Consider the following 50,807-nt stretch of genomic DNA (forward strand, 5'->3'; position numbering starts at 1 on the left):
GTTTATCACATGATCGACTACTGTAGCCTTGTTTCCATTTCTGACTCATCCTCTTCCTCCCCTTCCTCCTCTTAGTCGAACTCGTCCTCTGGCTCTCCCTCCAACTCCTCTTACTCTGTCTGCAGTGTTTGCATCCATTATCCAAAAGCTATTACTTGACCTTTGGCTTATAGACCACTACTAAAGTTATGATTGGTTGCTGTTAAGTAAAGCAACAAGTGTTTGCACATGTGAGGAGTTAGTGTGAGGCACTGATGAATTAGTGTGGCATTTTGATTGGTTGTGTTTATAAAAGGAAATCAAGAAACTTCCTGTCAGATTCTGGTGTGTTGTATAGAAAATTGTGTGTTGTGTTTTGCAAAAAGTGTTTAACGAAATTGAAAACTGAGTAAAAGGCCAAACATTTGTGTATGGTTTTGCAGATTTAGTGTGTGGTTCTGTTGTCTGAGTGTCTTTAGAAATTGGTTTTAGAAATTGTGTGACAAGTAATAATTTGTGTGTAAGCAGTTGAAAAAAAAAAACTGTAAGCATTTTAGAATATTCCCTTGCTTTGATAATAAATTATTTGCTGAAATTTATTAGCTTGTGGCTGATCTGATTGATCATAAATGGGCAAGCAACCACAATTTTATATTTTTTAAAAGTGTTGTTTTCATTTAATGTTTGCATTAGGGTTATTTAAATTAGTATTTAGCTTATTTAGGTTAATTTTGTTTCTTAAATCTGAAACTTATACTTTTTTTTTTGCCATATTGCATGATATTTTAATATACATCACAAAAATTGAAACTTGTCATTAACAAAGCAAATTTTTTTAAAACCTGTTCTTTATTGCAATACTATTAAAAAACTTGAACCTTAAGTAATTACTGTGATATGAAATGTTGATACTTGCACATGCCTATTACATAATTCACACTTAAACTTTGTTTTACCTGGAATCCGGTGAGCATACCAGGACTGCACCACACGGTCAAGACCAACTGTAGTAACCTGACAAGATAGTGCAGACACGCAATAACGTTTCAGGTCATCTTTCATGTCCAGTTCCTCCTGGTTCACTAATTGCATCAGTTCCCCTTTCACTGGATAATTCACTCTGTTATTTACTTCAGGCCATATTCTTTCAATTGTGTGATTCTTTTTATTTAAAAGGAAAAAAAGGAAAACAATTAGACTAGCACAACAGCTACATACAGTTAAGGAAGTTAGTTTATTACATACAATCTTGGACCTCTAGAGCAGTGGATCTTAAATCTGGTTGCTTTAAGGAGGTATTTCTACCTGATTCTACATAGAAATTCTAATGTCGTCGTTGTGACCTACTTCAATCAGTTCGTTGAAACATAAAACGGGAAAGCCGTTATAACCTAATTGAGTTACATTGACTTAACATACAATTTCCATTAATGCTTGCTCAGGATGGACACATTCGACACATGTGCACCTGCTCATGAGTTCAATCAAAGTGAAAATCGCAATTGACAGCAATACTCTTCAGCACAATGGTAACCACAAAATTTTATGACAGAAAAAATTGACAGAGTTGACACCCAATTTGATGTACAGTATCTGGAGTTGACCCTTTTCATTAACCATTTATGACAGTTAATGTGTCTGTCTCCCTTTTGCTATTTTTAGTTCAAGAACGTTTCCTCTAAAAATTGTAATGTTGAAAATCTTTGGATGTAAATTATTCTACAGCGCATTCAGGAAAATTGAACACTTTTGGCAAATATTATTTCATGATAGGCCCTGTTAATTATCGCAGTAAATCTTACAGAGTACAGGCATATGTAATTGAATCAATCGACTGCCAATGTAAATGCCACAGGCCATGACTGTGTCAGAGTAAAGAATGCCTCAGATTTTGTAAATTACCTTCTATCATCTGTTAAAAGTCCCTTTCCTTATCAAATTACTGAAATTATGTTGATAAGATACATATTCTTTTGTCTAATTATTATTATTCTTATTATTATTAGAAAAGGGGGTTCCTAATGTTTTGGCTCATGGAGGATGCCAAAAGAGAGTGTCTGTGGATCTTTTGCCAAATGCAGTGGAGGCTGCAGGCTGGTATGACCGTGAAGCAAGATCTTCATTGACACCAGTTGCAACTTTTGGGCAGAATCCATGTCAGTCAACAGAGGACCAGGTTGCTGTGGAGAGGCAGTTCTCTATGCAGTGTCCTGACATTGCATCTCTTTTTGAACGATGAGGTGGTGGTGTTGGCGCAGTAGATAAGACACATGCCTTTGGTGTGAGAGACCCGGGTTTGAATCCACTGTGAGACACCAATGTGTCCCTGAGCAAGACACTTAACCCCTAGTTGCTCCAGAGGCATGCGACCTCTGATATATATAGCAATTGTAAGTCGCTTTGAATAAAAGCGTCAGCTAAATGAATAAATGTAAATGTAAATGAACGTGTTGTCAATTTCCAACAAGAAGAGTTCCAAAATGCTTTGAAAATACTAATTGATCTTGTTCGAATTCATGCTTAAGAAAGAAATTCATAAAGGATTGAAAAAAACATGAGAGTGAGTATATGATGACAGAATTTATTTTAAAGTGGAGTATCCTTTAACAAGTGAACTGGATCAAGTTCCTGTGGAATAAAAAATGTTCTTGATGGCATTCATTGTTTCTCGTTTTATTGTTTGATTATACAGCCAGGACTGGACTTCTTGCTTTTACACACACACACACACACACACACACACATATATATATATATATATATTTTTTTTCATGGTATAATTATGTAATCTGCTTATTGTGAGCCTAAATGAGTAAATTGGTATTTAAACATTATCAGGGTTACTTGCCACCAACTGCTGGTGTTTTATATATATATATATATATATATATATATATATATATATATATATATATATATATATATATATATATATATATATATATATATATATATATATATATATATTAAAAGTAGTGTTTCATGTTGTCACTTCACATTTAATAGCCTCTTAGAATGAAATTGTAATGTAAATTCACAGTGCCTCCTTTGAGCTGCAATAGACAGTGTGTAAAGTACATCTAAATGCCAGGTCAGATGCTGTTTCTGTGCCACCTATACTGCAAAGCTGGGTGTTTGTCCATACAGAGTTCATCAGACAGCCTGAAGCCTCTTACGTTGTTGATTTAAATTTACCAAACCTCATCACGCTTTAAGAAAAGTTTATTTCCATCACACTGTAAAGTGATCTAGAGGAAAAGCAGATGTGTTTTGTCTATTGGCATACATAGCCTATTACGTGTTTTTTTTATTTATGCTATTATAATCACACCGGGTCACCAACTAATGAAAGATTGAATAAATTAACACATCCTTCTTGACTCTTCAACTGAATGTGATGGTATTTAAGAAGCCTTTAACATTATGTGCTCAACATTAAATCTGTAACATGTAGCCAACATTAAGAATAGGGTTGTGCCGGTGAGGAAAATTTCCCATTGATTAGTTAACTTATGACAACACCAATGTTATTTGTTAATCTCTTCTGTAGATTTTTATCTTTTTAAGTTGTTATGATATATTGTTAATTAAAAAAAACAACAGTAAAATAGTACAATAATTTAAAAAAAAAAATTGCGTATAGCCTACTATAATCAAACTAATAAGACGGGTGACATAAAATACCCATATTATAACAAATAAATAAAATATATTTGGATATCGCCCTTTAAAACGAAGGCTCGGTTTGTGGTTCACAATTATTTTATTAAAAACAAAGACAAATTCGCTTATATTAATATATTTTTTATATTTTATATAATATATTTTTTATATTTTATATAATATATTATATATATATATATATATATATATATATATATATATATATATATATATATATATATATATATATATATATATATATTTTTTTTTTTTTTTTTTTTTTTTTTGTTAACAGACGTTATATTGCGCTTTTAATTGTCTCCGCTATCGTCCTGTCAATCATACTCGCGTGGTCATTTTCAGTAAAAATGTATTTCCCCATCATCGGTACCCAAGTTCTGACTGCTGACCGAACACTGGTCATTGATCCTCTCCCGCTCGGCGCTGTCTAGCGCAGCTTCACCACACAGATTTAACTCCGCACCGCTAATTAAAACGGGCTGGTGGCAGACTAATATTTAATATTTCTGATGTAAAGATTTCTGTGAAAATCGTAAAGTTGCACAGAAGAAAGCCCAACAGGACCTGCCCTGCACAGTTTAAGAATCGGTAGCCATAGTAACGTTAGAGGACTATTATTTTGTTGAACAGACCTGAGCGATAACTGATGACGTCACATGCTCAGATTTGCTTGACCAATCGGCGGAAGGGGGCGTCTTAGGACCGCCCACATGTGGAAAACGGATTTTGAAGTCATTTATTCGTTTTATGCCTCTGAACTAAAAAACAAAAACTCAAGCCGAAATCTTGTTTTTCGTTTTTTTCAAAAAAACGAAAAACGAATAAATGGGCCGTTTTCTCGTTTCTGCTTATTTCATTTCAAATTGGAAAACAAACTATCAAAACGTACACGGACCCTTGTTGAACAAACCATGGCTCCAAACAACATCAGATGAAAATGTTGAGAACTGTTGGAGCAGCAGAAACACTTCTACAGAACCTTGCTTCAACAACAAGAAAGACGTTTGTAAACTTGTGTAAAAATCATAATTGATTCTTTAAACAGACATTAGTTTATAATATCTACTGGTAATGGTGTAATCCTAAATTAAACATTGGGAAACTTTCCTGTTATTTCTACTTTTAAGCCACGTGAAATTCAGGATATAGGTGAAACTATTGATTAAATATTATTGTTATTATTATTACTATTATTATTATTGTCAGGCAGGTGAAATGTCTTAGCCTTTACACCTCCACCTGTGAATTTACAGTGTTTCCAGATGTTTTAATGCACATTTTCAATTCATGCATGAAAACAACTGGATGGAAACATAAATAGGCCTATACTGTTACATCATGTTTAGAGGTTGTTTTTATTATGCTAATGTGATAAAATTTTTATATTGTGCATTCTGTTGAAAAAAATGTTTTATAAAAATAAATTGAAATTTACAATAAAAAAAATACAGTCAGGTTTTAAGACATCTGATGAACTTAAACTTAAATTTAAAATGAAAATATGAAAATGTAATTTAATAATTTTTTTGCAAAGATAAAGGACAAAATATGTTTGCAGTTATTTATTAACAAGGTCACAATCAGGTATACTTAAGAAAATAAGACTAACAGAAAAAAATCTAGCTTATATTGTTGTGTTACTTTTGATGGGTAAGTCTCAACGACTGCAACAGGTGAAGTTAAGGTTGTTTAGCTGAGAGGCTCTCGCCGATGTACGATGGGAGCACAAGCTGGTAAAAAAAAATAATAATACAAAATAAAAACAAATATACCCTAAGGATTTATCAAAAACTATGATTGAGCCTACTGAGGTGACTCAGGTGTCAACAACTAAATTCTTGTGAGGTTTTGTTGATTTTGGGGGAAGTCGTGGGTTAGAGGGTTGGACTCCCAATCGAAGGGTTGTGGGTTCTAGTCTCGGGCCGGCAGGAATTGTGGGTGGGGGGAGTGCATGTTCAGTTCTCTCTCCACCTTCAACACCACGACTGAGGAGCCCTTGAGCAAGACCTCGAACCCCCAACTGCTCCCCGGGCGCCACAGCATAAATGGGTGTGTGTGTGTGTGTGTATAACTTTCACTTGATGAGACTTTGAATTGGAGGGAACAAGTCAATTATCTGAGCAGGAAAATACATACATCTACCACATGACCACATGGCCATCCAAAGCGCTTTACAATATGTTTTTTATCGAGTTTTCCCGTGGAAACAGTCTCATTTGAGAGTGATGTGTGTGGCTCTTAAAAGAGCCTTTGGGGTGTTTGTCAGCGGCGGGTTTAAGCGCGCTCTCCGCGGATGCGGCGGGCCAGCTGGATGTCTTTGGGCATGATGGTGACTCTCTTGGCGTGGATGGCGCACAGGTTGGTGTCCTCGAACAGACCGACCAGGTAAGCCTCGCTGGACTCCTGCAGGGCCATGACAGCGGAGCTCTGGAAGCGCAGGTCCGTCTTGAAATCCTGAGCGATCTCTCGCACCAGACGCTGGAAAGGCAGTTTACGGATCAGCAGCTCGGTGGACTTCTGATAGCGGCGGATCTCTCGGAGAGCCACGGTCCCGGGCCTGTAACGGTGGGGCTTCTTGACGCCGCCGGTGGCTGGGGCGCTTTTCCGGGCGGCTTTAGTAGCGAGCTGCTTCCTCGGGGCTTTGCCACCGGTGGATTTACGAGCGGTCTGCTTGGTTCTTGCCATCGCTGCAGTTTAATCACTGTAGAATACGAGTGTGACCGTGTGTGCAACACAGCTGCTTTTAAAGCATCTCAGGATGGCGTCAGGTTGCAGATGCTTGTGGTTGGCTGATGTGTGACGCCTGCACACGACTGCTAGCCAATGACTGCGCATATCCTGTTTTCAAACGGCGAACTGTTTGTGTTTCCCGCTCAAAATGCTTTGTTCCGTTTACTTTATGGATAAATCAAATACTACACACAACATTTAGTCATTTTGTAAACGCTTTTATCAAAAGATTTAACAGTTGGGGTATACATAAAGCGATTCTTCTTAAAGAGGCAAACAGACACGGCAAGTGCTTGGAGCACCAAGTTGTATGGATTGTTCAAATAAGTTCAAGCTAGAAAGCTAGAAAGAGAGAGAATAATCAAAGAGAAAGGCAATAGTAAATATATTGTAATATAATTGTTCTTCTTAAATCAAAAACATGATCAAATACAGTATTTTATGTATATTTTGTTTTCTTGCAAGAAGGTCAGACAATACAGCAGTTATCTCCGCTGTGAGTGACAAAAACAAGTGAGCACACATCTCTACTGTTACACTCTTCCCATGTCTCGAACACCATATTATACCTCATGTGTGATAAACACTTGATGGGTCTCATTACTCACATAATATTCCTCATAAAGCAGGTCATGGTGACATTTCCTTGTACTCAGACCCAGCAGGCCTCACATGTGAACATAGCAGTTCATAATATGGAAGCAATATATCAGTTAATATATGGTGTAAATAAGAATATAATGGATTATTTTAATTGTTCCCTCACAACATACTTTCTACAGTTGCATGTGCAAAACTAACTTACTGGTCTTAAGTGTATATATTTTTTTTTATTTAAATTTTTTCTATCTTTTCTTCTATGTATTCATGTGTTTAATACATGTGACCACAGCAAATAGTTTTTGCTTACTCTTACCAAATAAAGACTGGTTTGTCTGTCTGAAGTGCTTACGTTTTTAATTAGTTGTACTTAAAGTACAATTGTCTAGTTTAGTTGATGTGGTGCAAATCTACTTGCATATGTTTATTGACCGATCGTCTTTATGAACCGAATCGTATGTCAGAAATACGTTCTTCTATTGATAAAATGGGTGGCTCTTAAAAGAGCCTTTGCGTTTCAGAAATCGAGCGGACTCGGTTTACTTGGCTTTGGCGGGTTTCTCGGTCTTCTTGGGCAGCAGCACTGCCTGGATGTTGGGCAGCACGCCGCCCTGAGCGATGGTCACTCGCCCCAGGAGTTTGTTGAGCTCCTCATCATTGCGCACCGCCAGCTGCAGGTGACGGGGAATGATGCGGGTCTTCTTGTTGTCTCTCGCGGCGTTTCCAGCCAACTCCAGGATCTCAGCGGTCAGATACTCGAGCACAGCCGCCAGATAGACGGGAGCTCCGGCACCGACGCGCTCGGCGTAGTTCCCTTTGCGGAGAAGTCTGTGAACACGACCGACGGGGAACTGCAGCCCTGCTCTGGAGGAGCGAGTCTTGGCCTTCGCTCTCGCTTTGCCGCCGGTTTTGCCTCTTCCGCTCATTGTTGATAGATAGTCAGCTCTACGTTAGAGATGCAGAAACAATGAATATAGGATTATCGCTCAACTGTCTTTAAAAGAGCTTGCGAGTCGCTCATTGGTTTAGAGTCTGTTAAATTTCAAACCAATCACTGAACTTCCCTCCAACACTGACCTTCAAAGCCACGCCTCCACAGCCGGCGCGCGGATTGTGCAGCTTTAAGAAACAACACGACAGAAAACATTCAAGAACTAGTGAATGTTAATCAAACGATAACCTTTGTCACATTTCTAAATAAAGTCAACATATAAAGCATTGAGTCGATCTAAACTCAGATACATTCTTCTAAGTTATCTTTTTTTTTTTTTTTGTATTTTGTATTCAGATGTTAGGCAAAATATTTCTGATGACCTGTGGGTCTAACGTTAATCAAACGAACTAATGGTTTGACTTTGGACAATATAAGAGATGTTCAGCTTCTTGATACATGGTGCGATGATTTTTCATTTATTTATTATGTGGAGAAGGAGTTGATCATTGATTTATGAAGACACAATGAAGAAGTAATAACGCTTACAATCCATGGTCAGAAGGCAAATAAAAATGATTTAGTACTATGCAGAACATCCAGTAGATGGTATTTGTAGTTCAGTGTTGATTTAGTGGAAGATTAGTGATGACTGTGTTCTACAGAACGACTCAGAAGCTCTTTTATCTTTGCTGCTGCGTGGAATATCTATGAAACACTTCACTGTTCATCGTTGTTTATTTATTGTGTTGTTTTTCAAGTAAAATGGGGGCACAAATTAGTTAAGTTTCTCAACCTAACCTTAATTCCACTAAGTAAACTGCTCTTTCTTTAGTTTGTGGGTGGCTCTGAAAAGAGCCGTTGGGGAATAAAACAGGTTTTTTACTTCTTCTTGGGAGCTGCCTTTTTAGGCTTGGCAGCTTTAGGCTTCGCTGTCTTGGGTTTGGCGGCCTTGGTCTTTTTGGGGCTCTTGGCTGCTTTCTTGGGCGCCGCGGGCTTCTTCGCCTTCTTGGGGCTCTTCGTGGCCTTCTTGGCGGCGGCAGCGGGTTTCTTGGCCTTCTTTGGGGATTTCTTAGCGGCGGGCTTCTTTGCCGCTGCGCTCTTGGGCTTCTTGGCAGCAGCGGGTTTCTTGGCAGCAGCGGGTTTCTTGGCTTTAGGAGCCGCTTTCTTCGCCGGCTTCTTCTTGGTCTCGGTCTCCTTCTTGCTGATCTTGAAGGATCCGGAGGCGCCGGTTCCTTTGACCTGCAGCAGGATGCCTTTAGTCACCAGGCTCTTGATGGCGAGCTTGATGCGGGAGTTTTTCTTCTCCACGTCGTAGCCGCCGGCGGCGAGAGCTTTCTTCAGAGCAGCGAGAGACACGCCGCTCCTCTCCTTGGATGCGGACACGGCTTTAACGATCAGATCACCGACGGCTGGACCTGCTTTCTTGGCTTTGGCGGCGGACTTCTTCTTGGGCGCTTTGGCCGGCGGGGCGGCTGCAGCTGGGGCGGTTTCTGCCATCTCTGTCTGTGTGTAGAGTATTTAGTGAACTCAACAAATCAAACGCTGTCTAGATTAAGTAATGAGCAGCAGATGAACAGCGCCGCGCTCTTATTTAACACATGAGAACCTTACAGACTCAACCCACCCGCTCTGTGTCTGCGCGCCTCTGCGAGCCGCTCGCGCTTGTTTTCTTCTTCTACATTTAAGGGGAAAACTCGAGTGTTAAAATAGTTTGGAACAGTAGAAACAAAGTGAACACCAAGCAGAGGTTCTTGGCTTTCTTTGGACACTAAAATCCGCGGCGAGCAAATGTTTGTTTTGCCCCGGTCAGATCAAACTCAAGGCGAGCATCAACCTCGGAACAAAGCCGCGTGTTCATTTAATGCCTCGTTTAAGTGGAAAGTTGAATAAATATTAAACTCGTCCTCCGTGTGTTTCAGAAACAGTTTGGAAATGAATTTAATGAAATGAGCATCAGTGAAGCGCGTGTGCAGTGTTTGATACAGCTGTTGTTTTGGGCAGCTTGAAGCACAATCATCAGGAGACCTCCAGTCTGAGAGTCCTGTCTGTTCGGCAGATGATCTGTTATAATACTAATAATAACAACAATAACTATGAATAGGTTTATATGTGTTAACGGAGGCCAGCGAGTAGGTTCTGTGCAGGTAAAACATAATAATGTAGATGATGGAAACAATCAGAGCAGGGTTCCTCAGATCTTGTCCTGGAGAGTTCAGTTCCTGATCAAACTCATCTAGATGTGATTCTCTAATGATCCTGAAGACACTGATTCACATCCTCAGCTGTGTTTGATCAGGGTTAGAGCTAATCTCTGCAGGAGGGTGGATCTCATGGGCTTGAGGAGGGTTGGTTTTATCAGATACTAACGCAACATGAAGAAACGTATGAGAATCATAAGACAATGTCATACGATGTTGTAATTTCGACTTGTCAAAATGAAACATGATTTTTAAATACCTTCTGTGATGTTTTTTCCTTTCCTTTTTTATTTTTTATAACGATGTTCATTAAACAAAATCATGTCCTGTTTGAAAACATTTAATAAAACTGATAATTTTATGATAAACTGTCCTCAATATTTTACTCAAAAGTACAGTAACTATTGTTTTGAAAAAGCTATTATAACATACAGCCTCTTTTAAGACTACAAGACCTTTTATATGTTGGTCGGTAATGCATGGACAGAAATGTTATGCTGATTTATATGTGTGTGTATTTATATATCTATAGCTACATTGTAATTTGTTTTCTATACTTAAAAAAAAGGAAAAGAAAACGTACTATATGTAAATAAACTAAAATCTCTTTAGGATTAGCATGTCATGCACAGTATGCAGTGGTGGCTAAGATTATCTGAGCAGTAGTATTTTCAGCTAAAAATGGTTTTAAGTCAGTTATTTCTATCTTCTGCTGTAGTGTGTCAGTAGGAAATAGCCGTTTACATTTCTAAACATTCATTTTGTTATTAAATATAATAATTTGTGAGATTTCTGTCTGACAGCAAGGTCACAAAACGCTGGACTTTTGGTCGTTCCTAGGATAGCAAAGTCCACTAAAGGAGGTAGAGCTTTCTCACATTTGGCTCCAAACTCTGGAATAGCCTTCCTGATAATGTTTGGGGTTCAGACACACTCTCTCTGTTTAAATCTAGATTAAAAACACATCTCTTTCGTCAAGCATACGAATAATGTATCTCTTAAATTGTGAGTGTAGTTGCATCTGATCAAATGTGCATTTTTATTCATTAGCTTGGGTTAAACTAATTTTACTTTGTTGGATCAGCAGCTATGCTATTGATGTCTCTATGTGTTTCTCTGTTTCTGCTGGATCTTCATCCCGTGGTAACTAGGATTTACACAAGCTCCAGTCTGGATCCAGAACACCTGAGAAGAGATGATGCTGACCCTCAGAGGACCTCAGATGATGCTAACCCTGAATCAACAACAGAACTAACAATTATTGCTACATGTGTGACTGAATCATACAGGGGTGTAGCCATCTTTTCAGAAGTGAGGGGGGCAGAAATGAATATATACACTCACACACACACACACACACACACACACTACAATATAATATAAAACATTATAATAGAACATTTCTGTAATCTATAGCCTACCAGTCAACAGTTCTTGAACAGTAAGATTTTTAATGTTTTTAAAGAAGTCTCTTCTGCTCACCAAGCCTGCAATTATTTGATCTAAAGTACAGCAAAAGTTGTCAAAGTTTTTACAATTTAAAATACTATTTTCTATTTGAATATATTTTAAAATTTAATTTATTCCTGTGATCAAAGATAAATGTTCAGCATCATTACTCCAGTAGTGTCACATCCTTTAGAAATCAAACCATTCTAATATGCTGATTTGCTGATTATCGATATTTAAAAAAAAAAAAAAATCAGCATTATTTGATGGATAGAAGGATCCAAAGATCAGCATTTATGTGGAATAAAATGCCTTTGCAACATTATACGGTATATCATTCAAAAATATATATTTTTTGGAAAATAAATTATAGAAATGAATACTTTTATTTAGCAAGCTTTAAAATCTCGAAATTTTGAAATATATTCAAATAGAAAACAGCTATTTTAGATAGTCTAATAAAAATATTTCTGTTTACTGTTTTGCTGTACTTTGGATCAAATAAATGCAGGCTTGGTGAACAGAAGAGATTTGTGGTAGTGGATACTATAGGCAACTTTAATTATTCTCTAATTTCTAGCTTTTAATTTGCTTAGAAATCTATAACTGCTTGACTATAACAAAAATAATATATATTTTTTTTAAATATATTACAAACACTTATCACATAATAAGGCAGAATAGTTTCTATACTGTAATAAATCTATGTCAATTAGCACTGTTTTGTTGATATACTGTATTTATCACCAGCTGGAGATTACTTGAAAAACCATATACTGTCGCAAGCATATATTAATGTCTTCGTGTTTCCAAAAGTTGCAGTTCTTCTGTCAAAACAACTGTTTTCATACAGCGATAGCTGGACGCTGTTGCCCATATTAGGAGTTTCCTGCAATGACTTTCTGCGCGAGAGCGCGCTCCGGCTAAGATGATGAATGAAACACACACTGCAGGAGAGTTTAGCGCTTCTGGGTCCGAATAAAATATCAGTTCATGCGCAGACTATCCTGTCTCTTTGAGTTTAAATCTATATTTATTCACACCAGCTCTTGAGAACCTCTATGCTAACACATTTGACATGAAAAAGGGGGACATGTCCCCCTGCTTAATTTACGCCCCTAGCATCATATAATAATGATTAATAATATTAATAATGTTCATCGTCTAGCTGACTACGTCTTGTATTAATTTTCCTACAAATCCTGTCAAACGTGCACAAACTGATAGTCATAAGCTATTACTAAATATTGTAGAAACATAATTTTCTGTAAAGTTGCTTTGCAACTATTTGTATTGTAAAAAGCGCTATACAAATAAACTTGAATTGAATTGAATTGAAAAGAAACCTACTATTTAATTCAGGGGTTTTCAATCCGTGGGCCGCCAATTACTATTAAAAGAAATAATAATATTGTTAATATATGTAAAAAAAAATCATAACACATTTAATACATATAATTAAATAACAAAAAAATACAAATAAACTGTGATTAAGGAATAATACACCAATTAATATTTTTGCTGAATATGCTACAGAACAACAAATTCAAACACGCATGAATGGCTGTTGTGTTTCCTCACTGCTCTTCTGTCTATCCGCTGCTGAGCTCCAAGTATCCCAGAGTGCAGTCTGGACGATGGGGCGGGGCGACACGTTGGGGCGGAGCGACACGTGTCGCCCCGCCCACCTCAGCGGTTATTGGTTTATGATTAAGATGAGCTTATTGGTGTACAGATGAGTGACGATTTTACAGCTTATTGGTATAGAAAATTATGACGCTATTAGCAGGATTGGAATGCGGAAGTAGACACTTAGATGAATAAACTTTTAATATAAATTAGAAAGTGAATATACATGTTGTGTTTTTGCATTTATTTTTGCATTTCCACAACATCCCGTATAAATACAAAGAGTTTTGGATTACGACGAACAGAATAAAAATAAATGGTCTACTCCCTCAATGGCTGTAGTGTAGACGCTACCTCGGCATTACTCGCTGGTTTGAAAATGACACGGCAATATTATGCGAAGCTTATATATTCAAATTATATATACATACATATATGTGTGTGTGTGTGTGTGTGTGTGTGTGTGTATATATATATATATATATATATATATATATATATATATATATATATATGTGTGTGTGTGTGTGTGTGTGTGTGTGTGTGTGTGTGTAACAAATTGTCACCAGTCTCTGAACGTCACCAATAATATTCTGAACATTCCCTTGGCCCCTACGAAAATTTACCATGATTCTGCTACAGTAACTATAGTAAAACTATGGTGTTTTTATAATTACAGCTCACAGTAATTAATGTGCCAACAAATATTTTTACTACAATAAATCCATGGTTACTTTTTGCAAGGAAGGAACAATACAGGTTCCAAAGAACTTGCCCAAAAACACTTGTTACTTTCTGTTATTTGTTTTCTGAACTGCACTACTGAAAACCTCATTAATCCTCACAATCCTGTCACAACTAAACTAAGAATCCATTATGAGCAATGCATAGCAAATCATGTTATCATCAAATATGAGAAACCTTAAAGAATGATAGACTGATGTAAATGACTGAAACCTGTTGTCATGCACGTGTTTTCCATAGCTTTTTTATTAAAACATTATACACTGCAAAGTTTAACTTTAAATGACCTCAATTAATACATCAAAACCAGTTGATCTCAGCCCATTCTCTATTTCCCTTCAATGAACTTAACACACAAATGTGTTTCATGCCGCAAAAAAAAAAAAACAGTCCTTGGAACAATATCCTGTGTAAACAAAAGCCCAGAAGATCACCACGCCGGTCTCTTCCCTGTACCCTGGTGGGTTAAACTTGAAAAGGGCTCTGCACTGCAAGCGTTCCCTGATGCTGTACATCCGTCTGAACTCGTTCCGGTCAGGAGACAGGAGGACAATTCTTCCAGTTGGCCACAACTTATAGTGTAAAGACAAAATACATGAAAGATAATAATAATAATACAAAAAAGTTTAACAGCCTTCTACTACAAAATTCAATTGGAGAATGAGCATTAAACGGGGAATCTTACTCTCTAGCCAGGCAAACTGTGCCGCTTTCCAAAAAACTTCAGAGCACATCCCTAAACCATCTGCAAACCAGAGAAAGTGTCAAATATGCAGAGTCACCCACCGACAAAATAACTTCCCTGAGGATTTCCAGTGGAAGCTGTTGAATCAAAAACATACATAGGTTTATTTATATATGTATATAAAAGTTATTAAACATTATATAAACACTGAATACATACAGCCTTGCTTTAAAACTCTCATTAAAAACTCTATAGATTGTTGTCACAACTGCATACTCATTCTTTTATAATAACACTAATAAAATGTTAATATATACAGTACTGTGCAGAAGTATTAGTGTTAGTATTTTCACATTGAAAAAAAATATCTTTTGCTGTTGTGTGTCAGTAGGATATATTAGTTTACATTTCCACACATTCATTTTGCCATTAATTGTAATAATCCAGTGAGATATTTGTATATATTTGTATGCATGATCCACATGAAGATCTTTTACATTGAATATAAATATTTCTATCTTATATGGTGAACAAAATCCACATTAGATCGCAAACAGAAGTTATTTAAATCACTCGCTGCTGTCTGAAAGTGAATTAAGCTGAAATGTTTTTAAATGTTTTTGATGCTGATGTTAACTGATAGTTATATATTAAATAATCCACAGTATTGACCAATATAGTACTTGTACATAATACCAATTTCACATCTGAACAACTATGTAGCTGTAATAACTAAAATACCTCTGCATGTACACACATATGTAATTATTAGTTCTTAATGAATGTATGTGCACAAATAACCTGCTTTGCTGGACTCTGCCTGAAGACATGGTGAATGGTGAAGTTCCTCCCCTCAGTGGTTGAGCTCTAAAAGAACAAATGTCAAGAGGTAGGTATATTGCTAGATATAGTACAGAGTAATGTTTCATGTAGCAACATTCAAACAGCTACATACATTTGCGGAGTAAAGCTGTCCAGGAGAACAGAACACCACCACCTCCTGATCATGTCATCCTGAATAATAATAATAATAATAATATACACACAAAAATCATGTATGTCTGTTCAAATAACTTGACAAATGTGATGCTGTACCTCTGTAAAATCGAACCTATGAACTAAAGCCATGTACAGAGTGTTCTGTTACAATCCACAAAGAACAATAACATGAGCAATTTATAACAATTATTAACAATAATTATTCAAATTGAAAATACCATGGATAAATAAATGATCGAACATCGCATTTCATATTATAAAATATTTACACAACCACTTTTACTCACCTCAAGCAATCAACGGATTAGCGTTATTACCATAGACAGTAAAAGAAATGGACACAGCGACCCCATTGGAACTCAATTGAGACAAATGAAGCCCAGTTTTAGTTTTTTTTAGCACTTCCGTTTCTGACGCGCAGACTCAAACGAAGCTTGACGACGTCAGCAACCTGTCTGACAGATGTAAATCTTCTAGTAGCTGTGCGTGCAAACTGCCATCGTTAATCTTGCAGAGACGGCGAGCTTGAGCGGGGAGTTCTTTGGCGTGAGTGAGCAGGAGTAAGTATTCTGATTAATTATTTTGTATAGTAATTTAAAATGTAACGCCAGTACGCCATATTAAGTTAATTGCCTGCGAGCTTCTCCACCTGTCTGTACGGTAATGCGACAGAGAGCCGAGTGGTTATGACGCAATCGTTAGCCTATTTTTTACAAAAACTGTTTATACGGGGCCATAATGTAACATAGAAGGTAATGGAGCCCTTTATACATTGCCGTGTATCTTTAGAAATAAATAATGGACAAACGGAGTCTTTAAACGCCTCAGATGTAAAGTTATTCGCTGTCAAAGTGACGCCAAAATGAATGGGAGTCAATGGGATGCTAACGCAAGTGAAGTTCTGCTAAAAGATGGCAGCCCCCACCCGACTTCAACTTCCGGTCGAGTTCCTTGCCCCTTGGTTATTACTCTGCTGCTGTAGTTGCCACCGTTCTGTTTGTTTCAACGCAAACTGCCCCCTGCTGGCTCGGAGGAAAATATAAAAGGCGGGGAAAACAAATATGGGCGGGGCGACACGTGTCGCCCCGCCCCATCGTCCAGACTGCACTCTGGGGTTACTCCTGAGCTCTGCCTGGATCTGGTTCTCCCGTTTTGCCCTAGTTATTTTCTGTTCATTATCTGTTCATTCTAGGGCTGTGCGATTAATAGAAACCGTCATAAAATCACGATTTGAGCGTGTGATTTATAGCAGGATTTCCCGCGTCCCTGACCTCCCGCATCCGCTATCAGAACCAATCAGAATGCAGCTAGCGGAGAACAGAGCAGACTGGGCATACGCCTAACTCCAGGTTCACGCACGGTCTGTGATGTGCATTTTTTCTGAGCCCATGTTAATGGATCAGAGCGTTCACACTGCACGCAGTAAAAGGCTACAAATAAAAATGTGTGAGAATAATTAATATCTAGCACACGAGCATAGAGAGAGTTGTGAAGGCACAGGATGCAGTTTAAGTGAGAGGAGACACGTTTTAAATGCTTGCACTCTCTCCGGGCGAGAGAAGCGTGTATCTGAGCATGCGCGTCTGGTTTTGTGAGAGCAAAGGAGATCTGCGTGAGAACAGAGAGATTCACACTCGTGCATTATTTTAATATGCTTTCGCGTTACATTAATGTGCTCTCTGCTGCTGCTTCTGCACCGCTCACAATGTGAACCCGTATAATGTATAACACATCTATTTCAACACCTTTGTTGACAAAAGTAACAGCCAAGGTTAACTCTCCAACTGATTTTATTAAGTTGGCTTGAGAAAGCCAACTTACTGAAATCCTATTTAAACTTATTATGTTGGCTTGGCAACAACATACTGTTATGCTATTTAAAGGTCTTCTTATTATTATTCTTATGGTCCTAAAAAGTCTGAACTACTCCTCCTAGGGCTTTAAAGCCACAAGCCCCAAACTCGGCAGACACCTGCAGCATAGGGGGGTGCTTTATGCTATATCTTTTCAGACTGATCAGACTTAAAGTTTTTTTTTTTTTATTATTATTATTATTATTATTATTATTATTTAAATGTAAAAATACTAGTGCTGTCAAAATTAGCGCGTTAACGCATTCGATTAATTTGAAATATTTAACGCGTTAAAAAAAAAAAAAATAACGCAATTAACGCGGTTGCAGTTATTTTTATTTCCAGTTGTGGCCTATGTGTGTTCAACGTGCAAAGAAATATGGATAAGACCAAGGAAGGACTTTTATACGGAAAGTTTCAGTATAAAACTCTGCCGGATTACTCTTCAGTCTGCCACAAGAAACATCATATGACATCGAGGGAGAAAAAGTCACATGACAGCAGCGTTTCGGGGAGAGATCGGATAAATAAATACGCATTTCATTCACACTGCCAAGCTAGACCAACATGTTATTATTACCGGATTGGATCTCATTAATAAATTAAGTCTCAGGCCAAAGAACCGAGAGAAAGACGAGAGAGAAATGAGCGCTTCACGAGCAGCCCATGCAGCATGATACAGCTTATGAATACTGGAAGGAAAAAAAGTCACGACAGCCTTTGCAATTAAAACAGTGCAGCGAATCAACAGAAAACAATTAGGAGAATATATTATAGAGATCAAAATGAGTGCTTGTATGATCTTTTTGTCTTAGGTGAAAACAACATCCATCTCTCCAGCTTCAGAGGACAGTGATTCTGGCTTCGGTAGATCGGACAAATCAAGTGCACGATTATTTCAAAATGCATAATAGCTTGGCCAACATAAACTGTTGAGAAATAAATTGAAAACGGGTAGTATTAATGCTGGATTGCAGACATGGGGACTTGTGACTTGGTGACTTGGACTCGAGTCGACTCGAGTCGCTATTTTTAGGACTTGAGACTTGACTCGGACTTGGAAGTTAAAGACTCGGGACTTGACTTGACTTGAGACACGATGACTTGAATGACTTGAGTGTTAATCACATCATGTTTTCAGTTTGAATATAAAATATATAAATTATTTTTTAAAATAAAGTTGATTACTCAGCTGGAGCCCAGGCTGAGAATAGCGTCGTGACTGGATCAGGACACTATCATCAGTCATGCCCTCTCTACCTTACACACACCACGCCCACTTAAATCAGATATCACATCACATCAACATGTCAGCCTGAGAGGTACCGAGGGTCATCGCTTTTGTCTTCAATAGAAAACTTCAAAAAACGCGTGGAAAACGCTAGTCGCGCCGCTTTCTCCTTCTTTCCAAAGCGCTCGGGCAGAAGTGCTCCTGGGGCGTCTGTCGTTGCTAAGCATCCATGACACGCTCTCTCTCATTGAAGACGCGGAAATTTCAGCAAAGGATAAATGGATTTGCAGAACTAAAAATCGCTCGCAGTAGCTCTGCTACTAAATTCGTTTCAAAATGGCAATCCATATACAGCTATGAACAGCTGTTCCTTCATCTTAGCTGAGCTTTCAACGTTGATACGGGAAAGGATGAAGCTGATTGGTTAGTTATTGTCACATGACCTGCGGTGCGCTTGCGGCATTCTGAAAAGTTTAGATGTTTTTAACTCGATGCGGTGCGACGCGCGCGCGTTGCTTCCATTATGAGCGCGCATACCGCGCGCCTACATTGGAAATAACGAACTTGCGCGCGCAAAAGACGTGATGTGAACGGCCCCTAATGATCCGCTAGCAGGCAATCAAAAAAACGCATTCCAGGGGCGGCGCTAGGGCTGGGCTAAGGGGGCATAAGCCCCGAATATTTTGTTACCTTGTCTTTCTCATAGAGCAAAACAATTAATCAGAAAAACTAATGTAGCTGCCGCGATTACCCAATCATGAGAAGTGCATATATATATATATATATATATATATATATATATATATATATATATATATATATATATATATATATATATATATATATATATATAGTACAGAAAATAAATATGACGTATTTTAAGTTGTTTCATACTTTTTTGTTATGTACAGTACAGACCAAAAGTTTGGACACACCTTCTCATTCAAAGAGTTTTCTTTATTTTCATGACTATGACAATTGTAGATTCACACTGAAGGCATCAAGGGCTATTTGAGCAAGAAGGAGAGTGATGGGATGCTGCGCCAGATGACCTGGCCTCCACAGTCACCGGACCTGAACCCAATCCAGATGGTTTAGGGGTGAGCTGGACCGCAGACAGAAGACAGAAGGGCCAACAAGTGCTAAGCATCTCTCGGAGAACTCCTTCAAGACTGTTGAAGACCATTTCAGGTGACTACCTCTTGAAGCTCATCAAGAGAATGCCAAGAGTGTGCAAAGCAGTAATCAAAGCTAAAGGTGGCTACTTTGAAGAACCTAGAATATGACATATTTTTGGTTGTTTCACACTTTTTTGTTATGTATATAATTCCATATATAATTCCACATGTGTTAATTCATAGTTTTGATGCCTTCTGTGTGAATATACAATTTGCATAGTCATGAAAATAAAGAAAACTCTTTGAATGAGAAGGTGTGTCCAAACTTTTGGTCTGTACTGTACATAACAAAAAAAGTATGAAACAACTGAAAATACGTCATATTTATATTCTATACTCTGAGAGAGAGAAAGAGAGAGGAGAAAAGTAACAGTTTAATGTTGTATGTAAACTGTGTTTGAGAGAGAGAGAGGTGTTCAGAGAGGAGTCTGTTGGATGTTTAGTTGTTATTTGTTTTATGGACTCAATGTTGAAAATGTAAAACATTTCAAACACTGTTGGCAGAAGTGAAAAATAAATAATTTTAGGAAGTTACAATTTTGTTTGATTCCATGATGTATTTTACTGAACATGAGTATTTACAATGCAAATCCAAATTATTTTAATTTACTGACAGTTACTTACATCTTGTCTTTTAACTTTATTAAGATCAGATTCTGCAGGTAAAATAACAATATTAAGGTGACTTGACTTGGACTTGACTTGACATAGCTTGTGACTTGACTTGACTTGACTTGCCCAAGAAAAAAATACTTGGGACTTACTTGAGACTTGAAGGTTAAGACTTGAGACTTACTTGAGACTTGCACATGTGTGACTTGGTCCCATCTCTGCTGGATTGAATATTAAAACCCCTTTACTTGCAAACATCGCCGACGGCCCCAGTTTATTATTGTTTCACTTTCACAGCACATTAAACATCACTCTCTTACTTCATCTGGACAAACTGTGCATCAATTGAAAGTTGAAAGACTCAAGCTTCGATACTTGACGAATATTTTTATAAAACGTTTTTGCAGTGACAGTTATTTAGTAATTTATGTCAGGAGTGCAAAATAATAAATCCGTATTATGCCACATTTTGAATAGAAATTCACCACTCACTCATATTCAGTCACGTCAAGAGCGGTTTATTTGTGTTCACATACACTCACTGAACAGCGTGAATAAGGATTTATAGACCAAAGATGCATATCTGCGGAGATATATGGATATATTTACTGATGTTTACTTCATATTTCTTCAGACAGAATCGTCATTTCTATTCATTTTCCACTGATTTACGCGATCAGATGATAAACAGCCTCTCCCAGCGATCTGTGTGTGTGTGTGTGTGTGTGTGTGTGTGTGTGCGCGCAGTGGTGTGAGCTTGTGCGGTGTGTGACTCAGACTCTGATTGGTCCTTCACCATGTCAGTCTTAGAGTGTCATATCCTGACACCGCCACATCGTGTCACATGCTTCCTGTAAACTTCCTGGTTCATATTTTAACATAACACTGAAACACCTCTGTACACACAAAATATTTGAATAATGAACCTGCGATCAGGATAGTAAAACTTGGTGTATCGTCTGTGCAAACAGGATAATTTCGGCTTGGTGTCTGCGTGTATGGTAACCAGTAAATGGTGCCCGTAGTCACGAGTCTACAGACACTTTTTCGCAAAATAGTGAGTAGTGATTCTACATGGGTTTGAAGTAACGAGTAACACCGAGGAGAGTGTCCAGCTATTAATCATTCATGCCGTTTAACTTTGTTAAAGGGTATATAGCTCTTACTTATTTGGGCTGTTGTCAAAAGAAAAAAATGAGGATTGCCTTCGTCGGTCACTAGCTACTGTTTTTCCTGGGTTTAATAATTTTGTTTCATTTTGTATTTCCTTATATGTGTGTCTTGGGGATCTGCTACCACTGTTCTTTGACCTGGACCCACGTGGTTCTAGGAGGGAGTCCGGCTAGTGGTAGTTCGTTAATTTAGATGTTGTTGTTTTTTTGTGTCTGTTTGGCAATTGTCATTATTCAACCTTTGGCCCATGGGCATTGTGCAATATTTCCTTTAGGAATCGTGTCTATCTTGCAATGTTTACTGGTGTGAAGTGTGAAATGCTGTGTTAATGTACGCATGGCCAATTTTGTTTGAAGTGTTTCTTGCAGTGTTGGAGTGTATGTGAACAGTACCTATATATCTGACTTTATTCACTGTAGTCTGGGCATTGTTAGATTTTTATCTTGTAACTCATTTATTATGAGACCTTTTATTCACTGTGATTAATCTATTGTAGAATTGTTCACTGTTACCTATAGGAAACATCTGTCTGCTCTGATTGCCAATCAGTGTATTGTCTAGTGTTTAATAAAATTTAGTACATCAGTCCCATTTTCATCCCTTCATTGGAGATAACCTGGCTAAATAGCTTGAAGGGGAGTGCTGTTTGGGGTTTTCTACTTTAGATATACAAATTGTGAGACTGAGCACGCCCCTAGGGGTCATATATATATATATATATATATATATATATATATATATATATATATATATATATATATATATATATATATATATATATATATATCAAAAAAGGAACATCGGAAATGCTAACTTGTGCAGTGATGTAAAAGGCTACAAATAGCATATTTACGACCAAATTCCACCCCTGATCGCTAAATGACGTCACACGGAAGTGTAAGAGATGCGCTGAACACGAGATGAGAGTGAGGCAGACGGGATTAATAAGAATGGTGATTGCTGATTTAAATGCGGATTCTAGCCAATGGTGAAGCTCCTTTGAATCTGAAGCAGGTGTTTAAAAATCTTTGAAACTCGGGATTTGTTCAGGTTTATTGCTTCACATGAAGATTTCTCTCATGGATTTGAGATGGCGAGCCACCAAAATTGAATTCTAATTTCTGAGCCTGGGAAAAATAAAATGTTGCTGTATCACAAGTTTATCGTTGCACTAGAGACATCAATTTCTTCAGTTAGGAGGACATCTCCTGTTAATCTTGAGTACCTATAGAGTAGTACTACATCCTTCATAACTCCAAAAAGTCTTTAGTTTTATTATATTCATAAGAAAAAGATATCGATTTTTCCCGGAAAAACATGAGCGGCTGGAGGCGTGACGTGTGGGCGGAGCTAAAGAATCACGAGCGCGAGTAGGCTTTTGCGTTGAGAGCGTTTGGAAGCTGTGACATTACCATGAGGGAAAACCCATCATCCGAAACAAACCATGGCTAACAGTCAGATTCAGTGTATATTTATGATCCAGAATCAGATCCTGAGGCTGAAACTGAACGAGAGCAGCAGCAAGGACTCGCTCCGAGCGGGGCTCGAACCCGGGTCTCCGGCATGGGAGGGGACGCACTAACAAGGAGGCAGAGATATTTGAAGCAGTTTTATTCACCACCTGCGGTTCCAACACACGATCGTGACCCTTTTTCGTTGGGATTGCATCATCCTTAAGAAATAAACAATACGCAAATCCGTCGTCAAACTGGGCCTTGTTTGTAAAACAAGCATCTTCGAAATGCAGGGAACAAACACAAACACTTGCACAACTCCGTTGATGCTCTGTAAAAATAAACTCCATCCACTGGTCCCTTAATGCTGTTTCTCTTTTGGTAATCTGTGCAGGGTTGTCTTGCCCTAGCAACCAAAAACACACTCCTTTTGTGACATTTGGCGACGCTCTGGCTCTGATCAGTGAAGTCTGTTGTGCTCTCAGTGCTCTGCTATACGGGAGCGCGCTCTTCCGGCAGAAGTGCCTCAGGACCCATATAAGGAAATTCCGCTCCATCTAACGTCACACAGAGCCATACTCGAAAAAAACTTTCCCAAACTTGTGACAAACCGGAAGGAGTATTTTTGGAACAAAAATACTCCTTCAAACATACAACTTAATTTTTGAAACTTTGTCCATGTTTAGCATGGGAATCCAACTCTTTAACAGTGTAAAAAACTCAGTATGCATGAAATAGCATTTCACCCCCCCCCCCCCCCTTAACGGACTTTCTGGACGATATTCAAGAGACAATTGAGACAAATAATTATAATAAGGGTATTGTTTATTGAATGTGAGTCAGATGTAAATATTGATTTTCCTTTGACCATTGCAGTGTGATAAGAAGTTTCAGTTGGTAAAATTGTGGTTGTACACCATTTTATTTTGTTTAAGGGATTATTTGATTTGTTTAAAGCAGTATAGGAAATTATAACACTAAAAGCAAAATAGAATATGAACATTAAATTCCTAAAAATAAAAGAATAAGATGAGAAAACCAAAACACAACAGAGAATTCATAATTTGTGAAACTTTTTTTAAATTGTTGTTTCAAATTCTGTTCCATTTTATGTATGTGACCGTTCAATTTACAATTTCATTAATTACACTTTAAATATAGTTAAAAATGCAATTGTTGTTGACTTACATCTGAAAAATAAATAATAAAACAGCACACACACACACACACACACACACACATTTATATATATATATATATATATATATATATATATATATATATATATATATATATATATATATATATATATATATATATATATGAATCAACAAAATAAGTATAGAGATGGTAAATTAGTATTCTACATTATATTATAAACGAATTAATGAATAAGAAAGAAAGAAAACATTGGTCTCAGACTGGAGGTCTCCTGATGATTGTGCTTCAAGCTGCCCAAAACAACAGCTGTATCAAACACTGCACACGCGCTTCACTGATGCTCATTTCATTAAATAAATTTCCAAACTGTTTCTGAAACACACGGAGGACGAGTTTAATATTTATTCAACTTTCCACTTAAACGAGGCATTAAATGAACACGCGGCTTTGTTCCGAGGTTGATGCTCGCCTTGAGTTTGATCTGACCGGGGCAAAACGAGCATTTCCTCTCCTCGGATTTTAGTGTCCAAAGAAAGCCAAGAACCTCTGCTTGGTGTTCACTTTGTTTCTAATGTTCCAAACTATTTAAACACTCGAGTTTTTCCCTTAAATGTAAAAGGAGAAAACACAAGCGCGAGCGGCTCGCAGAGGCGCGCAGACACAGAGCGGGTGGGTTGAGTCTGTAAGGTTCTCATGTGTTAAATAAGAGCGCGGCGCTGTTCATCTGCTGCTCATTACTTAATCTAGACAGCGTTTGATTTGTTGAGTTCACTAAATACTCTACACACAGACAGAGATGGCAGAAACCGCCCCAGCTGCAGCCGCCCCGCCGGCCAAAGCGCCCAAGAAGAAGTCCGCCGCCAAAGCCAAGAAAGCAGGTCCAGCCGTCGGTGATCTGATCGTTAAAGCCGTGTCCGCATCCAAGGAGAGGAGCGGCGTGTCTCTCGCTGCTCTGAAGAAAGCTCTCGCCGCCGGCGGCTACGACGTGGAGAAGAAAAACTCCCGCATCAAGCTCGCCATCAAGAGCCTGGTGACTAAAGGCATCCTGCTGCAGGTCAAAGGAACCGGCGCCTCGGGATCCTTCAAGATCAGCAAGAAGGAGACCGAGACCAAGAAGAAGCCGGCGAAGAAAGCGGCTCCTAAAGCCAAGAAGCCCGCGGCCAAGAAACCCGCTGCTGCCAAGAAGCCCAAGAGCGCAGCGGCAAAAAAGCCCGCCGCTAAGAAATCCCCCAAGAAAGCCAAGAAACCCGCTGCCGCCGCCAAGAAGGCCACGAAGAGCCCCAAGAAGGCGAAGAAGCCCGCGGCGCCCAAGAAAGCAGCCAAGAGCCCCAAAAAGACCAAGGCCGCCAAACCCAAGACAGCGAAGCCTAAAGCTGCCAAGCCTAAAAAGGCAGCTCCCAAGAAGAAGTAAAAAACCTGTTTTATTCCCTAACGGCTCTTTTCAGAGCCACCCACAAACTAAAGAAAGAGCAGTTTACTTAGTGGAATTAAGGTTAGGTTGAGAAACTTAACTAATTTGTGCCCCCATTTTACTTGAAAAACAACACAATAAATAAACAACGATGAACACTGAAGTGTTTCATAGATATTCCACGCAGCAGCAAAGATAAAAGAGCTTCTGAGTCGTTCTGTAGAACACAGTCATCACTGATCTTCCACTAAATCAACACTGAACTACAAATACCATCTACTGGATGTTCTGCATAGTACTAAATCATTTTTATTTGCATTCTGACCATGGATTGTCAGCGTTATTACTGCTTCATTGTGTCTTCATAAATCAATGATCAACTCCTTCTCCACATAATAAATAAATGAAAAATCATCGCACCATGTATCAAGAAGCTGAACATCTCTTATATTGTCCAAAGTCAAACCATTAGTTCGTTTGATTAACGTTAGACCCACAGTGTCATCAGAAATATTTTGCCTAACATCTGAATACAAAATACAAAAAAAAAAAAAAGATAACTTAGAAAAATGTATCTGAGTTTAGATCCACTCAATGCTTTATATGTTGACTTTATTTAGAAATGCGACAAAGGTTATCGTTTGATTAACATTCACTAGTTCTTGAATGTTTTCTGTAGTGTTGTTTCTTAAAGCTGCACAATCCGCGCGCCGGCTGTGGAGGCGTGGCTTTGAAGGTCAGTGTTGGAGGGAAGTTCAGTGATTGGTTTGAAATTTAACAGACTCTAAACCAATGAGCGACTCGCAAGCTCTTTTAAAGACAGTTGAGCGAGAATCCTAAATTCATTGTTTCTGCATATCTAACGTAGAACTGACTATCTGTCAACAATGAGCGGAAGAGGCAAAACCGGTGGCAAAGCGAGAGCGAAGGCCAAGACTCGCTCCTCCAGAGCAGGGCTGCAATTCCCCGTCGGCCGTGTTCACAGACTTCTCCGTAAGGGGAATTACGCAGAGCGCGTCGGTGCCGGAGCTCCCGTCTATCTGGCGGCTGTGCTCGAGTATCTGACCGCTGAGATCCTGGAGTTGGCTGGAAACGCCGCGAGAGACAACAAGAAGACCCGAATCATTCCCCGTCACCTGCAGCTGGCGGTGCGCAATGACGAGGAGCTCAACAAACTCCTGGGGCGAGTGACCATCGCTCAGGGCGGCGTGCTGCCCAACATCCAGGCCGTGCTGCTGCCCAAGAAGACCGAGAAACCCGCCAAAGCCAAGTAAACCGAGTCCGCTCTGTTTCTCAAACACAAAGGCTCTTTTAAGAGCCACCCATTTTATCAATAGAAGAACGTTTTTCTGACATACGATTCGGTTCATAGAGACGATCGGTCAATAAACATATGCAAGTAGATTTGCACCACATCAACTAAACTAGACAATTGTACTTTAAGTACAACTAATTAAAAACGTAAACACTTCAGACAGACAAACCAGTCTTTATTTGGTAAGAGTAAGCAAAAACTATTTGCTGTGGTCACATGAATACATAAAAGAAAAGATAGAAAAAATTGAAATAAAAAAAAAAAATATACACTTAAGACCAGTAAGCTAGTTTTGCACATGCAACTGTAGAAAGTATGTTGTGAGGGAACAATTAAAATAATCCATTATATTCTTATTTACACCATATATTAACTGATATATTGCTCCCATATTATGAAATGCTATGTTCACATGTGAGGCCTGCTGGGTCTGAGTACAAGGAAATATCACCATGACCTGCTTTATGAGGAATATTATGTGAGTAATGAGACCCATCAAGTGTTTATCACACATGAGGTATAATATGGTGTTCGAGACATGGGAAGAGTGTAACAGTAGAGATGTGTGCTCACTTGTTTTTGTCACTCACAGCGGAGATAACTGCTGTATTGTCTGACCTTCTTGCAAGAAAACAAAATATACATAAAATACTGTATTTGATCATGTTTTTGATTTAAGAAGAACAATTATATTACAATATATTTACTATTGCCTTTCTCTTTGATTATTCTCTCTCTTTCTAGCTTGAACTTATTTGAACAATCCCTACAACTTGGTGCTCCAAGCACTTGCCGTGTCTGTTTGCCTCTTTAAGAAGAATCGCTTTATGTATCCCCCAACTGTTAAATCTTTTGATAAAAGCGTTTACAAAATGACTAAATGTTGTGTGTAGTATTTGATTTATCCATAAAGTAAACGGAACAAAGCATTTTGAGCGGGAAACACAAACAGTTCGCCGTTTGAAAACAGGATATGCGCAGTCATTGACTAGCAGTCGTGTGCAGGCGTCACACATCAGCCAATCACAAGCATCTGCAACCTGACGCCATCCTGAGATGCTTTAAAAGCAGCTGTGTTGCACACACGGTCACACTCGTATTCTACAGTGAATAAACTGCAGCGATGGCAAGAACCAAGCAGACCGCTCGTAAATCCACCGGTGGCAAAGCCCCGAGGAAGCAGCTCGCTACTAAAGCCGCCCGGAAGAGCGCCCCAGCCACCGGCGGCGTCAAGAAGCCCCACCGTTACAGGCCCGGGACCGTGGCTCTCCGAGAGATCCGCCGCTATCAGAAGTCCACCGAGCTGCTTATCCGCAAACTGCCTTTCCAGCGTCTGGTGCGAGAGATCGCTCAGGATTTCAAGACGGACCTGCGCTTCCAGAGCTCCGCTGTCATGGCCCTGCAGGAGTCCAGCGAGGCTTACCTGGTCGGTCTGTTCGAGGACACCAACCTGTGCGCCATCCACGCCAAGAGAGTCACCATCATGCCCAAAGACATCCAGCTGGCCCGCCGCATCCGCGGAGAGCGCGCTTAAACCCGCCGCTGACAAACACCCCAAAGGCTCTTTTAAGAGCCACCCACATCACTCTCAAATGAGACCGTTTCCACCAGAACTGGTTCTAAATCAATATAACAATAGTTAAATTTTGTATTAACTTGTTTTCTTCCTGCGCATTATTAATCTCTATTTGAAATAACCTTAAGGAATTATACACGCATTGACATATCGTGGTGGTAATTGTGATTATTTCAAGAGATTAGTTGACTTTTCAGTTCGTTCGCCAAAATGATTCGTTCAGTGACCAATGTCTTGGTAAAATGACGACGACCTATAACGTCCATGTGCAATGAAAGCCTTATGTAAGTTAAGATACAATTCCATATACTTTCTAAGCTTATGTGTAATAAAGCCGTGTAATTATGTATAAGGTTAATATTAAGGTATAATAAATTGTCAAGTTTAATGTGCGTCAAAAGTGTCTGTTGCAATGTTTAAGGTGAAAATACAAGTAATTTGGTTATAGTAAATGATTACTTTAAATGGAGATCCACTGATTTATTGCCTGATAGGACATGGGTAGTTCCTGCCGCTCAATGATAATTTAGTCCGATTAAAAGCGTCTCCCAATCATGTCTGTAAATATTATGCAGATAAGATAAGGTCCAGGGTTTGGATTAAACCTCATTATTTCCTGCTCTAATTAATGAAGAGGGAACCGTCATGTGACGCGCGCTGGTTTCAGTCAGGTCCTGTAAGCAGATGTAAAAGGCCTCTCTGCAGCAGTTGTGTTTTATTCGTTTTCGTCGCTCGACTGAAACAAGCAAGAACTTCATCATGTCTGGAAGAGGCAAAGGCGGTAAAGGACTCGGAAAAGGAGGCGCCAAGCGTCACCGTAAAGTGCTTCGCGATAACATCCAGGGAATCACCAAACCCGCCATTCGTCGTCTAGCTCGCCGCGGCGGAGTCAAGCGCATCTCCGGTCTGATCTACGAAGAGACCCGCGGTGTGTTGAAGGTGTTCCTGGAGAACGTGATCCGCGACGCCGTCACCTACACCGAGCACGCCAAGAGAAAGACCGTCACCGCCATGGACGTTGTGTACGCGCTCAAACGACAGGGACGCACCTTGTACGGCTTCGGAGGATAAACCGCTTCAGATCCGAGAACAAACCCAACGGCTCTTTTAAGAGCCACCCACACTCTCACTTAAAGAGTTTAATTTACAGTTTTACAATGTTAAATTCAATTCCAATAATGAAAATGTTGAGGGTTTATGGACAAACTCGTTTTTGTCAAGTTTGATGCAAGGCTGTGTAAAACACCGAAAATAAAAACATTTTCATGTTTAACTTATTCATCTTATATTTTATTTGTAACTGTTTCTGTTATGTTTTCATCGTTTTTTCTGTGGAAGCTTCTGTCACCAAAATACATTTATTTTGTGAATAAACATACCGAGTAAAAATATATTTTTCTGACTTTCATTGTTTTTCGTGTGTGTATATACATTGCTTTTCAATTTAGTTTCCGATTTAAATCGATTAATGAAGTAAAAAGAAAATATAGTAACATGACATTGTGACTTCAGATTGAGAAGTGATTTTGGCAGAACAGAGAATAAAACTTTAATCTAAATGTCTTATTTCTTCCAAATTCAGTGGATGGGTTCATTATAGGTTTTAAACTGATATTGATCCTGTGTGATATTTCAGATTCGTTTAATTGTATAGAGCTCGGGCGTAGACGTCATGGAATGGTGCATTGTGGGTAACGGCGGCCATTTTAGAGGTATCGCAAAGCAGGTTTGTAATAAGATAATAGCCAGTATCCAGAAAAAGTTATAGAACGTGACAAAAAAAGTTGCCTATACCTATACGGACAAACTTAATAATGAAGCCAAACAACGCTACTTAAAAAAAAAAAGAGGTTGTAGGCGGAATCGATCCCTATGAACACATGAAAGTTTACCAAGCCTCAGTTTCCCTGATAATTTCTCCTACCGGGTCTGTGGAGTGAGCGCTTACACCTCCGATCAATTTAAAAATGTCACTTTCACTTTTCAAAAAGTCACTGGAGGCTCACCTGCAGATCATAAATGGATCTGCAAATTAAACGTGGAGAAAACAATCTTTTTCACTAAGGAAATGTTAACATTAACCAAGCATCAGTGGTGACACACACACACACACACACACACTTATCAGATTCTGCGAGCTATGAAGCTTGTCTATGCGGGTTTGTTACACTTCAGGAGTAATTACTCACCTATCATACTTGCAAAAATCCACTGTTTTCCTCCGGTAGTTCTGTAATCCGGTATAATATTGACGAACATTCACCTCAGACACAACCCACCATTCACCAAAACAAGACGCTTAACTTCCTATTTTGAAGTTCGTTCCAGTTTTTTATTTTTTTTTAAACAAGTTGTTCAAATTTGTTAAATACAGTCAGCACAAAAATATCAAAAAGCAAATTAAGTTCAGGATTGGGTCAAAAGAAAATGTTTAAACAAAAAATACAGACACTAAACTGACTCCCTTACTGGCCAAAAACTAGAGAAAACGTAATGTGTTTGTGTCTGAGTTTGTGTGTGTGTATGTGCGAGAGAGAGAGAGAGACCATACACAACATGTCTCACCATAACTATGTATTATAATATTATCGAAGGTGATGGTTTCCCTCCGTACAGTGGTGACCCAAGCCATCTGACGCCTCTTGGTGATTTCAGACACCTTGTGTTTTTTTTCCAAGTAGGAAAATGTTGAAAACTAATATGATTCACGAGGCGTTTGCCCTGTCGATCATGAAACCGATTACAGCAGGTCACAATACAGCAATACTGAACCATTTTCCAAAAAATAATCAAAATTAATGACCAAATGACCAACGTTACCTAATGCCTACTATACAGTACATCTACTTCTGTACCGCGATTCCCACAATGCATTGCGACGTGACGCAACGATCCCGACCTCTATTGAGAACAAAACGATCAAAAAGAGCGGGAACTGAAACCGAGTCGGTCAAAGAAGGAGCGGTGGGCGGGGTTATAATCTAGCAGCATGTGATTGGTCCTCGTTCTAGCCGTTATTCTTCGAGTTGTCCAATTAAACACGAGTTCCTTGGTTTGACCAATGAAAACAAGCCATCAGACGCTTCCCTGTCTCTCTGATAATTAGCATAGACCAGTCAATAAATCCCTCTGTCTCGCTCTTTCTCATCATTGTCTCGTGAGGTTTTGATCTCCAGCAGCATCATGCCTGAACCAGCGAAGTCTGCGCCGAAGAAAGGCTCCAAGAAGGCCGTCACTAAGACCGCCGCGAAAGGCGGAAAGAAGCGCAGGAAGTCCAGGAAGGAGAGTTACGCCATCTACGTGTACAAAGTGCTGAAGCAGGTTCATCCTGACACCGGGATCTCTTCGAAGGCGATGGGCATCATGAACTCTTTCGTCAACGACATCTTTGAGCGCATCGCCGGTGAGTCGTCTCGTCTCGCTCACTACAACAAGCGCTCCACTATCACTTCCCGAGAGATCCAGACCGCCGTGCGTCTGCTGCTGCCCGGGGAGCTGGCCAAACACGCCGTGTCTGAGGGCACCAAGGCCGTCACCAAGTACACCAGCTCCAAGTAGAGCTCCGCTGCAGCTCCACACACAAAGGCTCTTTTAAGAGCCGCCATATTCTCGGTTAAAGAGTCTTAATCTGTTGAGAATCTTGATTAATATATCTCTTGGTTTGTGCTCTGTGGGTTTGATATTAGTGATGGAAAACTAGATCTTGTTCTTTCCGCGAACCGTTACTTTCGGACAATTCGACTTAATAAAACGGTTCACCGGTTCTTTTACGCTCGACGTGATGTAATCGCGTCAAGTCTATCAAATATATAAAATCAGTAATTATAGCTTAGTTAAAAATTTCAGAATCATGAAAAGTCTACAATTAAGTTTTGCAAACAACGCACCCAAATACAGTAACCGCAATAATGTGCATAAGAAGACTTTAGTCTTGAATATATGAAATAAATTAGGAAAACCATGATCCACTAGATTACACTCATCTATTCCGACGTATTTGTTATTAAATTAATTCACCTTACGCCAGATTGCCCTTGATTCATACTTCGGTTTACCTGGGCTCCAATATTAGCACAGAATCAGTTCGGTTCAGACGCTGTCAGCCTCATCTTCAGAAACACAGACACAGCCAATGATAACATCAGACTGATGGCTGTCAAAGCCAAACTGGGTCTCCTCGATGTGAGTAAGTTATGTGAGAAACACTTGAGTTGAGATATGTAGACTAACTAACGTTAGCTAGCTATGATTTCAGTACTTGCGATGGTCCGCCGATTACAACAGGAAAATGCTGCACAGTGCTGGCATCTTAGCTTACTGCTACACAACGAAACTGGGAGTACGACCGGTTCAAGATGGCGGCCGCAAATCTCATCGCCCAGCGGCCAATAGGGCGTCTACCTATTGAGAATGAGAAGTTGTCGTCATAGCACAAAGCCCCTCCCTCGATATCACGGTCTCCGCCATGTTGGCATCAGAATGAGCTTTATTGCCAGGTATGTTTACGCATACGAGGAATTTGTTTTCGTGACAGAAGCTCCGCAGTAAAACAGAATGACAGCGACAGCGAAGGATACCGGCGGCGAAACAGGATTGTTTAAATGTGTTGTTAAGAGGAGGTTCTCGCAGTTCTGCACTGTTTTACCATGCCTGGAAGTTACTGCTGAGTTAAAAACTGCTCCAGTACCTCTCACGATACATATGGAAAACATAGGAACAATGAAATACAGTTTTTTACACCAAGCGCAAAACAGCGGTATTTGGAGAAGCTCTCAAGCGGCACAGAGACTTGGACCATTTACCTCCACGCACACATATGGACATTGGGAATTATATTGTTTTTGGTTTAAGTTACTACACAATGCAGGAGTTTAAAAGCCACAAGTCTTTGGAAAGTTACGAGGCTTTCTGCTGCAGCTGTGCGTCTCTTCAGACGACATCTTCATGTTCAGTTGTATTTCTTCAACAATCATATCTTGCTGTTAAATTTCCACTTATCAAGCTGTTTAACACTGAAGGGGGGGGTGGAGAGTCCATTTAATGCTATGGTCCTGTAGTTACTGTAGTTACACACACACATACACACACACAGAGAGAGAGAGACACACACACAGAGAGAGAGACAGAGCGAGAGAGAGACAACCTAAACTAAATTCAAGTAATAATCATATAAATAAAGAGCATCTTAAGGTTTTTATTTGTATTTTTTTATTAAATAATGTTAATGAAAGGTGATGGTTAGGGTTAGCAATCTACGGTTAATACTTTACTTTGGTTAACAATCAATACTTAGTTCAGATTGATTGTCTTTATGTAGGTTTTTTATTTTATTTTATTGTATTTTTTTTTTTTTTTTTTTTTTTGGCTAGTGATTTAGTGTTTCGTCTAAATCACAAATTGCATCATGACGTTATTGTAGATGTCATATAGATACTTAATCAAACAGATCATCTCAGAAGCCTTGTCAATATTAAAAACAAACGGAAGTGCAGTAGTTTACAGGTTAGAGTCGCCCTCTGCCGCCAGCTGAGCCTCATTACAACTCAGAGGTGTTTCTAGACGTTATACAAACAAGGCCTTTCCGAATAACAACACTTAAATTAAAATGAACTGAATGGGTGCCGTCAGGATGTCCAAAATAATAAAGAGCTGATAAAACATCACAATAATCCACAGCACTCCAGTACAGTGGCGGCTCAAGACAATTTTGATTGGGGGGGCAATGGGGGGTCCTGGTCTTTTCAAGGGGGGTCTCATGAAAACCAACAAAAAATACAGTGGACATGGCTAATAACTGCTTATTACTGCTACTCAACAACAAAAACACCTTTGCAATGTAAACAAATGACAGGCTACATTTGTTATTCATATCCTTCACACTGCACTTTCATGTCAGGTATATTATGCATTTTTATTGACATTGATATTTTTACATTTATTTCCAGATAGATATTATTGAGTTTACAGGCTAAAGTGGTCTTGCTGTTGTAAACACTGTTGCTTTTGTAGAAAAAATATTTGCATCACATTTAAAATATAATTATATTTTAATTCATTTCTGAATTGTTTTTATTTTTATAATGATAATTCAGAGAATGAGAAAATCTGAATAAGCCTTACCAGTGTTGTGATAATTATTTTTACGTGTTAAAAATAATTAAGTACTGTAATATAATAAAAGTTTATTCAAATAACATAAAACAGACCAGACCCTTGATGCCTGTGAAACTTTTCTCCCTCAAACAGCACGCTAGTGTTACTTCTACACTACAGGCTACACACAGCAATATAAACAACGTATCTGCATGTTCTCACATCACATCGTTCTTGTAAAATAATAATAATTAAATAAACATCAAAATCACTTCGCTGAGAATGAAACACCACTTACCAGCTGCCACGATGTTGAAATATCCTCTATCAATTAAAAAATGCGCGTGCAGCGTGAGGAATCTTCCAGGATGGATGAGGTCGTAGTCAGGTGAACGGTCATCATGTTGGTCATTTTATTTACGGCTAAATTATTATTAATAAATTGTACTAATATTATGATTGGGCGTGGGCAGGCATTCACAAATGTTTATGTTATTACAAAAAAAATTCGAGGAAATTTTGCTTTTGACAAAAGGGCACTTAAGGGGCAAAGGAGCAGGTGCTCAAGTGAACCGGTTCTTTCGGACAATTCGATCAAATAAACCAGCTGAAAAAAAAATGGTTCACCGGTTCTTTTGCGCTCGATGTAATGCCGTCATTGGCGATGATTGCCCTTCATTCAAGCCTTTGGTTTACCCGCGCTTATAACATTAGCACAGAATCAATTCAGAATCAATCACCAAAAGAATCAGTTCGGTTCAGATGCGCTCTGTGTCAGTCTGCTTCACGCTGAATCACGCATGCGCAGTTATCATCAGCTCATCGGTTCTCGAATCGGACGCGTCCGACAGAAACGGTTCTCGGTTCAGTGTATGAATAAATGTCGAAATAATTATTATTTATTATTGTTCTGCGTAGTTTGAAGAGAAACATTTTTGGATCTTTATCCCGCATATATATATATGTTTTAATCAGGAAGAGGCTGGGGGCTCAAATGGGGGGTCAAGGCATTTTTTGGCAGGGTCTTGAGACCCCCCAAGACCCCCCCTGGCGCCGCCGGTGCTCCAGTACATCAGTGAACATCTTCGAGTGATTGCAGCTGCAGCTTTAATGTGATAATCCTGACTGCTTCACATGTCTCAGATATTATTTCCTGACATCTGTGGAAGTGTTTGAGCTCTGGGAGGGTTCAGGGGCTTCTGGTCTCTAGATGAGCAGCTGTGGACATTTACACACAGACCACTGATGACCACAGCCAGGATTACAACTCTTCTCCAGAATTATTTGGTCAGACCCTCATTTTAGCACAGAACTGAACTGACAATTATTAATAATAAAAAGTAAATTCTCAGCGCACTCACATAAGCACAATTAAGATAGATAAAATTGGCATGATAAACACAATACAGAGAGTATTGCAAACAATTTTACAAACCTAAAGACAATTTAAAAAGTGTCCAAGACATATAGTAAACCCATACAATACATAAGCAATCACAACAATCACCTTTCACCCAAATGCTTCCTTAAAATAATATGTTTTAAGAAAGATATAGAGGGAAAAAAAGTCCATTTAGTGCCTGGAAGGTCAACATAAGAATCATTAAATCAACACGATATCAGACAGGTAGCCAATGTAAGGTCTCTAAAATAGTTTTTATATGATCTCTATGTCTCTAGTCAGAATACATGCACCCACTGACGTTTGTTCACAATAAATGTTGATGCTCCTGCTAATAAAGGCATTGCTAGTTCTAGAGAAAACCAGAGTATTGATTATTTTTGCAGCTACAGAAAAAGGCAGCATGGACCGTAATCTGGATATATTTCTGAGATGAAAATAAGAAACATTAACAGTATTATTATAAGGCTATGGATTTCACTCTGCGTAACTGGTGAGGCGAACCGATAAGCAACACTTCTGTCTTATCACTATTTAGACAGAGAAAATTAAAAGACATCCATTTTTTTTTATCTGTGATACAGCTGTGAAACAGCCACATTTACATCAGAGTAATGTGAATATATATCTGGGTGTCATCAGCATAAAAATGAAAATCAAGACTAAGAGACCTCAAAAGTTGGCCAAGAGGAAAAATACGAAGACTAAAAAGTAAAGTAACTAAAATTGCATCAATCCATTCATGAGCATGTTTCAGTGGATGCTTGCTTTGGTCGCGGTGAGTTTTCTTTGAGGCACTTGAACTAAATGTCCACAAGCATCATCTGATTCTGCTTCTGCAGCTGCGTGGTGTGTCTGTAGGGGGCAGTGATGGACCTCGCTTCTCAATCACACAACACTGCACAAGACAGTGTTTCCTGGCCTCTCATAATCTGTTAAAGAGCACAGAAAGGATGGGACGAGAAAAACTAGACGAGTGGAGGAGTGCTGCAGTGAAGAGAGAGAAGAACTAAAGCATGATAATATATTTTAGCTGGTATTTCAGTTTTTCCATTCACTAATGTGAAGCTGTTGTTAATTTTTGGGTATCACTGCTATAAATTCATCATCATATGCAAAAGTAAAAATGTAAGCCTATGAGTAACAAAGTTATTTCAGTCTCCAATACATGAGATTTACATCCATGTGTTCACTGAAAAAGACCAACAGTGAAAACATCTCGGGTTACGAATGTAACCATGGTTCACTGTGTAGGGAACGAGACGCTTCATCCTCTAGGGGGCACTATGGGGAACACCTCGTCGTGACCCGTGTCTGAAGCATACATTAAAAAACACTAACATGTTGGCCGGCTAGAGCATCGGACATCACTACCAGCGCGACTACAAACAAGCACCAGGAAAACACGTCATTCACTTCTTCATCTGAAGCTTGCATCCGAAGCATGGCAAGGAGCTAGAGGATGCAGTGTCTCGTTCCCTACTTAGGAAACTATGGTTAATATCGTAACCTGAGACATTCCCTTTCAAGGGAACTTTGAACTGCGTCCTCTAGGGGGCGCTATGGGGAACAGTATACCCACGCCACCATGCTGAGGGGAGTGCAGGCCAGGATCATGGTGAACACTAAGTACCAACTCTACTATTTCCATGGGAGTTGCCCCGGGACGTTTAGACGGCTGTCTGTGATAGTACCCCTTACGGCCAAAGGCCTAAACTACATACCAAACTTAAGCCGAAAGCTTGGAATGAGGAAAGATTCCTTTAAAGGGATACGGCTAAGAACCTAGCATGTTATACCAAGTCTTGGGGCTACCGCTAGCTTACGCATAAGCTCACTGAAGGAGCTGTCTCGACAGTTCTCTAGTACCAACACCCTGTTTAGATACTGTAGGTATCCGAGGATACAGTGGTGGAGTGACGTCCAGGATGAATGGGGCTTTAACCGACTCAAGAAAGGGCACGAAGCAACCGCACTTAGTCCTCAACATATAGGATTTTAGAAAAACCGCAGAATACTAGCGTGCAAACTTACCACAGTGTGGATTTCAGAAAGTGGGCAAAGACTTCACGTGCACACTTACCATAGCATGGGTTTTCAAATACTGTTCTAAGGAGGGTCTCTCGTGTCACTCCGATAGAGCAGCTCATAGATGTAATAGTGTATCTCAAAACAGTATGATTGAGAGACATCAACTCGATCGATGGAAACAATACTGAAGCGCTCTGGTGAAAAGAAAAACAAAACAACAAAAAAACAGAGAACTCACACACACACACACGCAGGGGCGGAGTGTCAATCGGGACGATCTGCACTTTTCCCGGTCGGCCGGTTAGGGTTAGGGTTAGGGTTAGGGTTTGATGAATTTTCATGATCGGCCCATTATACATTATTCAGAACGGCTGTGAGACTGGCCGGAGCGGGAGCGGGAGCGCTGTATTTTTCAGTCATAGTTACCCCCCTGCACACACATCTCATCTCCCCCGTCTTATTCTTCATACAGAACTTTCATGGTCACAAAAAAAAAAAAAAAAAAAAACAGTATTTAATTCATTTGTTTGTTCTTAAATTAACATAGAATGGAGTAAAACCTCCTGGGAATGGGGAATACGTTTATCCAATGAACCGATTGCAGGTCAAGTCTGTTTACAGAAATGTAGGGAGATAATGAGCGCCCCTGCCCCCACTAATGGCATGACCCAAAAATGGCCGCCTAAAGCCGCCAGTGAACTAGCACAAGCTAGTAAATGTTGGAAGCCCAATAATAATGACTAATTTAATTAGTGGTAGGTAGACAGTGGTGTGTGTATTATATATATTCATACTATAATGACGTGTAATTTTTATGGGACTATGGGTAAATGTTTAAATATTAAAATAAATAGTTACATTATTTTGTATGTTTTGCCCACACAAGGTGCACAATGAGTGGTTAAAGACTCCATGTGTTTCAGAGAGGACAGCTGTCTATACCCTCGTCGAACCGCGTCATAGCTCATTATTACCATAAAGTTGATCCACTTTAAACTCTCGGATTGACGCTCTGGTCACTCAAAACGAGTCAGTTTCTGAGAGAATCCAGCTTCCATTGAAAATGAATGACTTCCGGTAACTTTGGAAGCTCAAGTCAGCGGCGGTGTGAACTCCTCTCACGTGGCGTTGTCAAGGAAGCAATTTCACTGGATCTAAACAAATCAGTCTGACCATAGACCATGTGACCAGCAGCGGTGACTTTCCTAATATATTTAAAATAATTTTGCAATGACGTTAGCAGTATATATTTTGTAGGAATTTTTTTTTTTTTTTTTACCACCGAGGGCTGGTGGTTTTTGGTAGCCCCTGAACACACACACACACACACACACACATACACACAGCTGGCTGAGCGACTTTGATTCATGACCCAAATGTGTTTGTAATCAGCAATCTTGTTTGAGCTTGTGGTTTTCTTCAGCAGTAAATGCAGATTCTGCAGCTCTTTGTTTATATGTGAATAAAAGCCTAAATGCCTCTCATCAAAGCCATTGTGTCTCCTCAGAAGACTTGATTAAATAGTTTGCTTCATATGAATTGCTTTGATGGTTCAAATAGTTCATAAAGCCACTGCAAAGGTTTTGGGTGAGTGAACTTTCAAAGGAGGGACAGAACTCATTCAGATATCTTTATTTGTGTTCTGAAGACGAACAGAGAGTTTATAACAGCATGAAGGTGAGCAATTATTATTATTATTATTATTATTATTATTATTATTATTATTTTTTGTTCCTGAACTAACCCAACATTTGTCAATCACACGAGAGTCTGGAGATGGATGGATGTACCGATGACTGATGGACAGACAAACCTGTGAACGGTGGACAGGAGACTGACAGTGAGGACAGATGTTCTGCTCATGCAAACACTCATTCATTCTCTCAGTTCTGGTTTCTTCTGTGTTTCAAAATCATCTGCCAACAGCAGGTGTGTTTACCGCATGCAACACAACACTCCTTCCTTTCAGCAGGAAGTGGAAGAGTGCAGGGCCAAACAATCATGCATCGCACACCGGCGCGTCCCGCTGAGATCGACTCCGGGTCGTTACAGCACACTTGGAGAGCAGCAAGATGGAAAATGCTAAACATTTCATTAAGACCAGAATGCTTTTCCCCGCTCTGCCTAGCGGCCCGGAGAATCAATGCATCAAAACCAGCGCACGCCGGAAAATATGCGTGAGTTTAAGAGGAAACTAATTATGAGAGACTTTAATCTCCTCGCCGAGAGCTTCACCTATAACTCTGATAATCTGCTCTGTTTAATATGCTGGAAAAACACTTAGGAGACATCGATCATTCGCAGTGCCTCCAGGCAAGGGCTGGTGCCAAATGCTTGAAAACATCATAAAATTAGTGCCTTTCACAGTCGCACTGTCGTCGCTGGCTGTTGGACTGTCTCTATCTTTACGTTGTAATACATAGCTTTAAGTTACCAATATGGACTCTAGGTACAAAGGTGTGCCTTTACAAAACATACCGCACCAGGGACACTTTTTTTTTTTTTGAGAGTGTAGTTTTTTCCTGACATAAAGTGATTTAAAAGCATCCTAAAAAACATATCTTTACCTAAAATAAAAAACGCCCAGTTGTGAGTTTACATAACAGATTCCAAGATTTAAGTTTTTGTAGTTATATTATATTATATTATATTATATTATATTATATTATATTATATTGTAAAATACTAGTAATAAGACTACAGCTACAACGTTTTTTTATTGATTGAATGATTATAATGTTAATAATTAAGTAGCATATTTGCATGCTCACTTCTTTGACACTGATTTATGTTCACATAACATGCAGGTAAACATTTATTTATTTATTTATTTATTTATTTATTTATTTATTTTTTTGTGTGTTTGATTTGTTATTTTAAAATTATTTATTTTAATTGTACTTTTTTGTGATTTAATGAACTATTTGCTTTTCATTAAACTCACCAAGATAATTTCGGGAAACGCCGATGTAATGTGATGGAATATATATTTTCTTTTTGTATTTTTATATCAATATGGTTCAAGATTATCCTGTTTAAATCAATGTGTGATAAACGAGTTAGGTCAAAGGTATTCTAAAAGTAGATTATATTACCTAAAATGTGTAATGGATTATGTTTCTAATTATTGTATTTTTTTTGTCAAGTAATTTGGAATTAATAATCTGTTACAGTTTGTAAGAAATCTACCAGCACTGAACACAACCCAGTTCTGATGATTTCAGCCAATCACTGTCTAAAAACTGTCCAGAACCGACTCGGACTGGACGCACAGATCTGTGATCCTTACAGAGGGAACACATGTGGCGTATATATCTTTTTGTGAAATATGAAGTAATAGTAGATGTATTTATTTATTTATTTTTCTCAGATATCATATTGAAAGGTGCAGCATGCAGAATATTGGTGTGCAAAAGGTGGCCAAAAAACACATGAGGGGAAGCATTGGGATAATACAATATCAGCAATCACAGACATTTGCATTCGGACGGGAACAGATTTCCCAGAGGACCTTGCAGCTTGCCGGAAAACAGTAGGTCATTTGCTCTGGCATTTTTGCAAAGGTTTTGTGAGAAAACACAGAGTTGGCAGATTAACTCAGGATTAAAATCGTAAAGTACGTCTGTGAAATGCAGCTTCCTCAAACATCCGGGCTTTAAATCATCTAAAACTCGAGACACTCTATATTTACATGATACCTCCTTTGTTTTGGATGAATACTGTGCTTAACACACCATATTTTATACATTTATCCAATAGTACATACACGTAAAGTCATTTAACCAATTTTTTAAAATAAAAAATCAAACAATTAGAAGTTACCTTTCAGTTGGTCACTCTCTACGCCACGTCGGTGACCAACGGATATGGGATATCGCTTCAATAGACCAATCTACTTCGAGTGTAAACTAAACGAGCCAATGCACATTGGCATGCAATTATTGCATCCAGCTGCCGCTGATCACTGCATGAGTATAAAAGGGCCGTTGCCGCGGCCGCGATCTGGGGCTCTTTCTGGCGGCCGACAGACGAGAACCACTTCCGGCAGTAGCGCGGGTGGTTTGAGGGTCACAGTGGTGGCAAACCCCACAGGGAACCAACCCTCTGGGGACCACCACTCCTCTAGCACCTCCGATCCAGTGGAGCAACCCACTGAACGCGCTGGGCCCTCTTCAAGGAGCGAGCGTACCAGCGGTATCCAGTGGGACTCCCCCCAACCAGATGTCAATCTCAGCATTCGATTCGGCTGAGCTACCGTCCTCTGGGATGGTGACAAAGCCTGAGTCGGATCCCAAAGTGGCAGCTATGCTTTCCCAGGCCGCCGAGAGGGTAGGGCTCGAGTGGAATCCCCCACCGTGTCCCGAGCCCTCGCGGCTGGATGATTGGTTTCTCAGAGTGGTGTGCGCTGGTTCTCAGTGCCCCACCCCAGTGGCTTTCTTTCCAGAAGTGCATGACGAGCTCACCAAGTCGTGGTTGGCACCTTTTACTGCCAGAAACCGGCCTAGTGGACTCCTCCTCCCTCACCACACTCGATGGCAGTGCAGCGAAGGGGTATTCAGGAATCCCGTCGGTGGAGCGGGCAGTAGCGATGCAATTGTTTCATAAGACCCCGTGCTCCCTTCCCCGGCCTGTAGGCAATCGTCTGGTTTGACCGGCAGTGCCTATGTGGCTTGCGGGGAAGCTCCTTACACGCTATGGCGTTACTACAGGTGCACCAGGCTAAGGCACTGAAGGACCTGCACGAGGGTGGTCACCATCCAGCGCTTCTGGAAGAACTCCAAACCACCACTGACCTTGCGCTTCGAGCGATGAAGGTCACCGCGAATTCGCTGGGTAGTGCGATGTCCACATTAGTGGTCCAGGAGCACCATCTCTGGCTGGGTCTGGCAGACATGAGGGACACCGACAAGGTCCGGTTTCTCAATGCCCCTGTGTCCCAGACCGGCCTCTTCTCAATGCCCCTGTGTCCCAGACCGGCCTCTTCGGCTACGCAGTCGAGATCTTGGCCCAGCAAGTCTCGGCTGCCCAGAAACAGACTGAGGCGATCCGACACATCCTGCCCCGGCGGGCAGCTGTTGCTGTATCTACCCACCCACCGGCTGCAGTGCCCCAGCCTGCTCGTCGCCGAGGGCAGCCTCCTGCATCCACCCGTGCTCACGCGTCGCATTTGCGAACCATCAGCCTCGGCTATGCGATTCAGATCGCCCGGCTTCTCCCCAAGCTCTGCGGTGTCCGCTTCACTACAGTGAAAGCGTCCGATGCCCCTGTCTTGCGGAAAGAGATCGCAGTCCTTATGACGAAGGCCGCGATAGACGTGTACTTTCATGTGTCCATACTTCCGCGCCACAGACCTTTTCTGCGGTTTGAGCAGATCTCCAGGCATGCTGTGGTTTACACGGATGCCCCCACCACCGCCTCGGGGGCCACGTACAATGGGCATGCAGTCTCAGGGGTTTGGATGGGCCCGCAGCTGCAGTGGCACATCAATTGCCTAGAGTTGTTAGCAACGCACCTTGCCTTGAACCGTCTCAAAGGTCTCTTACGAGGCAAGCATGTGCTGGTCCGAGTGGACAACACTGCGACTGTTGAGCACATCAACCGACAAGGTGGTCTGCACTCTCGTCACATCTCGCCCGCCACCTCCTCCTTTGGAGTCAGAAGGTTCTGAGGTCACTTCGTGCAGATCACATTCCAGGCCTGCTCAGTCATACAGCCGACGAGCTGTCTCGAGCAATGCTCCCGGGAGAATGGCGACTCCATCCCCTGACGGTCCAGCTGATTTGGGGGCGGTTCAGAGCCGCTATAGTTCGGGCCGGCTGACTCCCAGGTAATCCTGAGGCCCCGTCCTGGCTACGTGCCCAAGGTTCCCACTACACCCTTCAAAGACCAAGTGGTGAACCTGCAAGCGCTGCCCCTGGAGGAGGCAGACCCAGCCCTGGCTTTGCTTTGTCCCGTCCGAGCATTAAGGTGCTACGTAGACCGGACGCAAAGCTTCAGGACCTCAGAACAGCTCTTTGTCTTTTACGGAGGCCGGCAGAAGGGGAATGCCGTCTCTAAGCAGAGGATGGCCCACTGGATTGTGGATGCCATAACCCTGGCTTATCAGGCTCAGGATGTGCCCTGCCCGTTCAGGTTGCGAGCTCACTCAACTAGAAGTGTTGCATCCTCCTGGGCGCTGACTCGTGGCACCTCCTGTGTTCTCCCCTCAAACGGGTAGTGGCACTGAGAGGCCCCGGTTAGTGTCAGCTTGCTAAAACTGCTCCAGAGTGTCCGTACTGTAGACCCTGTTGAGATTCTCCATCACCCTAGGCAGCTGGATGCGGCGGAACTTCCGGCGCCAGGCCTTCATGATGAACCCGTGAGAACTATGGAAGGCTGGGTTCCATATTGAGACCTAAGTGGTACTCATATGTGTATAGTCCACGGTATAGCTTTAGAGCCCGTGTTTCCCCGGCAGACTTGTGCCTTCCCAAGAGGGTTTTAATCACCTCAAATTTCTCCTTATACTCCTAAACGGATGCTATATGTGTATTTGCCTCCGAGACCTCCTTCAGGAAGGATGGGGCTTCCGCAGCGTTCCGGCTCCAAGCGGACCTGGTACGTTTTCCCAGTGTTATCCAATCTCACCCAGTGAGGTAGTGCTTTGACAACGGTGAGTGGAGCTACTTGTTCTGAGCCCCGGCCTACACCTAATAGGGGCACAGGCACTGGGCACTGGAAGGGGCAGCACCCATGCCGCTTTTATAGGGATCCCATATTCGTCGGTCACCGACCTGGCATCGAGAGTGACCAACTGAAAGGGAACGTCTCGGTTATGTATGGTAACCCTCGTTCCCTGAAGGAGGGAACGGAGACGCCACGTCCCGTCGCCATGGTTGCTGTACCGCCACTGAGCTGCCGGGTTCCCGGCTCGGCTCCTCAGCGAAAAACTGGTATGCATTGCACCTGCTGCCCTCTTATACTCACGCAGTGATCAGCGGCAGCTGGATGCAATAATTGCATGCCAATGTGCATTGGCTCGTTTAGTTTAAACTCGAAGTAGATTGGTCTATCGAAGCGATATCCCATATTCGTTGGTCACTGACGTGGCATCTCCGTTCCCTCCTTCAGGGAACGAGGGTTACCATACATAACCGAGACATAACTCAATCAACCTGCTTTGAACTGACTGACACTCAATGCTCATTTCGCTGACTGACATCTCATCCCTGTATGTTGTGTTGCATAAAATAAAGGGGCTGTCGAGCTGTTTTGTGTTTATTTTGTAATTAAAGTTTCATTTTGAATGTCCACCAGTTCCCGCCTCCTTCTTACTGAGATTATGAAGTTTGTATACATTACAATATACAAAACTAATTTACCCAAGCTAGAACCATTCTTTCCTAAAGAGAATGCTCAGTGACCCAACCTCTGGACTGAGAACAGAACAGCTTCCCTACTATGTAACAAAATAACCCCAAATATGAGCCAAATCAGCGTTTGGGTAGATGAATATAGCCCAGCATCTTGAGAGTACAATAGTAGCAATAAACAAATGATCTAGGAATATGCCAGTGCTTGGAGCTCTTGAAATCGAGAGCGTCATGCTGTGAAATGTTTGTTTGACACGTAGAGATTTCCAAACCTATGAGCTCCTGCTGAAACTAGCATGCTGTCTCATAAGTGTATACTACAGACCACAGCTCACTATTTTGGGGAGCAGCTATTTTTTTCTAACACTAACAGCAGATGGAAATACACACGCACACACACATACACACACACACACATGCGGGCACACACACACGCACACACACACACACACAGACATGGTTAATTGATAGAGTGTGAGTTGCATCTGTCCAAAGATGTGATTTTTCCTCCATGTGCTGCTCGTCACCCCTCCGTCTGTCAGGTTAACACAGTAATTACTTTCCTCTCCAACACAAACTGTTACAACGCTTCCCAAAATGAAACAACGCCACACTGTCCTCTGACATCAACATAGACCTGATTTCAGCTCCTGCAGAGATCGAAGGATAAACACGCATGGACAAGTGCTGAGAATGTGTTTCAGAGAGTATTTATTTATTCACGTTGGCTTGTCAAATAAATAAATCATTCTGACTATGTTTGATCATGCAGGATGAGCCATTCTGTGCCACTGGCATAAATCTTACTAGACGTAAATCACAGACAACTATTGTATCTGCCAAAGAAATACAGCCAAAATATTCCTGAAAGCTACTTTCCAATGCAGCTTAATCGAAGAAAACATCTGGCCTCGTCCCAGTGTCACACAACCCCACACTGGACAGAAGAAATCACCCAGCATTTATTCAGAGTCTAGTGGCAACATAGTGGGCCACACACACACACACACACACACACACAGGCACGCACGCACACACACACACACACACTTACTGTGTCACTAATGAGTTTCAGCAGCTATTTATCAACTTCAGCCAAGAGTTTCCTCATTAATTTCCCAACAGCCTCCATATCCTCTCGTTCTCTCTCTGGTTATTGAGTGAGCGAGTCGGAGCAGATCTCAGCAGTAGAGAGGGATTGTGGGTAATTGTGTTGTGATGGTCAGTGTCTCTGGGCATCTTCTGCTGTCAGAACTCGATTCTAGATTAAAAGTATTATAAAAGTACTCCATAGCAATATTTCCAGGTCTCATGAAGTCTTGACATGGCTTTAAGGGTTTAAGGATGGAACAGTTATCTCCGAATCATCCATTTAACTTCATTTCTTTCTTTTTTTATCTATTTTTTATTCATTTGTTGTTTGTTTGTGAGAAGTTCTCCTGTCTGTGTAAGTATGAGACTTGTTACAGTTGTTAGGTTTAGCATCACTATATTTTTCAGTTTCCCACTGCATTTGTTTGTTTGTTTAATGGCGTTTTACATTTGGTTGCTTTTGCAAATTTGGAATAAATTCTAATGCAAACTTGACGCTGAATTATGATTTCTTTATGAAAACATTCATACACAAATGTTATGCACAAACGTGTGTAGATAGAGTAAATGAGACCCAGTGGCTTGTTTGAAGACTGAAGACTCGTGACGGTCACTGTGAATGAGGGCAGTTCTTCTGGTGCAGTCACATTTGATTAAGTGCAAGTGCAAGCTTAAGAAAGTAAATAAACACATATGCTGTCTAAATAAGATCACAAACAACAGTATACACAAAACAAGTACAGTGAAGGCAGTAGTGCAAATAAAGAGAGTCATTAGTGTAATGTATAAAAAGTGAAAGCCGTGTGGAGTATTGAGTATTGTGCACTAATTGCATTGAACAAGGCATTTAACAGAAGAATCCTATATCCTTTCTGGAATAACCTATATTTCTAATATGCCAACAAAATCAAACACATATTTGGAACCTGGCTTTATCCAGTTTTCCAGTTTATTTATGCAAATTAGTGCATATTTAATACAGTTTTTGCCCGTTGCTTGAACACCATAGACCCATGCTTAGACTAAAGTAATACAACTTGAAGCTTTTGTTACCATACCTCAAACACATGTACCCATACCTTAAACCTTAAATCTAGTTGCAATTCTGCAACACACTTACTCCTTTATGCAACACACTTGATCCTGCATACTACACTCTATTTCATACATAACACACTTCGTTCAAAAATGAAATCTCAGAGTGCCATTTGGAAAACACATGTATCCAAAATACAAAACACATCGGGTAATTGCTAGCACTCAAATACACAACTGAAGACACTTACTTGAACTGAACAAGGATGCAAGGATGGATGGAAGGAGAGCAAGAGGAAGAGGAGGAGGAGGAGGAGGAGGAAGATGAGGAAGAGGAAGATGAAGAGGAGGAGGTCGAAGATGCCATACACGGACCCCTATTTCTGATGATATAAGAGCAACTTTGGTGGAGCATGTGATGAACCATGGCCTGACTGTGAGGGAAGCTGTGCAGAGAGTCCACACACACGCCGCATGTCTCTTCTGCAGGTGATGGAACAGACCTGTGACGACATTCAGGTGACAGCAATCCATGGATGGTTTCGACGTGCAACAGAATATTTAGTGGGAGAAGCAGGCCCGGCGCCACAAGGGGGCAAAAGGGGGCAATGCCCCCTCAGATCTGACTTGTCAGAATCAGAATCAGAATCAGAATCAGAATGTGCTTTATTGCCAGGTATGTTTACACATACAAGGAATTTGTTTTCGTGACAGAAGCTCCGCAGTACAACAGAATGACAGCGACAGAACATAAAACACATAATAAGAATAAAAAATACAAATAAGTAGATAGTGAATGACAATATACAAATGACAATTGTAGGCAGGTATATTACAAAGTGAAGTTATGTATGTACATATATATTATGTGCAAAATTTAAGTGTATACTAAGTATGTGTGTTAGATAAATAAAGTGTGTGTGTGTATAAATATAAAGTGTAGTGTGTTCGCCGTTATTATAAGCTGTTCATAAGATGGATTGCCTGAGGGAAGAAACTGGTCCTGTGTCTGGTCTTTCTAGTGCTCAGTGCTCTGTAGCGTCGACCAGATGGACACAGTTCAAAGAGGGAGTGTGCTGGATGTGAGGGGTCCAGAGTGATTTTGACAGCCCTTTTTCTCACTCTGGATAAGTACAGTTCTTGAATAGATGGGAGAGTTGTACCGATGATTCTCTCAGCAGTCCGGACTACTCTCTGTAGTCTTCTGAGGTCAGATTTAGAAGCTGAGCTGAACCAGACAGTTACTGAAGTGCAGAGGATGGATTCAATGATGGTGGAGTAGAACTGTTTCAGTGGGGAGAGAACACAGCCCTGGGGAGCTCCGGTGCTGATTGTACGGGTGCTGGATGTGTATTTTCTCAGCCTCACTAGCTGCTGCCTGTCTGTCAGGAAGCTGTTGATCCACTGACAGACGGAGGTGGGCACGGAGAGCAGATTTAGTTTGGGCAGGAGGAGGTTTGGGATGATCGTGTTGAAGGCCGAGCTGAAGTCCACAAACAGGATCCTCACATAAGTCCCCGGTCTGTCTAGGTGTTGCAGAACATAATGCAGTCCAATGTTTACTGCATCGTCCACAGACCTGTTTGCTCTGTAGGCAAACTGAAGAGGATCCAGCAAGTGTCCAGTGATGTCCTTCAGGTGGCCCAGCACCAGTTTTTCAAATGACTTCATGACTACAGACGTTAGAGCCACAGGCCTGTAGTCATTTAGTCCTGTAATTTTGGGTTTCTTAGGGATGGGGATGATGGTGGAGCGTTTGAAGCATGAAGGGACTTCGCACAGCTCCAGCGATCTGTTGAAGATCTGTGTGAAGATGGGGGCCAGCTGGTCAGCACAGGATTTCAGACAGGCTGGTGTAACACAATCTGGGCCTGGTGCTTTTTTCCTTTTCTGCTTCCGGAAGACCTGGCGCACCGCATCCTCGCTGATCTGAATTGCAGGTGTGGGGGAGAGGGGGGATGCAGGAGGTGAGAATGGTGAGAGTGCTTGATTGGAGAGGTGTTCAGAGGTGTTCAGGATTGTGCCCCCTCTGTTTCATTTTTGTATTCATGGTTAAAAATAAAATGTTCAACCTTTTGAGTTAAATAATAAATCAACCTTATCCCAATGGGATTCAGAATGTTCAGTGGTTGTAACTCGTGACATCACTGCCAGATTCTAGGTGTGCTCCGATCACGATCGGCCGATCGTTAATGCGCATCTCGTCAGTAAAGCCGGTTTTCTAATGAGCCTTTAATTCCATCAGGTGCGTGATTTCACATAGAGCAGCTGTTACTACACAGAGCCGTTGTTAATAGAGAAGATGCGCAAATCCACTTCATTTTCAGCGTTTTTTGGTGCATCTTCTCTATTAACAACGGCTCTGTGTAGTAACAGCTGCTCTATGTGAAACCACGCACCTGATGCAATTAACCGCTGATTAGAAAACCGGCTTTACTGACGAGATGCGCATTAACGATCGGCCGATCGTGATCGGAGCACCCTACCAGATTTAAACGTCTTTCGCGTTGGTTGGCGCTGAGCCAGAGACGGACGAGATTTCATACATTTAAATAGGCTACACATAAGCACTGGTAAAACAATAGCCTACATTTGGAGTCTGTGAAAGCAGCAAAAACAATCTATTCCAATATAATTTTCCGACGTGTGTTTTTCATATCAGATAAACACAGTGGAAGAATGCTAACTATAAAGTTTACACAATTGTTATAAAAAATGTAAACTACCAAACAGAATCACTTACACATATTTGAGAATCGGAATATAGGATAGTTGATGACATGGTAAGTAAGTTTGTGAATATTTCAAATAAAAAAGGAAAAACGAAATGAATGATAGCCTACATCTGTTATACAGCGTTATTATTGTGACTGCGGTGTTTCACGTGACAAATATGACACGTTGCCATGGAAACATTAAGGGGGGACGCTCTAAAATAACTGTTGCCCTCGAAAAATCTTACTCTCGGGAATCAGTTAGAATATTTTAAACTTAAGTGATTCAGTGCCAAAGTTTTAGTGTTTTAGGGAGCGCTGTATTTAAAAATCTGTCGTTGCAAAGCGAGATCTCTTTGATGGTGTAATAAAGTTAAGCCCCCTTAACAATTTCACATGCCCCCTCAGTAATTTCATCCTGCAGCCGGGCCTGGGGAGAAGACATTACTTGTGATGTGGATGAGGCCAACAGACGGTGGGATCCGTGAGCCCA

The 50,807-nt window shown here is 40.5% G+C and overlaps 8 protein-coding genes and 1 long non-coding RNA gene across 9 annotated transcripts; 5 read left to right on the forward strand and 4 right to left on the reverse strand.

The window, feature by feature from the left end:
• Positions 1 to 5,883: 5,883 nt before the first annotated feature.
• LOC128017625 (histone H3-like) lies at positions 5,884 to 6,516 on the reverse strand. Its single transcript, XM_052603071.1, has one exon. The coding sequence runs from the start codon at positions 6,346 to 6,348 to the stop codon at positions 5,938 to 5,940; it is 411 nt and encodes a 136-aa protein (XP_052459031.1). The 5' UTR covers positions 6,349 to 6,516; the 3' UTR covers positions 5,884 to 5,937.
• A 1,001-nt stretch (positions 6,517 to 7,517) lies between these two features.
• LOC128017639 (histone H2A-like) lies at positions 7,518 to 7,977 on the reverse strand. The gene has a single exon (XM_052603084.1). It carries the CDS (start codon positions 7,917 to 7,919, stop codon positions 7,533 to 7,535), a length of 387 nt encoding a protein of 128 aa, XP_052459044.1. The 5' UTR covers positions 7,920 to 7,977; the 3' UTR covers positions 7,518 to 7,532.
• An 829-nt stretch (positions 7,978 to 8,806) lies between these two features.
• On the reverse strand, positions 8,807 to 9,495 carry LOC128017601 (histone H1-like). Its single transcript, XM_052603045.1, has one exon. It carries the CDS (start codon positions 9,422 to 9,424, stop codon positions 8,807 to 8,809), a length of 618 nt encoding a protein of 205 aa, XP_052459005.1. The 5' UTR covers positions 9,425 to 9,495.
• A 4,347-nt stretch (positions 9,496 to 13,842) lies between these two features.
• Positions 13,843 to 15,703, reverse strand: LOC128017674 (uncharacterized). Its single transcript, XR_008184489.1, has 4 exons — positions 15,588 to 15,703; positions 15,434 to 15,499; positions 14,633 to 14,769; positions 13,843 to 14,519 (listed from the first exon to the last, which is right to left on the reverse strand). It is a non-coding gene; the product is annotated as an uncharacterized LOC128017674 (long non-coding RNA).
• A 9,314-nt stretch (positions 15,704 to 25,017) lies between these two features.
• LOC128017602 (histone H1-like) lies at positions 25,018 to 26,458 on the forward strand. Its single transcript, XM_052603046.1, has one exon. It carries the CDS (start codon positions 25,090 to 25,092, stop codon positions 25,702 to 25,704), a length of 615 nt encoding a protein of 204 aa, XP_052459006.1. The 5' UTR covers positions 25,018 to 25,089; the 3' UTR covers positions 25,705 to 26,458.
• Positions 26,459 to 26,535: 77 nt separating this feature from the next.
• Positions 26,536 to 27,854, forward strand: LOC128017643 (histone H2A-like). Its single transcript, XM_052603089.1, has one exon. The coding sequence runs from the start codon at positions 26,592 to 26,594 to the stop codon at positions 26,976 to 26,978; it is 387 nt and encodes a 128-aa protein (XP_052459049.1). The 5' UTR covers positions 26,536 to 26,591; the 3' UTR covers positions 26,979 to 27,854.
• Positions 27,855 to 28,010: 156 nt separating this feature from the next.
• Positions 28,011 to 28,961, forward strand: LOC128017623 (histone H3-like). The gene has a single exon (XM_052603069.1). It carries the CDS (start codon positions 28,143 to 28,145, stop codon positions 28,551 to 28,553), a length of 411 nt encoding a protein of 136 aa, XP_052459029.1. The 5' UTR covers positions 28,011 to 28,142; the 3' UTR covers positions 28,554 to 28,961.
• Positions 28,962 to 29,303: 342 nt separating this feature from the next.
• On the forward strand, positions 29,304 to 29,986 carry LOC128017662 (histone H4). Its single transcript, XM_052603108.1, has one exon. It carries the CDS (start codon positions 29,355 to 29,357, stop codon positions 29,664 to 29,666), a length of 312 nt encoding a protein of 103 aa, XP_052459068.1. The 5' UTR covers positions 29,304 to 29,354; the 3' UTR covers positions 29,667 to 29,986.
• Positions 29,987 to 31,625: 1,639 nt separating this feature from the next.
• LOC128017651 (histone H2B) lies at positions 31,626 to 34,278 on the forward strand. The gene has a single exon (XM_052603095.1). The coding sequence runs from the start codon at positions 31,779 to 31,781 to the stop codon at positions 32,151 to 32,153; it is 375 nt and encodes a 124-aa protein (XP_052459055.1). The 5' UTR covers positions 31,626 to 31,778; the 3' UTR covers positions 32,154 to 34,278.
• Positions 34,279 to 50,807: the final 16,529 nt, after the last annotated feature.

This window comes from Carassius gibelio, chromosome A7 (assembly GCF_023724105.1).
Source record: "Carassius gibelio isolate Cgi1373 ecotype wild population from Czech Republic chromosome A7, carGib1.2-hapl.c, whole genome shotgun sequence".
Taxonomy (NCBI): Eukaryota; Metazoa; Chordata; class Actinopteri; order Cypriniformes; family Cyprinidae; genus Carassius; species Carassius gibelio.

Coding starts and splice junctions, on each gene's coding strand:
- LOC128017662 (XM_052603108.1), top strand. CDS start 29,355: ATGTCTGGAAGAGGCAAAGGCGGTAAAGGACTCGGAAAAGGAGGCGCC.
- LOC128017643 (XM_052603089.1), top strand. CDS start 26,592: ATGAGCGGAAGAGGCAAAACCGGTGGCAAAGCGAGAGCGAAGGCCAAG.
- LOC128017602 (XM_052603046.1), top strand. CDS start 25,090: ATGGCAGAAACCGCCCCAGCTGCAGCCGCCCCGCCGGCCAAAGCGCCC.
- LOC128017639 (XM_052603084.1), bottom strand. CDS start 7,919: ATGAGCGGAAGAGGCAAAACCGGCGGCAAAGCGAGAGCGAAGGCCAAG.
- LOC128017601 (XM_052603045.1), bottom strand. CDS start 9,424: ATGGCAGAAACCGCCCCAGCTGCAGCCGCCCCGCCGGCCAAAGCGCCC.
- LOC128017651 (XM_052603095.1), top strand. CDS start 31,779: ATGCCTGAACCAGCGAAGTCTGCGCCGAAGAAAGGCTCCAAGAAGGCC.
- LOC128017623 (XM_052603069.1), top strand. CDS start 28,143: ATGGCAAGAACCAAGCAGACCGCTCGTAAATCCACCGGTGGCAAAGCC.
- LOC128017625 (XM_052603071.1), bottom strand. CDS start 6,348: ATGGCAAGAACCAAGCAGACCGCTCGTAAATCCACCGGTGGCAAAGCC.